At 44.2% G+C, this 72,089-nt stretch overlaps 1 protein-coding gene and 1 long non-coding RNA gene across 5 annotated transcripts; one reads left to right on the top strand and one right to left on the bottom strand.

Annotated features, from left to right (window-relative positions):
• The first annotated feature begins 42,616 nt into the window (after positions 1 to 42,616).
• On the top strand, positions 42,617 to 45,614 carry LOC140125745 (uncharacterized). Its single transcript, XR_011854719.1, has 3 exons — positions 42,617 to 42,773; positions 43,823 to 43,910; positions 45,514 to 45,614. It is a non-coding gene; the product is annotated as an uncharacterized lncRNA (long non-coding RNA).
• An 11,071-nt stretch (positions 45,615 to 56,685) lies between these two features.
• Positions 56,686 to 61,411, bottom strand: RETN (resistin). Of its 4 annotated transcripts, none has more exons than XM_072144606.1 (5): positions 61,308 to 61,411; positions 60,992 to 61,044; positions 60,474 to 60,653; positions 60,276 to 60,425; positions 56,686 to 56,900 (listed from the first exon to the last, which is right to left on the bottom strand). In XM_072144606.1, exons 1-5 carry the CDS (start codon positions 61,379 to 61,381, stop codon positions 56,776 to 56,778), a joined length of 582 nt encoding a protein of 193 aa, XP_072000707.1. In that variant the 5' UTR covers positions 61,382 to 61,411; the 3' UTR covers positions 56,686 to 56,775. The 4 variants fall into 4 exon arrangements, with proteins under 4 accessions (XP_072000707.1, XP_072000706.1, XP_072000708.1 ...); XM_072144605.1 differs by having other exon boundaries at positions 60,276 to 60,545; positions 60,594 to 60,653; XM_072144607.1 differs by having other exon boundaries at positions 60,276 to 60,473; positions 60,594 to 60,653.
• Between the last annotated feature and the right edge of the window lie 10,678 nt (positions 61,412 to 72,089).

The following is a 72,089-nucleotide window of genomic DNA, read 5'->3' as shown; positions in this document are numbered from 1 at the left end:
TATGTAAGGGAAACAATCCTATATTCTAATATAACCATCAATTGTATTTTGCTGTAAGAAGCATCCCTTTTTGTATCTCTTTGCTGTCCCTACAACTTTCCAATCTATGTTTTTATGAACCATTTATAGATTTGTATAACTTAGTTATATGTTAAAGGGTTTGACCAATGACAAGTTAAAGGGAACCTGTCATAGCGAAAGTTCAAAAAGGGCATGTAATGCTCAATATAAATCATGTTTTGGTTAGTCCTTAAAGGGGTTGTCTGAGATATATAAAAAAAAACATCTATGTGGTTGGTGGAGGGGGGGGGCTGCTTAAGAAAATTAACCAAATTAACTTGGTCCCTCCCACGGTCTCTCCGTGCTAATAATAAGGTGATCAATAATTTTTTAAAAAGTGATATAAAACCCCTTTAACGTATGTCTTTCTGGTGGTCAAGGGTAATGAAGTGATTGGGGGCAATGTCAAGTTGTTTAACTTATGGAAATAGGTCCAACATTTTTAGTATATTTCACTGTTTAATCTTTTAATATTTTATATGATTTCCTAGACCTCCAGCAGCCTTTTCTCCAGCAAAGTAAGTGGTAACTTTAACAAAGTATGAAGTTTATAAGTTTTGTACTATTTTCTACAATTTTATTCATTGTAACATATTTTTATTCTCTATTCTAGACCAGTTTGGTTATATCCAACCATGTAAGTGACAATGACAAGTATAAATATATCTTAGATCATAATTTGATTGAGAGATGAGCGTTGTGGAATAACCTGCGGTGCTCTGGGGCCAGCGCCATAACCTGAAGCTGATGGGCCCCAGTGCAATGTCTCTGCCAGGCCCCTGACTATAATGTACTAGTCTTCTCCTATGGGAAAGTGACAGTTATTGGGCCCCCTAAGCCTCCTGGGCCCGGTAAGTGACAATGACAAGTATATATGAGAGATGAGCGTACTAGTCTTCAGTACCTGCAGTGCTCTGGGGCCAGTGTTGTAACTTGAAGCTGATGGGCCCCAGTGCAATGTCTCTGCCAGGCCCCTGACTACAATGTACTAGTCTTCTCCTATGGGAAAGTGACAGTTATTGGGCCCCCTAAGCCTCTTGGGCCCGGTAAGAGACAATGACAAGTATATATGAGAGATGAGCGTACTAGTACTAGTCTTCAGTACCTGCTGCGCTCTGGGGCCAGTGTCGTAACTTGAAGCTGATGGGCCCCACTGCACAGTGTGTGCGAGGCCCCCAACTATAATTTATGCATTTCAGTACTAGTCTTCTCATATGCGAAAGTGACAGCTTATAGGCCCCATAAGCTTCTTGGGCATCTTGCGACTGCACCCTCTGCACCCCCCTCAAGTTACGCCCCATTCTGGGGCAATGAAGTAGATAAGTGTTGTCCCATTGTTTGGTATTGAACCTTCTTGAAGATCATCAGGGGTACCAGTTGTTGGTCCACCACTATAGGATAGGTGTCTAGTATAAAAATTGTTGGAATACCCCTTTAATGCATGTCTACATGGTGGTCAATGGTAGTGATTTTGTTTCATTTGTACAAAAAGGCTAAAAAATGATAAGTATTTGTTACAAATTTTGTATGGCAACCCCAATTTCTACTAAATTTCCAAATTCAGATAGTTTTTCTTCTTAGTAAGAGATAACTTTAACACTGAATGAAATTAAGTATTTTCAGAATTTCCTTTCAATATTTTTGGGATTGTCACATCTTTTCAATCCATCCAATCAATTTCAAGCCAGCGCCATCTCCATCCCTTTTTCCGTCTACACTTCAACTCTGTGCCTGACTGATGTCCAAAAGAATGTCCTCTCCTAGACAGATTAGATAACTCTATACCACAAGAGTCCCTAGACTGCACCTATACAGAAACATCACAAGGTGGCTCTAGAGTATTGTTAACAGGTATATATCTTTATTTGAATCAAAAAGGAATTATACCACATTTTAATACAATATAATAGACTGAAATTAATTCTAAAAGAGCCAAATAATTAACAAATGAAGGCAATTAATAAGGAGGATACAAAAGACAAATAGTAAAGTTTAAAATTTGCAATGGACGCCGGGTATCTATATAATTTAGATTATAAGATTAGTGTGAGGATCTGCTGTAGTAGATGCAGATAGTACTGACTCTGGCTACTAATTAAATGCAGTATAAACAATATGACTTAAAGTGCTATCCCTAATATGAGGAAAATACAGAAGTGTATAATAGTATGTTCTAATAATCACTACAATTTTACCTGTTTAATAGTAACGCGGAGCTAGCGTGCAGACCTCAAAACAAAGGAACCAGGCGTCCAGGGAAACACCCTCGACGTGCGTTTCGCCAATTAGCTTTCTGCACAAAGCTGATGGGCCCCAGGGCAAAGTCTGTGCCAGGCCCCCGACTATAATGTATGGTATATAGTAATAGTCTTCTCATATGGGAAAGTGACACCATAACGGCCCCCTAAACCTCTTGGGCCCGGGTGCGATCGCAACCTCTGCACCCCCTAAATTTATGCCTCTGGTAGAAAGCAATGATGATGCAGAGAGCTATGAGCTCTCCACATCATCACTGTGCCTCTCTGCGGCTGTGTACTGCAGGTCGGCAGGCACGATATGATGACATCATCACCTGCCGGCCTAGTGTACACAGCAGCAGAGAAGATGAGGAGCTGCTGGGGTACGTGGAAGTGAGAGTGCGCTATTTTTTTTTTTTTTAACTATGCTACAAAGAGAAAGAGGGGGCCACACTAAAAGGGGGGAGATGAGGAGGTGCACAAAAATGCCACTAAAGGCACAGAAAATGGGGGCCAACAATTAGAGGTGGAGTTAAAGGGGTATTCCGGGAATATGAACATCTGACGCAAAAACCCATGATGATATAAATAAATGATTATAACAAAACTCAATGTCATTAGTCACAAAATGGAGCTTAAATAATTTGATTTTATGATTTACAAAATGTATGGCCTCTCTAAAGTAGGTGGAGTTATCACAAAGATGGCCGCCACTGGAAATTACAAGTCCCATGACCCTTTAGTTCTCAGTAACTCCTCCTCCCTCTTATGCTCTGCTCCCAGTGATTATATAACAGACTTTCTTGCTCTGTTACCATAGTAATGATGTGTAACTGCCATTACCACACACCGGCCATACTGGATGCACTGCAACCAACCAACTACAGCCAAACGTAGTGGTGATCACATGACCCTGCCCAGGCAGGTGCAGGACATGTGATGTGGACATGTGACCAGCAGCCATCTTCTGTCCTGCAACGGACCGCGCGGAGGAAATTAACGGACTGATTAAAAGGCCAGTAACATTTTAATTCTCCATCACAGTCTATGTCACCAGCATTTTCTGCAGAGGGGAGCAAAATTTTGAATAACAACTAATTACATATTAGCTCATATTTTGAGTGCCCATTTGTATATGAATTATGCTGATTCCTGGAATACCCCTTTAAGAGTGCTCAGAAAAAGAGGGGGAGATACCAGGGAGCTCACAATAAGATGGGGAAATTCTAGGGGATAACGAGTAGGGAGGTGAGAGGGGCCAATAAAGAGGGGGTGAAAGGGCGTACAAAACATTAAGGGGCCCACAATAAGAGGGGGATACCAGTGCGCAACATTAAGAGGAGGGAGGGGCTGTCAAGGAAATATTAATCTTGAATGTGTAATATTTGTTTAACTATTGGGCAATTACAAACGTTGTTGAAATATATGACAACTGGCATCTTTTGAAGTGTCCAGGCAGCTTTTTATGACATCCTGGAGTTTTTACAGCCTGATAAACTTTGACCTGAAGAAGGGTCTGTTCAGGCCGCAAAGGACACGTGGTAAACCCCCCCCCCCCTCCTCCTGCATCAGGACTTGGAAACAAAGAACTGTTTCAATATTCCTGGACTCTCCCCCTCTTTAACACTTTGTCCAATCCTGAATGACTAAACAGAGATCTTATAAAAGAATATGAGATACAGGAAATAGTGTTCACTCTGTGGGGGCTGCCTGACAAACTGGAGTGTTGCTTGTTTCTCCCACCTCCAGGGAATCAGGAATTTATTTAAGTTGTAAGTTTCTGTTTTTCTCCCTTTTTATTTTATAACTTATTTTCTTTTGTAATTCTTTAGTTTTTAACATTTTTTTTTACATACTGATCACATTTTTGTAATTAAAGTGTTTACTTTAATTTTAGTCCCTGTATGTTCTGCGAAATCATAGCCTTGTAAAGTGTGGTTAGCTGTGTTACTGCTAGAGAGCTGAGTGTGCATGTCTCGTGGTGTAACAAGGTGACTGCTTGAGAGGCAAGAGTGGATGTAGAGTGGGATACTTATTGATCACATTGTAAATGCAATAAGTGGTGGCAGCGGGTCTGGTGCTGGAGCTGTATGAGGTGTGATTTATGCTCAATTTGTGTCCTGAGTGAAAGGTGAGCGCAAGTTTGAGTAGGCTAAATTAACCTGTACAGTTGCACCCCAAGTCACGTGACGAGGCAGTGGCATCCTCACAGTGACAGGGGCAATAAATGAGAGTGGTGGAAGGGGGTACAGCAGATCAGGGGGGCCCGAAATGAGAGGGGGAGATGAGGGGCTACAAAATGAGAGTGAGATGAAAGGGGGCCCATAATAAGAGTAGGAGATACAAGGGGGTACATTAAAAGGAGGAAGATAAGAAAACCAAAAATGAGAGGGGGAGCAGAAGATGAGAAGGGGCAACAAGATAGGGGAAGATGACAGTGGGTTAGAAAAGGAGAGGGACGTGGGGTGGGGGGAGGGGGGGTACCAGGGGACCCACAATAAGAGGCAGGTGAGGAGCTACAAAATGAGGTTGGAGATACAAGGGGCAACATTAAGGGGAGGGCGATGAGAGGGGGCAAAGAAGATGATGGGTCCCCACAATGAGAGAAGGTCAGAAAAAGAGGGGGAAATACCACAATAAGTGAAGTATATACAAGGGGGCCTATAATTAGAGGGTGGGGAAGAGAAGGGCCACAATAAGGGAGGGACCCACATTTTTTCAGTGTCGCCTAAAAATGTACTTGAGTATAAACCGGCCCCGGTATAAGCGGAGGTACCTAATTTTAACACAAAAACTGGGAAAGCCTATTGACTCGAGTATAAGCCTAGTACATTGCCTGCCAGCTTATGCCCCCAGTATATAGTCAGAAGCCCCTTGTCCCCAGTATATAGACAGGCAACTCAGGCCCCCAGTATACAGACAGCCCTTTGCCCCCAGTATATATATGGGGGCAGACACTGCCCCCCAGTATATAGCCTTCAGCCCCTATAAACAAAATGTGTGCCCCTTCCAAAATGTACTCACCTTCCAATGACCCCAACAGGTCCTCTTGTTTCCATCGATGCTCCGGTTCTGGGTCCCCCACGCGGTGCCGTAGCTCACACCATGACGTCAGCTTCTGGCTGACTTCAAGGTGCATGCAAAGGCAACGCATCCATCAATGGAAACGGACCTAAAGACTCGAGTATAAGACAAGAAGAACGTTTTTTTTTTGTGCTGAAAAACTCTGCTTATACGGTACATTTAATATTCCTACGTAGCAGTAGGTGGACCCCCAAAATAAATTTCACTGAAGGGCCCTTGGTCCCCCCAGTCCGACCCTGTCTATGAACATTACTTACTGTACATATAATATACATCAATACACACATATAGACATTAACACAGTTTAGTAGGAGCCTCAGTACAGATATTGCATTAGGGCAAAGGAATTTCAAGCACCTCTGCACACTGTACAAAGATTATATAATATGTATATATGTATGTATATGTATGTATATGTATGTGTGTATATATGTATGTATATGTATGTGGAATACTATTTTAAAAAAACATACTTTGGGTTTGATTTATTTATTCTATGTCTGATTTTTTTTCTTTTCTTGGTTCTGTATAGACATGCATCGGCCTGCGTTTGCTAGGCAAAGTAAGTGATGATTTGAACAATAATAAATCTATATATAGTATTTTGGTTCTTCTTGAATCTTTTCCATTTAGACATAGCCTGATCACCCCCAGTAAGTGATACAACTGTACACATTACATACATAAAAACACTTCACTCATATTTCTCATAGACCATTGTATTGTCACTATCCGGATGCTATTGGATAGACCTCCCTCCTTCCTGTGGTACTAGTAGTATTATTTATTACCTGCTCCTCACTCCCAATTTGACAGAGACTGTATTCAATCAATTGAGGGGGTCGAAGGTGTATATTTGTTTTTTTTGGGTCTGGTTTCTTAGTGTTTTTTAAGTTCTTCTCTAGGCTTGTTCAACGAGTCTGATATAAGGTCAGAATTAAAGGTCGGGTTTAAACGTTTGCAATAGGGTCCAGCAGTTGCCCATAGTCCACAAAAATGTGAAATACAATCTAGTGAAAATATGTAGAGTCTATCATACACCTCCCCAAGTACAATCTTCTCTAAATCTCTCCAAAATCGAAACTTGGTAGTTATGCAATCCTTAATCCATAAGTTTTGTTCTTCAATTTTTTTTTCGATGTCAACACAGCCATAAGAATTTTTTTTGTTGTGTTTACCAAGAGTGGGTTTTGTAATGGCGCCATTTAACAATTTATAAAATACAGACGGTCCCCGACTTAAGGACACAGGACTTACAGACGACCCCTAGTTACAGACGGACCCCTCTGCCTACTGTGACCTCTGGTGAAGCTCTCTGGATGCTCCCAGGTCGCAATGATCTGCTGTAAGGTCTCTGTAATAAAGCTTTATTGATGATCCTTGTTTCCATGACGGCACAAAATTCTGAAAAGCCAATTATCACTAGGACAAAAAAATTTTTTATCCAGATTTACAATTATAGATTATACCAGTTCCAACTTACATACAAAATAACTGAACAAACATAAAGTACCTATTTTATACATAACCCAGGGACTGCCTGTATAGCGAAAAGTATAGTAAAATTCTTTGTATACTGACGGTTTTTTACTACTTTTATGAGCTGTAGCTTTTGCTGACATGATTATGAGGTTATATACAATCTTTTTGGGTTGAAAGGATCACACTATTCAATTATATCCCAGTAAAAAAAAAAAAAAAATTATATATATATATAGAGAGAGAGAGAGAGAGAGTTTAATCCTATGTTTAGTTGAATAAAATATTATGGAATAATTGTAAGATATTTTTACTTTTGAAAGTGGTTAATGTTTCTAAAATGTTTTAAAATGTTTCCATTTAGACATGAACCAGTATCATTTTTACAATCAAGGTAAGTAAGAACTCAGTATCACTAGAATTACTATAGCTTAGAACTATTGTGTACATGCTTTGTTCTGTATGATAACCATCTTGGGTCATTATAATTAATATATGTCCTTAGTACCTGCAGGAGTCTGCCATGGAGCCATTATGGCCCATCCACAGGTGCACCAGCCACAACCAGTGCAACAACGTAAGTATTTCATTTTCTAAATTTACATAAATGGGCAGCACGGTGGCTTAGTGGTTAGCATTACAGCCTTGCAGCGCTGGGCTCCTGGGTTCAAGTCCCAGGGTCAACATTTGCAAAGAGTTTGTATGTTCTCTTTGTGTTTGTGTGGGTTTCCTCCGGGTTCTCCGGTTTCCTCCCACACTCCAAAACATACTAGTAGGTTGATTAGATAATTCAGTAATTTGCACAGTGGCCTCCATGGGTACACAGTGTAGTGAAGCTGCAGAACAGTAGACATGACTCCTACACCCCCTCTGTATGGCTACCCAGATTCCTGATCTAATATTGTGAGAAAGAAATACAGTAACTCACTGAGATGTTGGACTATATAGAAGTCGACAGAGAAGGGAGGGGGAGAAGTGCCGCCATCTCCGGTCGGATTGTCGCTCCCCATGACGCCATCGGGGAGCGACAATCTGTTTTCATGGCAGCCTTGAGCCTGTATAAGACTGCAGGATCTATTGCACTGTGCCGGAGCACAATGTTATAGATCCCTCGCAAACTCTCCATATACAGGCGGTCCCCTACTTAAGAACACTCGACTTACATACGACCCCTAGTTACAAAAGGACCTCTGGATATTGGTAATTTACTGTACTTTAGTCCTAGGCTACAATGATCAACTGTAGCAGTTATCAAATGTGTCTGTAATGAAGCTTAATATCGTGTTAATATTGATTCTTATGACAATCCAACATTTATAAAAATCCAATTGTCACAGAGACCAAAAAAGTTCTGGCTGGGATTACAATGATAAAATATACAGTTCCGACTTACATACAAATTCAACTTAAGAACAAACCTACAGACCCTATCTTGTATGTAACCCGGGGACTGCCTGTACTTCAATACCATTGTATTGCAGTATGTGGTATGAATGACTAGACCTTCAAGGGTTAAAGTAAATTTGGGGTCTAAAAAGTAGTTAAAAAAACCCCAAATAATTCAAATCATCCCCTTTCCCTAGAACTGATATAAAAATAAACAAATAAAATCATACATACGTTAGTTATTGTCGCATCCCAAAAGTGCTGATCTATCAACATATAAAAACAGTTATTCCTGGCAATGAATCACGTAACCGAAAATGGCGCCCAAATGTCCGAAATGCCACTTTTTCGCCATTTTGCAACAGCAAAGAATTTCATACAATGTTAATAAAAGGTCATACAGTCTTCAAAATGGTAGTAATGAAAAGGTCATCACGTCCTGTAAAAAATATAAAGGTCAGTATGGGGAGGTGTTATTTGGTTCGCACAGTGAGATTCCTAAAACTGTGTCCACAAGAAAATGGCGCAATTTCATTACATATGGATTTTTTTTCCAGCTTCCTAATGCACGGCATGAAATATTAAATGCTCAAACTAGGAAGAAAACAAGCCCATTTTTGTAAATTTTTTGCCCTCCACCTTCAAAAATCCATAACTTTTTACATTTTTTCATGTACAGAGCTATGTGAGGGCTTATTTTTTGTGTAACAATTTTTACTTCTTGGTTGACATTATTATTCCATGCTGTGTACTGGGAAGCTGGAAAAAAAATTCAAATGTGGTGAAATTGTCAAAAAAACCCTCATTTGTTTCACTTTATTGTGTGCGCTCCAAATTACACCTCTGCTTTATTCTTTGGTTCGTTGCGATTACGGTGATACCGAATTTATACAGGTTTCACTGTGTTTCAATACATTAAAATTAAATGAATGTATGAATAAACATTTTTTTCGCCATCTTCTGACGCTAATAACTTTTTCATACTATAGTGTATGGAGCTGTGTGAGGTGTCATTTTTTACAAAATGAGCCGATGTTTTAATCGCTACAATTTTGAGGACTGTGCAACTTTTTGATCACTTTTTCTTACATTTTTTTAATGTGATGTAAAATGGTGCAATAGTAGCGTTTCGGACATTTGGGCGCTATTTTCCGTTATGGGGCTCACCACTGGCAATAACCATTTTTGAGACGTGTTTCCTGCAATGTGTGGGTCCACACTTGCGCTGCCCTGGGGCCACTGGCAGATGGTAAGCGCCACGCAGGTTGGGGGAGTCCAATCCACATGAGAACCCCTTTACACGCCGGGGTCATGTTTGACCGAGGAGTGTAAGGGGTTAACACTGCTGATTGGAGGAATCTCCAGTCGCGCTGTTACACAAGGGTGTCTGCTGCGATATTCAGCTGAGATCTATTCTGTATGGTGCCGGCTTCGACCGCGAGCAGGCATCTACTGCCCGCCTTAATAGTATGGCGCACGTTAAGTACCTTACCGCCGCGCCATACTATTACGGTGCATGCCGGGAAGGGCTTAACTACTTTAGCTCTGGTAGCTCAGTGTCTCTGTTTGCAGGTTATTACTGGCCCCAGCTGATATTTCTCCATCTCAGACAACCTATTTAAACTAAGGTCTGTATAATGTGGCTTTCCAGGAGGTAATGTTCTTGTAGTACTTGTAGTCTTGTATTATCATGTTCTACAGCTGGTGAGGTGTGTGTGATGAGGTTCTGCAGAAGCTGAGGGAGGCCTATCAACAAAAGGTTTGCCCTTGGCTTAACGTGTAAATTTTTGATGGGCCCCCACCAGGTTTTTCACTGAGGGGCCTCCAACAACCTTAATCCGGCCCTTGTTTTGGGCACCAATGTATAAAAAGGACATGGTAGAACTGGAACGGGTGCAGAGGAGAGCAACCAAGATTATTAGTGGAATGAGGGGACTAGAATACACTGACAGATTACAAAATTGAGGGTTATTCAGTTTAGAAAAAAAATAAGGGGAGACTTCATTATAAAGCACAAATACGTCTCTAAATGCTAAAGATAAAGATATTTTTATACCTAGGACTGTGACCAGGACAAGGGGGCATCCTTTACACCTGGAGGAGAGGCAGTTCTATCATCATCATGAACAGGGGGCATACCCTACACCTAGAGAAGAGGCGGTTCTACCATCACCATAGACAGGGGACATCCTCTACACCTAGAGGAGAGGAGGTTCTACCATCACCATAGATAGGGGCATCCTCTACACCTAGAGGAGAGGAGGTTCTACCATCACCATAGACAGGGGGCATCCTCTACGCCTAGAGGAGAGGCGGTTCTACCATCATCATAGACAGGGGCATCCTCTACACCTAGAGGAGAGGTGGTTCTACCATCACCATAGACAGGGGGCATCCTCTACACCTAGAGGAGAAACGGTTCTACCATCACCATAGACAGGGGGTATCCTCTACACATAGAGGAGAGGCGGTTCTACCATCACCATAGACAGGGGGCATCCTCTACACCTAGAGGAGAGGTGGTTCTACCATCACCATAGACAGGGGGCATCCTCTACACCTAGAGGAGAAACGGTTCTACCATCACCATAGACAGGGGGGTATCCTCTACACCTAGAGAAGAGGAGATTCAACCATCACCATAGACAGAGAGCATCCTCTACACCTAGAGGAGAGGAGGTTCTACCATCACCATAGACAGGGGGCATCCTCTACACCTAGAGGAGAGGAGGTTCTACCATCACCATAGACAGGGGGCATCCTCTACACCTAGAGGAGAGGCAGCTCTACCATCAGCATAGACAGGAGGCATCCTCTACACCTAGAGGAGAGGCGGTTCTACCATCAGCATGGACACGGGCATCCTCTACAGCTAGAGGAGAGGTGGTTCTACCATCACCATAGACCGGGGGCATCCTCTACACCTAGAGGAGAGGTGGTTCTGCCATCACCATAGACAGGGGACATCCTCTACACCTAGAGGAGAGGAGGTTCTACCATCACCATAAACAGGAGGCATCCTCTACACCTAGAGGAGAGGTGGTTCTACCATCACCATAAACAGGAGGCATCCTCTACACCTAGAGGAGAGGTGGTTCTACCATCACCATAGACAGGGGACATCCTCTACAGCTAGAGGAGAGGTGCTTCTACCATCACCATAGACAGAAGGCATCCTCTACACCTAGAGGTGAGGTGGTTCTACCATCACCATAGAAGGAGGCATCCTCTACAGCTAGGGGAGAGGTGCTTCCACCATCCCCATAGACAGGGGGCATCCTCTACACCTAGAGGAGAGGCGGTTCTGCCATCACCATAGACAGGGGGGTATCCTCTACACCTAGAGGAGAGGCGGTTCTGCCATCACCATAGACAGGAGGCATCCTCCACACCTAGAGGAGAGGCGGTTCTGCCATCACCATAGACAGGGGGCATCCTCTACACCTAGAGGAGAGGAGGTTCTACCATCACCATAGACAGGGGGCATCCTCTACACCTAGAGGAGAGGTGGTTCTACCATCACCATAGAAAGGGGCATCCTCTACACCTAGAGGAGAGGTGGTTCTACCATCCTCATAGACAGGAGACATCCTCTACACCTAGTGGAGAGGGGGTTCTACCATAACCATAGACAGGGGGCATCCTCTACACCTAGAGGAGAGGCGGTTCTACCATCAGCATGGACACGGGCATCCTCTACAGCTAGAGGAGAGGTGGTTCTACCATCACCATAGACCGGGGGCATCCTCTACACCTGGAGGAGAGGCGGTTCTGCCATCACCATAGACAGGGGGCATCCTCTACACCTAGAGGAGAGGCGCTTCTACCATCACCATAGACAGGGGCATCCTCTACACCTAGAGGTGAGGTGGTTCTACCATCTTAATAAACACGGGGGCATCCTCTACACCTAGAGGAGAGGGGGTTCTACCATCACCATAGACAGGAGGCATCCTCTACACCTAGAAGAGAGGGGGTTCTACCATCACCATAGACAGGGGCATCCTGTACACCTAGAGGAGAGGTGGTTCTACCATCACCATAGACAGGGGGCATCCTCTACACTTAGAGGAGAGGGGGTTCTACCATCACCATAGACAGGGGGCAACCTCTACACCTAGAGGAGAGGTGGTTCTACCATCACCATAGACGGGGGGGGGGGGAATCCTCTACACCTAGAGGAGAGGAGGTTCTGTCATCACCATAGACAGGGGGTATCCTCTACACCTAGAGGAGAGGCGGTTCTACCATCACCATAGACAGGGGGCATCCTCTACACCTAGAGGAGAGGTGGTTCTACCATCACCATAGACAGGGGCATCCTCTACACCTAGAGGAGAGGAGGTTCTACCATCACCATAGACAGGGGGCATCCTCTACACCTAGAGGTGAGGCGATTCTACCATCACCATAGACAGGGGGCATCCTCTACACCTAGAGGAGAGGTGGTTCTACCATCCTCATAAACAGGGGGGCATCCTCTACACCTAGAGGAGAGGAGTTTCTACCATCACCATAGACAGGGGGCATCCTGTACACCTAGAGGAGAGGTGGTTCTGCCATCACCATAGACAGGGGGTATCCTCTACACCTAGAGGAGAGGCGGTTCTGCCATCACCATACACGGGGGGGGGGGGGGCATCCTCTACACCTAGAGGAGAGGCGGTTCTACCATCACCATAGACAGGGGGCATCCTCTACACCTAGAGGAGAGGTGGTTCTACCATCACCATAGACAGGGGCATCCTCTACACCTAGAGGAGAGGTGGTTCTACCATCCTCATAAACAGGGGGGCATCCTCTACACCTAGAGGAGAGGTGGTTCTACCATCCTCATAGACAGGGGACATCCTCTACACCTAGTGGAGAGGGGGTTCTACCATCACCATAGACAGGGGGCATCCTCTACACCTAGAGGAGAGGAGGGTCTACCATCACCATGGACTCGGGCATCCTCTACAGCTAGAGGAGAGACGGTTCAACCATCACCATAGACAGGGGGTATCTTCTACACCTAGAGAAGAGGAGATTCAACCATCACCATAGACAGAGGGCATCCTCTACACCTAGAGGAGAGGCGGTTCTACCATCAGCATGGACACGGGCATCCTCTACAGCTAGAGGAGAGGCGCTTCTACCATCACCATAGACCAGGGGCATCCTCTACACCTGGAGGAGAGGCGGTTCTGCCATCACCATAGACAGGGGGCATCCTCTACACCTAGAGGAGAGGCACTTCTACCATCACCATAGGCAGGGGCATCCTCTACACCTAGAGGAGAGGTGGTTCTACCCTCCTCATAAACAGGGGGGCATCCTCTACACCTAGAGGAGAGGGGGTTCTACCATCACCATAGACAGGAGGCATCCTCTACACCTAGAGAAGAGGTGGTTCTACCATCACCATAGACAGGGGGCATCCTCTACACCTAGAGGAGAGGGGGTTCTACCATCACCATAGACAGGGGCATCCTGTACACCTAGAGGAGAGGTGGTTCTACCATCACCATAGACAGGGGGCATCCTATACAACTAGAGGAGAGGTGGTTCTACCATCACCATAGATAGGGGCATCCTCTACACCTAGAGGAGAGGAGGTTCTACCATCACCATAGACAGGGGGCATCCTCTACACCTAGAGGTGAAGCGATTCTACCATCACCATAGATAGGGGGCATCCTCTACACCTAGAGGAGAGGTGGTTCTACCATCCTCATAAACAGGGGGGCATCCTCTACACCTAGAGGAGAGGAGGTTCTACCATCACCATAGACAGGGGGCATCCTCTACACCTAGAGGAGAGGTGGTTCTGCCATCACCATAGACAGGGGGTATCCTCTACACCTAGAGGAGAGGCGGTTCTGCCATCACCATACACGGGGGGGGGCATCCTCTACACCTAGAGGAGAGGCGGTTCTACCATCACCATAGACAGGGGGCATCCTCTACACCTAGAGGAGAGGTGGTTCTACCATGACCATAGACAGGGGCATCCTCTACACCTAGAGGAGAGGTGGTTCTACCATCCTCATAAACAGGGGGGCATCCTCTACACCTAGAGGAGAGGTGGTTCTACCATCCTCATAGACAGGGGACATCCTCTACACCTAGTGGAGAGGGGGTTCTACCATCACCATAGACAGGGGGCATCCTCTACACCTAGTGGAGAGGGGGTTCTACCATCACCATAGACAGGGGGTATCCTCTACACCTAGAGAAGGGGAGATTCAACCATCACCATAGAGGAGAGGCGCTTCTACCATCAGCATGGACATGGGCATCCTCTACAGCTAGAGGAGAGGCGCTTCTACCATCACCATAGACCGGGGGCATCCTCTACACCTGGAGGAGAGGCGGTTCTGCCATCACCATAGACAGGGGGCATCCTCTACACCTAGAGCAGAGGCGCTTCTACCATCACCATAGACAGGGGCATCCTCTACACCTAGAGGAGAGGTGGTTCTACCATCCTCATAAACAGGGGGGCATCCTCTACACCTAGAGGAGAGGGGGTTCTACCATCACCATAGACAGGAGGCATCCTCTACACCTAGAGGAGAGGTGGTTCTACCATCCTCATAAACAGGGGGGCATCCTCTACACCTAGAGGAGAGGGGGTTCTACCATCACCATAGACAGGGGCATCCTGTACACCTAGAGGAGAGGTGGTTCTACCATCACCATAGACAGGGGGCATTCTCTACACTTAGAGGAGAGGTGGTTCTACCATCACCATAGACGGGGGGGGGGGGCATCCTCTACACCTAGAGGAGAGGAGGTTCTGTCATCACCATAGACAGGGGGTATCCTCTACACCTAGAGGAGAGGCGGTTCTACCATCACCATAGACAGGGGGCATCCTCTACACCTAGAGGAGAGGTGGTTCTACTATCACCATAGACAGGGGGCATCCTCTACACCTAGAGGAGAGGTGGTTCTATCATCACCATAGACGGGGGGGGGCATCCTCTACACCTAGAGGAGAGGCGGTTCTACCATCACCATAGACAGGGGGCATCCTCTACACCTAGAGGAGAGGGGGTTCTACCATCACCATAGACAGGGGCATCCTGTACACCTAGAGGAGAGGTGGTTCTACCATCACCATAGACAGGGGGCATCCTCTACACTTAGAGGAGAGGTGGTTCTACCATCACCATAGACGGGGGGGGGGGGCATCCTCTACACCTAGAGGAGAGGAGGTTCTGTCATCACCATAGACAGGGGGTATCCTCTACACCTAGAGGAGAGGAGGTTCTACCATCACCATAGACAGGGGGCATCCTCTACACCTAGAGGAGAGGTGGTTCTACCATCACCATAGACAGGGGCATCCTCTACACCTAGAGGAGAGGAGGTTCTACCATCACCATAGACAGGGGGCATCCTCTACACCTAGAGGTGAGGCGATTCTACCATCACCATAGACAGGGGGCATCCTCTACACCTAGAGTAGAGGTGGTTCTACCATCCTCATAAACAGGGGGCATCCTCTACACCTAGAGGAGAGGAGGTTCTACCATCACCATAGACAGGGGCATCCTCTACACCTAGAGGAGAGGTGGTTCTACCATCACCAGAGACAGGAGGCATCCTCTACACCTAGAGGAGAGGTGGTTCTGACATCACCATAGACAGGGGGCATCCTCTACACCTAGAGGAGAGGTGGTTCTACCATCCTCATAAACAGGGGGGCATCCTCTACACCTAGAGGAGAGGTGGTTCTACCATCACCATAGACAGGAGGCATCCTCTACACCTAGAGGAGAGGCGGTTCTACCATCACCATAGACAGGGGGCATCCTCTACACCTAGAGGAGAGGTGGTTCTACCATCACCATAGACAGGGGGCATCCTCTACACCTAGAGGAGAGGAGGTTCTACCATCACCATAGACAGGGGGCATCCTCTACACCTAGAGGAGAGGAGGTTCTACCATCACCATAGACAAGGGCCATCCTCTACACCTAGAGGAGAGGCGGTTCTACCATCACCATACACAGGGGCATCCTCTACACCTAGAGGAGAGGTGGTTCTACCATCACCATAGACAGGGGCCATCCTCTACACCTAGAGGAGAGGCGGTTCTACCATCACCATACACAGGGGCATCCTCTACACCTAAAGGAGAGGTGGTTCTACCATCACCATAGACAGGGGGCATCCTCTACACCTAGAGGAGAGGAGGTTCTACCATCACCATAGACAGGGGGCATCCTCTACACCTAGAGGAGAGGTGGTTCTACCATCACCATAGACAGGGGCATTCTCTACACCTAGAGGAGAGGAGGTTCTACCATCACCATAGACAGGGGGCATCCTCTACACCTAGAGGTGAGGCGATTCTACCATCACCATAGACAGGGGGCATCCTCTACACCTAGAGTAGCGGTGGTTCTACCATCCTAATAAACAGGGGGGCATCCTCTACACCTAGAGGAGAGGAGGTTCTACCATCACCATAGACAGGGGCATCCTCTACACCTAGAGGAGAGGTGGTTCTACCATCACCAGAGACAGGAGGCATCCTCTACACCTAGAGGAGAGGTGGTTCTGACATCACCATAGACAGGGGGCATCCTCTACACCTAGAGGAGAGGTGGTTCTACCATCCTCATAAACAGGGGGGCATCCTCTACACCTAGAGGAGAGGTGGTTCTACCATCACCATAGACAGGAGGCATCCTCTACACCTAGAGGAGAGGCGGTTCTACCATCACCATAGACAGGGGGCATCCTCTACACCTAGAGGAGAGGTGGTTCTACCATCACCATAGACAGGGGGCATCCTCTACACCTAGAGGAGAGGAGGTTCTACCATCACCATAGACAGGGGGCATCCTCTACACCTAGAGGAGAGGAGGTTCTACCATCACCATACACAGGGGCATCCTCTACACCTAGAGGAGAGGTGGTTCTACCATCACCATAGACAGGGGCCATCCTCTACACCTAGAGGAGAGGCGGTTCTACCATCACCATACACAGGGGCATCCTCTACACCTAGAGGAGAGGTGGTTCTACCATCACCATAGACAGGGGCCATCCTCTACACCTAGAGGAGAGGCGGTTCTACCATCACCATACACAGGGGCATCCTCTACACCTAGAGGAGAGGTGGTTCTACCATCACCATAGACAGGGGGCATCCTCTACACCTAGAGGAGAGGCGGTTCTACCATCACCATAGACAGGGGGCATCCTCTACACCTAGAGGAGAGGAGGTTCTACCATCACCATAGACAGGGGGCATCCTCTACACCTAGAGGAGAGGAGGTTCTACCATCACCATAGACAGGGGGCATCCTCTGCACCTAGAGGAGACGTGGTTCTACTATCACCATAGACAGGGGGCATCCTCTACACCTAGAGGAGAGGAGGTTCTACCATCACCATAGACAGGGGCATCCTCTACACCTAGAGGAGAGGCGGTTCTACCATCACCATAGACAGGGGGCATCCTCTACACCTAGAGGAGAGGTGGTTCTACCATCACCATAGACAGGGCGCATCCTCTACACCTAGAGGAGAGGCGGTTCTACCATCACCATAGACAGGGGCATCCTCTACACCTAGAGGAGAGGAGGTTCTACCATCACCATAGACAGGAGGCATCCTCTACACCTAGAGGAGAGGTGGTTCTACCATCACCATAGACAGGGGGCATCCTCTACACCTAGAGGAGAGGAGGTTCTACCATCACCATAGACAGGGGTTATCCTCTACACCTAGAGGAGAGTCAGTTCTACCATCACCATAGACAGGGGTTATCCTCTACACCTAGAGGAGAGGAGGCTCTACCATCACCATAGACAGGGGGCATCCTCTACACCTAGAGGAGAGGAGGTTCTACCATCACCATAGACAGGGGGCATCCTCTACACCTAGAGGAGAGGAGGCTCTACCATCACCATAGACAGGGGGCATCCTCTACACCTAGAGGAGAGGTGGTTCTACCATCACCATAGACAGGAGGCATCCTCTACACCTAGAGGAGAGGTGGTTCTACCATCACCATAGACAGGGGGCATCCTCTACACCTAGAGGAGAGGTGGTTCTACCATCACCATAGACAGGAGGCATCCTCTACACCTAGAGGAGAGGTGGTTCTACCATCCTCATAGAAAGATTCTTTTCACTTGTTCAAGAGTGGCCTGGATGTATTTCTTAACAGCAGAAATATCACTGGTTATGAAGAAAAACATTTGTTTAATCTTATAGGTCGGACTTGATGGACCTGCAACTTTTTCCAAAACATATATACTATACCTGTATCTTTCATTAAATCCCCCCATGGGTAAAGTGATTCTGAGATAGTTTGTTGAATGATTAGTTACAGCTTAAGAGGTAAATGCTGTGCCATAAGCCTTGCATACCTTCGAAGACATGAGCAGTCTCATCATGATGGATCTTTTTGCCATTATTATAGCAAAGACAAACAGTCAAGCTTCATCTGACGAGAGAACCGCAGATTTGACATGTAAGTATCCAAATCCAGATTGAAAAAACACTAATTTTCATTGTTTAAGTACTGTATTTAAAGGAACTTTTTCTTGGGGAAAATGAAAAAAAAAACGATTATAATGTATTTATTTTATTTTCAATTGTATTTTGTTAAATTTCAATCTTAAACTGCAGGATGAAGTTTTGTCTTGTTAACTGTACAGGCTGGAATTATTCTGGTGGTCAGTTTGATATCGGTGTTACATTGTTCATACAGTTGTTCTATGTTTTGGTGATATCATGGACCATTATATATTAACAAAGATATAACATTTATAAATTTGCATCGGCAGAGCTAGTGGAGGGCTTGTTTTTTGCAGGATGAGTTGTACATTTTATTGGTAGCATTCCGAAGTATGTATAACTTTTTAATTAGTTACATTTATTTTGAAGGGGAGTCCATCATTTAAAAAACTGCAGTACTATAAACTTTTTACAGAGCATACCAAGTGGAAATGTTGTTTTTATTTTTTTAATTTGTTTTTCATCAATTATTTTAATATGGTAAAAGGGCAGTGGATTATTTTGAAAGCTTATTAAAAGTTTAAAATGGATTCCCTGGGGATCCTGCAATAGGCTGCAGTAACCATGTATCAGCATTCCTTGATCATTGTATAATGGAGAGAAACACCTTTGATTCTGTGGTCCACATTTGGTTAAAGGACATCTACCACCAGGATGTAGGATTGTAAACCAAGCACAATGACATACTGTTGTGTGCCCCCTCTAGCAGGATCTGTTCTTCTGTAAGTTTCTTATGCCCTTGTTTTTAAGAAAAAAAGGGCTTCAATAATTATGCAAATGAGTTTGAGGGGCTCCAGGCTCCTTTAACACCTATAGAGCCCAGAGCCCCTTAGGCTAATTTGCATAATGTTAAAAGCCTTTTTTGTAAAAACCAGGGCATAAGAAGATAAAAGTAAAGCAGATCCTGCCAGAGGGGGCACACACCAGTATGTCAGTGTACTTGGTTTACAATCCTTCATCCTGGTGGTAGATGTCCTTAAACCAATTTCCAGCCTCCCTATCTTGCTTCTGGTCAGTATCTTCTGGCTTCATCAAACTGGTAAATGAATTGACATAAACTTGTGTGCGCAGAATTTCTCTTGTATAATATATATGTATCCACATTATCTAGATGAATGCTGTGAGGTCTGCATCGCTTGCTGTTCATGGTTCTTAAACATCTTCACGTAAGTCATTAAATTAATTTATTTACTGTAAGGGTAACTGGTTGAAGACATTGGGGGTCATTTACTAAGGGCCCGATTCGCATTTTCCCGACGTGTTACACGAATATTTCCGATTTGCGCCGATTGTACCTGAATTGCCCCGGGATTGTGGCGCACGCGATCGGATTGTGGCGCATCGGCGCCGGCATGCGCGCGACAGAAATCGGGGGCGTGGCCGAGCGAAAACCCAACGTATTCGGAAAAACCGTCGCATTTAAAAACCGAAAAAGTGTCGCTTGGGAAGCGCTTACCTTCACTTGGTCCGAGCTGGTGTATTCCGGCGCATTCAGATGCTTTTCAGCGCAACAGCGCCACCTGGTGGACGTCGGAGGAACTACCTTATTAAATCCCGGCCGGACCCGAATCCAGCACAGAGAACGCGCCGCTGGATCGCGAATGGACCGGGTAAGTAAATCTGCCCCATTGACCATCAAAATCCATAAAGATTAACCAGGCACATTACCCATAGATCCAGGCACTGAGACTGTGGTAATCTTCTTATATTTGTTATTCATGGCTTACAGAATCAACTTTTAAAATTATGCAAATGACCCAAAAGTGCTCTGTGCTCTTGCTTGAACTGTTGCTACACTGTGAAGGAGCACGTCTCACCTTTCCTCCCACCCGCCGCAGGGCAGCTGGAAGTTTTTGGGGTGAAAAGACTTCGAAGATATAAGAATATATGATATATGCCTTGATCTATGAGTAACTCCCCCCCCCACCCGATTTTATCATGCTTGAGTTTGACAGTAGTTTTTCTTTAAAGGCATTTCTCCACCATTCCCCTATTTATTACCTATTTTACTGTTATCCTATGGATGCTATGTATATGCCTGAAAATTGCCTTTAAAGGGAACCTACCACCACAAATCTACCTATAAAGGTAGAAGGGGTGGTAGGTGGATGAATGGGACGTGAGGATAACCCTTTTTTGGGCTAATCCTCACGTCCCAGGTGTCTTTTAGAAAATTTTATTGCATGCATATGTAAATTTTTTTATGCGGCTACTGGGGCGTGGATTAGCCGGACATGAGGCTACTAGTCGCGGCTACTCCACGCCCCAGTAGCCACATTACTCCGCCTACCATTTAATCTTCGGCGCGCAGCTCGTCCTGGTCCCCTGCGTTCTGCGCATGCACAGAACGCAGGCCTTCGGCTGCGCGGCCGCGGCCGGAGCTACTGCGCATGCGCAGAAGGCCGCAGAGCGCAGGGGACCAGGACGAGGGCGGAGATTAAATGGTAGGCGGAGTAATGTGGCTACTGGGGCGTGGAGTAGACGCGACTAGTAGCCTCATGTCCGGCTACTCCACGCCCCAGTAGCCGCATAAAACAATTTACATATGCATGCAATAAAATTTTCTAAAAGACACCCGGGACGTGAGGATTAGCCCAAAAAAGGGCTATCCTCACGTCCCATTCATCCACCTACCACCCCTTCTACCTTTATTGGTAGAATCGGGGTGGTAGGTTCCCTTTAAGAATACTTTTTGGCCCATTTTTCTGATTATGCAAAACATCTTTCAGTCTGACGTGTCCCTTAATGCAATGATAACTTTGCAATGCTTAAATTTACTTCCGTGATTCTGTGATTGTTTCTTTTCCTTACATGGGATGAAATGTATTAACTATACCAGAAAAACAATTAGCCCAAAATGTACAATTTAATTTTTTGTTAGTTTTTTGCTTTTTAGACAAATATTTTTATTGCTCTAATTAAGGCGTAATAATGATCATGTGTCTGCTTTATGTTGAAATAATTTTCTAAACTTTTTTAACGTTAGAATTTTTGTTAAGGACCAATTGCATACTAAAAATCTTGTAAAAGAACTATAAATATATATTATACAGGGGGGGTATTTATCAGAAGTGTCTGAGGTAAAACGGTTCTAGTTGCCCATGGCAACCAATCAGAGCTAAGCTTTTATTTTATAAACAACTGTGGGTAAATGAAAGCTGAGCTCTGATTGGTTTCCATGGGCAACTAGAACAGTTTTACCTCAGACCCTTCCGATAAATCTCCCCCTATTTACAAACCCAATAAATCATCCAATTTTCAAACTTGAATCCCACAAACTATTCAAAACAGCATTTAGAACATTTTTTAATATGGAGATTTCATTTAGATTTTTTTTTTTAAATAATACTTTATTTAGCAGATTCACATCTGCAGATTCACAAAGGGTCCAAGGATAGAATATGCTTTGTTATTAAGTTATTTTGCCATTTTTTAGAGGTTCTCAGATGTTATAAAAATATGACATTGACATGTCCAATCTTTGTCTATCTCTGTTTATAGGGATTCAAGTGAACAACAACAAACTGAAAACGAATGAGATCTCTACTCTTACTCTTACTAAATTTTTTTGAAGGGACCCTACGTTAATGTATACAATACTGATATTATCCTATAGAACAGAGGGCCTTCTAACATTGCTTTCCTCTTTGCTTTTACATTGAGTTATTCTGACTGCCAATTTGCACAGGTTTTTTTTTTTTGTCTTTTTTGCCTGGGATAATGGGTCACTCTTCCAGGCTCCTCCACAGTTCTGTGGCTTTTGTGGGTTTCTTGGCCATAACTTTGTCACCAGAGGTTTTCTATTGGGTTTAGATCAAGACTCTGGGCTGTTCCACGTTTTCTTTTTAAAGGAACTACTTTACTTGTTTTGCTGTGTGACAGAGGGGTTTGTCCTGCATGAAAATTGCTGGATAATTGAGTGATAAACACAAGAAAGAAACCAGATGTTGTTGAAGAAGGTCCTGATACACGCGTGCATCTACTCTGCCATGTAGCTGGATGAGATGACCAACTCCTCCAGATAACATTCTCCAAGCCATGACACTTCCTCCACCACCTTTCACTGACTTCTAAAATCAACTTTTAAAATTATGCTGAGGAGCCTCAGGGGCTATAATAGCTGCTTGTAACTGGTTAAAGGATATTGGCACTTTTTATAGGCCAATTACAAGAATGTGTAAAACCATTTGTAAAATAAAACATTTTATAATACATATTTTTTTTTAATTATGAATATGCAAAATGCATTATATCAAATAAATTATATAAAATAATTCTCTCATAGGTTACTTGTTGGCATCTACAGTAGGCATGGCCGGTGCCATCATTGGGCATACCTGGGCAAGTGCCCAGGCCCTGGGCTTTATATATGGGCTTTATATAAAATAACCATGAGGGGGCTTTATTTAAAATAACCATGAGGGGCTGTTTGGGATGATAAACTAAGGAATATTTTAGGGAACAGGAGACTGTTTTTGTTTCAGAATTTTTAATTTCGCCACATTCACTGCAAAGGGGCCCACTGAGGCTCTGTCACCCAGGGGCCTACTGAAACCTGAAGCCGACCCTGACAGAAGACTAGTTTGAATCTATGAATCTGAAACAAATCTTGTATATATTTTGTGGCTAAAACCTGCAGTGCAAAGTGAGCGACTTTGCGGGATACGATCCAACATCAGTGGTCCCTACTCCACCTGTAATGAGGACACGGACACTTATTTAAGGTTCCATTAACATGCAAAACAGTTATGGGATAAAAAATGTTGTAATTATTTTGATGGTCTTGGATATTGTAAAATTTGTGGCATCCCCATAAAATGTAATTGTCACAATCCCATCAATCTCATCACATAACATAGTAATCCATAAATCGATGATGAACCATAACCCTACATCCACCCTTTCCCGTATAAATAGAGTTGGGCTGTTTCCTCTACTATGGTCTGTCATCCCACTGACTTGAATGGAAAGCGCGGATCAATCCGACCACCGTTCCATTCAAGAAAGTGAGTAACTCTCACCCTGCAACTATCCTGTTATACATTCCTGAGATGGGCGTACAAGATATTCATATATACCTGTATACTCATATCTACTTGTGAATCTTTGGCTGGAGAAGTTCTGTACAATAGGATGACTTCTCCAATCTTCACACATATGTTATAGTGTCAGAATTAGTTACTAATTAAAAACATATGACCTGCCCTGTTTTAGTTCATCGACCTTGGTGCTGATGGGATTGGTAAGTAGATATGTGTATATATGTAGATCTTGTACTCCCATCTCAGGAATTTATGACATATCTATAGGATAGTAATATGTAACTTTCTTGAACAGAACGGTGTTAGGGCTGATGCTTTATATCCATTCACATCAATGGGAGCACAGACCGTAGCAGAGGAAACAGCCTAACTCTATATATACAGGGTATGGGAGGTGGTTGTAGGGTTAGGGATAAGTGGTGATTTATGGATTACTTTGTTATGTAATGAGATAGATGGGATTGTGTCAATTAAATTTTCCATGCCATAACACCTCTGCAGCACCATCAGCTGATCCCTACATGCCATAACACCTCTGCAGCGCCATCAGCTGATCCCTCCATGCCATAGCACCTCTGCAGCGCCATCAGCTGATCCCTCCATGCCATAACCCCTCTGTAACGCCATCAGCTGATCCCTCCATGCCATAACACCTCTGCAGCACCATCAGCTGATCCCTACATGCCATATCACCTCTGCAGCGCCATAAGCTGATCCCTCCATGCCATAACACCTCTGCAACCCCATCAGCTGATACCTTCATGCCATAGCACCTCTGCAGCACCATCAGCTGATCCCTACATGCCATAACACCTCTGCAGCGCCATCAGCTGATCCCTCCATGCCATAACACCTCTAAAGCACCATCAGCTGATCTCTCCATGACATAACACGTCTAAAGCACCATCAGCTCATCCCTTCATGACATAACATCTTTGCAGCGTCATCAGCTGATCCCTCCATGCCATAACACCTCTGCAGCCCCATCAGCTGTTCCCTCCATGCCATAACACCTCTGCAGCGCCACCAGCTGATCCCTCCATGCCATAACGCCTCTGCAGTGCCATCAGCTGATCCCTCCATGCCATAACACCTCTGCAGCACCATCAGCTGATCCCTCCATGCCATAACACCTCTGCAGCACCATCAGCTGATCCCTCCATGCCATAACACCTCCGCAGCACCATCAGCTGATCCCTCCATGCCATAACACCTCTGCAGCGCCATCAGTTGATCCCTCCATGCCATAGCACCTCTGTAGCACCATCAGCTGATCCTTCCATGTCAAAACACCTCTGCAGCGCCATCAGCTGATCCCTCCATGCCATAACATCTCTGCAGAGCCATCAGCTGATCCCTCCATGCCATAACACCTCTGCAGCGCCATTAGCTGATCCCTCCATGCCATAACATCTCTGCATAGCCATTAGCTGATCCCTCCATGCCATAACACCTCTGTAGCGCCATCAGCTGATCCCTCCATGCCATAACACCTCTAAAGCACCATCAGCTGATCTCTCCATGACATAACATCTTTGCAGCGTCATCAGCTGATCCCTCCATGCCATAACACCTCTGCAGCCCCATCAGCTGTTCCCTCCATGCCATAACGCCTCTGCAGTGCCATCAGCTCATCCCTCCATGCCATAACACCTCTGCAGCACCATCAGCTGATCCCTCCATGCCATAACACCTCTGCAGCACCATCAGCTGATCCCTCCATGCCATAACACCTCTGCAGCACCATCAGCTGATCCCTCCATGCCATAGCACCTCTGCAGCACCATCAGCTGATCCTTCCATGTCAAAACACCTCTGCAGCACCATCAGCTGATCCCTCCATGCCATAACATCTCTGCAGAGCCATCAGCTGATCCCTCCATGCCATAACACCTCTGCAGCGCCATTAGCTGATCCCTCCATGCCATAACATCTCTGCATAGCCATTAGCTGATCCCTCCATGCCATAACACCTCTGTAGCGCCATCAGCTGATCCCTTCATGCCATAACACCTCTGCAGTCCCATCAGCTGTTCCCTCCATGCCATAACACCTCTGAAGCGCCATCAGCTGATCCATCCATGCCATAACACCTCTGCAGCACCATCAGCTGATCCCTTCATGCCATAACACCTCTAAAGCCCCATCAGCTGTTCCCTCCATGCCATAACACTTCTGTAACGCCATCAGCTGATCCCTCCATGCCATAACACCTCTGCAGCATCATAAGCTGATCCCTCCATGCCATAACACCTCTGCAGCGCCATTAGCTGATCCCTCCATGCCATAACACCTCTGTAACGCCATCAGCTGATCCCTCCATGACATAACACCTCTGCAGCACCATCAGCTGATCCCTCCATGCCATAACACCTCTGTAACGCCATCAGCTGATCCCTCTATGCCATAACACCTCTGCCGTGCCATCAGCTGATCCCTCCATGTGCTGAACTCCCTGTGTTCAAAAAAATTTATACACTTGGTCTTCTATTATAATCTAATTTTCTAAGTTAATGAATTTTGGGTTTTCCTTAGCTGTAGCCATAATCATCAATAGTAACAGAAAGCACATGTAAAAGCTCACTTTTTTTGTAATGTTTCCATATAAGTGATATGAGAAGAGAGGAGACAAAGCGCCCATAGAGTAGTATTTTCTGTAATAGTAGATTGTGCTCAAAGGGAGTGGTGCAAACGTGTAGTAGGAAGGAGTCGCACAGGTAGCGTACTAGAGTTAGGGGTTTTTATTATGGAAACGTCTCAAAAGGCACCACACATTTTGGGCTGCTAAGGTCCCTATTTTTTAAATGAGAAGAGACTGAAGCTAGGGGCAGTGAATTTCTTGCCTAGAGGTGTTTGTAACAGGCAAGCAACTCACTGCCCCGAGCTTTATGGCTGAATTAAATAACTTTACTGAAAAAAATAACTTTTTGCTAACCATTAACCTAAGTAGTAGTAGTAATCATTATCCTAAGTAGTAGTAGGTTAGTATATAAGCATGTAACTTAGGCTATAAATATTGAAGGGTTACTGTCATCTCATTTTTACTCCATTGTAATTTCATTCAGAGAAGATGCTACTAGATATAAAGTATCTCATAAAAGTCAATAAAACAAATAAAATAAGACATTTAGAGTAAAAACACAAGTTTCTAAGGTAAATTCTGTGGGCTCTCACAGCACTTCCCTTCTCCCTCTGCCTGATGTAATATCATACAGTGGGAGGGGGGAAGCACTCCTGCACCCAGGGCCGATTCTAGCCTTTTTGTTGCCCAAGGAAAAACTTGAAAATGCTGCCCTCCGCCACGAGTCTGATGATGCAACCTCACACACTAGTAGTCAGGGACACAGACATTAGTGACATCTAGTACCTTAGAGTTGATGATCTGCTCCATCAGGAAGAGAACTCCTTTACGATTTCTCCCAGCCATGTTTTTTCTCAGAATTCACAGTCAAACGCCTTTATCTCTATGCAGCACATCTCCACACAGCACCCCTAAATATACCACAGTCACTTACAGTATAATGGATTTTGTAACTAAATATATATTATCCTCACAACATGAATGAACACACTATTCCCCTCATAAAAAATCCTTTATATAGCCGCCTGAATTAATTATAATATATACAGCGCCCACAATTTATTATGTGCTTAATTTAGCCTGGCCCCCACATACACAGCCCCAGCCCCCTAGTAGTATACACAGCCTCAGCCCCCCCCCCAGTAGTATACACAGCCTCAGCCCCCCCCCCAGTAGTATACACAGCCTCAGCCCCCACAGTAGTATACACAGCCTCAGCCCCCCCCCCCAGTAGTATTTACAACCCCCCCCCCCCGTAGTATACACAGGCTCAGCCCCCCCTGTAGTATACACAGCCTCAGCCCCCCCAGTAGTATACACATCTTGAGCCCCCCCCCATAGTATACACAGCCTCAGCCCCCCCAGTAGTATACACAGCCTCAGCCCCCCCCCCAGTAGTATAAACAGCCTCAGCCCCTCAGTAGTATACACTGAATCAGCCTCTCAGTAGTATACACAGCATCAGCCCCAGTAATATATACAGCCTCTGCCCCAGTAATATATACAGCCTTTGCCCCAGTAATATATACAGCCTCTGTCCCAGTAATATATACAGCCTCAGCCCCCTAGTTATATACACAGCCTTAGCCCCAAGTTATACATACAGCCTCAGCACCCCGTATACACAGCCTCCCCAGCAGTATATAGCCATGACACCCCAAGAATATAAAAAACGTGTACTCACCATCGGACTCCATCGCGGCGTTGCCCCGCAGATTCCTCTTCTTCTCCTGCCAGCAGCCACGTCTCCTGTATGGTGACACAGGCATCTGGGGGCTTCTGGTGTGACTATTAGCTACTATGGGGCTGGTGCTGTGACTATTTACTGTGTGGGGGCACTGTGACTAGATAAGCCACTGTGGGTGGGGGCTTTGACTATATTGGCTACTGGGTGAGGGCACTGTGACTATATTGGCTAATGTGTGGCAGCACCATTACTATATTAGCTACTGTGTGGGGGCACTGTTACTATATTGGCTACTGTATGGGAGTACCGTTACTATATTTGCTACTATTAGGGGTAATGTTACCATATTACAAAGATATGATGATGAAGTGAGAAGCCTTACATTTTTGTGTTGCTAAATTTGCAGAGAGAAAATGTGGCTGGAAGAAGCTGAAATGGCAGCCAGATAGAAGAAGAAGTGGAATATGAAGACGTCTCCTTCAATCAGACATCATTGGATTTACAGTAAAAGCTAATATTACACATGAGCTCACAATTCTAATCTCAATGCTCAGTATCTTTTACACTGAGCTTGGTTCTATTTTTATGTACTAAGATTATGATTTGTAAACCACTACAGAATTTAATGGCACTATATAAATAAAGATTATTATTATTATTATTATTATCAGCACTGGTAGTGTTTTTATGTACTGAACAGGTGTATCTACTGCTGTTTTTAATGTACTGATCTCGGTTCTGGTGCTGTATTTTTTCTTCTAATCTCAGCTCTGGTGCTGTTTTTAATGTACTGATCATAGTTCTGGTGCTGTAAATATATACATACTTGGTTCTAGTGCTGTATTTGCTGTAAGTATTGGGCTTGGTTTGGGTACAATATATGCATAGAACTTTGCTATGATGTGGTATTTATAGTATGAGCTTGGCTCTGGTGCTGTATTTATGGTATGATATTTGCTCTGGTGCTGTATTTATGGTATGATATTTGCTCTGGTGCTGTATTTATGGTATGATATTTGCTCTGGTGCTGTTTTATGGTATGATCTTTGCTCTGGTGCCGTATTTAACATGGTTTTGGTCTTGTATGTGTTCTACCTTATAGATCTATACAATCAATGCAACATTTCTTTATTTATGGGTTGTAAAGGGGCTGAATATGTCTACACGGGGAGTCCCCAGGTTATGTACATGATGGGGTCCATAGGTTTGTTCTTAAGTAGAATTTTGTATGTAAGTTGAAACCGTATATTTTATAATTGTAGCTACAGACAAAATTTTTTTTGCCCCAGTGACAATTGGAGTTTCAAATTTTTTTGCTGTAATGGGACCAACGATTATCAATAAAGCTTCATTACAGACACCTTACAGCTGATCATTGCAGTCTGGTACTAAAGTAACATCCAGAGAGCTTCACCAGAGGTCACAGTAGGGAGAGGGGTCCATCTTTAACTAGGGGTCGTCTGTAAGTTCATTAAACCATTTTAGATACCAAAAAATTTTTCTTGTGCGACAGGACAGACTTCTCACACCCAGCCTGTTGTTAAAAATTTTAATACCACCCCCACCGTTCCATGAACGCTGTGAGAGAAAATAGCACCCAAATGTCCTAAACAAAGCTTTTTCTCCATTTTGACACCCAAAAAAATAAAAGTGATTTAAAAGGTCGCACAGTTCCCAAAGTGATACCAATGAAAATGTTGGCTTGTCCCTAAAAAATGACACCTTATACAGGTCCATACAGCGAAGTATGAAAAAGTTTGCATCAGAATAAGGCGAAATGAGTAATTTTTTATTTTTGTACCAAAGATTTTAATTTTTTAAAAGTTAAGGATACTCAACCTCTGAAAAAATATACTTCACACTGAAGAAGGTGCCAAAAGAAATAATGCTCGGGGTATCATAGAGATAAAGAATGAGAATAAATTATGAAAGGAAATCTCTGAGCACTATTTTATGAGTGCCGTATTATTTAAATTAACATAAAAAAAGATAAAACTTGTTAAAACAGGGTAAAAGTAAAATAACAGATGTACCATGAGCCCTTCATCACCACTTGTCTGAGTTGGGAACCTGCACTTCACCTGTTTAATTCCTCTTAATTTTTACATATTCATTTTTTGGAACATATGAACTTTTAATGTAGCGGGATGTTTTCTTGAGCTGTTCCTGCATAATCAGAAGCCGAAAGATTTTGGCTCATGGTATATCTTGCATATCTGTTATTTTATTTTTACTCTGTTTTCACTGGTTTTATTATTTGTTTTATGTTAATTAAAATAATACTGCAATCATGAGGTGGTGCTAGGTGATTACCTTTCAAAATAACATATTGTTGTATTTGTACTGAGCTAAACAATAAGCGGGAGGTGTCATTTGGCACAGGGTCGCGGATCGCACTTACGCCAGATTGTGCATCTTTTCTGTGTCTGGGCTGAGATTTTGGCGCACACAACCCTTTTTGTGGCGCAGCTGTGCAGGCTTCCATGCAATACGAATTAAGGAGCATGTTGTCGGATGGTCCAACTGATTCGGACTAAGCGCGGTATGTAACTTTGAAATTGTTTCACAAGCTCAACCACTTAACTGTACCAGTAAAAAGATGGTAAACTCTGTCGGACCTGAGCGGGGAAGCGACACACTCATGATATTGGGCGCACAATCTTAGTGAATTATCGTCGGTCAATGGACTTTCTGTCAACTCCAGGGGACAGGTAAGTAAATGAGCCCCATAGTGTAAAAAAAATAAAAACAGCCCATGCCCCCAGTATATAACCAGATATCATATGCCCCCAGTATATAGCCAGACAGCCCATGTCACCAGAATATAGCTAGCCCATGCCCCCTAGTATATAGCTAGCCAGCCCATGCCCCAGTATACAGCCAGGCAGTTCATGCCCCCAGTATATAGCCAGCCAGCCGCCTGCCCCCATTATATAGCCAGATAGCCTACTGCCCTCCAGAATATAGCCAGCCCATCCCCCCCTAATATATATAGTTAGCTAGTCCATGCCCCCTAGTATATAGCCAGACCATGCCCACCAGTATATAGCCAGTCAATGCCCCCAGTATATAGCCAGCCAGCTCATGTCCCCTAGTATATAGCATGCCAGCCCCTTTCCCCTAGTATATAGCCAGCCAACCTATGCCCCCAGTATATAGCCAGCCAACCTATGCCCCCCAGTATATAGCCTGCCAGACCATGCCCAAGTATAGCCAGCCCCTAATATGTAGCCTGTCAGTGTCTGCCGGCAGTATATAGCCAGCAGCCCCTGCTCCCAGTATGCAGCCAGCCACCCCAGGACACCATTATGTAGCCTGCCTGCCCATGCTCCTTAGTATGTAGACAGTCAACCCATGCCCCCAGTATATGGACAGCCAGCCTAACCTTCCAGTATATAGCCAGTCAGCCAATGCCCCCAGTATAAGAGTATAGCCACAGCCACTGCCCCAGTATATAGCCACTCAATGCCTCCCAGTATATAGCCAGCCAGCTCATGTCCCCTAGTATATAGCCTACCAGTCCCTACCCCCCAAGTATATAGCCAGCCCATGCCCCCTAGTATATAGTTAGCCAGACCATGCCCCAGTATACAGCCAGGCAGTCCATGCCCCCAGTATATAGTCAGCCAGCCGCTTGCCCTCAGTATATAGCAAGATAGCCCACTGCCCTCCAGAATATAGCCAGCCATCCCATGCCCGCCTAATATATATAGCTAGCTAGTCCATGCCCCCTAGTATATAGCCAGACCATGCCCACCAGTATATTGCCAGTTAATGCCCCCCTGTATATAGCATGCAAGCCCCTTGTCCCCTGGTATATAGCATGCCAAACTATGCCCCCAAGTATATAGCCAGCCGACCTATGCCCCCCAGTATATAGCCAGACAACCTATGCCCCCCAGTATACAGCCTGCCAGACCATGTCCAAGTATAGCCAGCCCCCTAATATGTAGCCTGTCAGTGCCTGCCCGCAGTATATAGCCAGCAGCCCCTGCCCCCAGTATGCAGCCAGCCACCCCAGGACACCATTATGTAGCCTACCTGCTCATGCTCCTTAGTATGTAGACAGTCAACCCATGCCCCCAGTATATGGACAGCCAGCCTAACCTTCCAGTATATAGCCATTCAGCCAATGCCCCCAGTATACGAGTATAGCCAGCAGCCACTGCCCCTAGTATATAGCCACTCAATGCCCCCCAGTATATAGGCAGCTAGCTCATGTCCCCTAGTATATAGCTTACCAGCCCCTACCCCCCAAGTATATAGCCAGCCCATTCCCCCTAGTATATAGCTAGCCAGACCATGCCCCAGTATACAGCCAGGCAGTCAATGCTCCCAGTATATATCCAGCCAGCCGCCTGCCCCCAGTATATAGCCAGATAGCCCACTGCCCTGCAGAATATAGCCAGCTCATGCCCCCCTGATATATACAGCTAGTCCATGCCCCCTAGTATATAGCCAGACCATGCCCACCAGTATATGGCCAGACAATGCCCCCCAGTATATAGCCAGCCAGCTCATGTCCCCTAGTATATAGCATGTCAGCTCCTTGTCCCCTAGTATATAGCCAGCCAACCTATGCCCCCAGTATATAGACAGACAACCTATGCCCCCAGTATATAGCCTGCCAGACCATGCCCAAGTATAGCCAGACCCCTAATATGTAGCCTGTCAGTGCCTGCCCACAGTATATAGCCAGCAGCCCCTGCCCCCAGTAAGCAGCCAGCCACCCCAGGACACCATTATGTAGCCTGCCTGCTCATGCTCTTTAGTATGTAGACAGTCAGCCCTTGTCCCCAGGATATGGACAGCCTGCCTAACCTTCCAGTATATAGCCAGTCAGCCAATGCCCCCAGTATAAGAGTATAGCCAGCAGCCTCTGCCCCCAGTATATAGCCTACCAGCCCCTACCCCCCAAGTATATAGCCAGCCCCTACCCCCAGTATAAAGACTGCAAGTCCATTCCCCCTAGTATATAGCCAGCTACTGCCCGCAGTATATAGCCAGCAGCCCCTGCCCCCACAGTATATAGCCAGCAGCCCCTGCCCCCACAGTATATAGCCAGCAGCCCCCGCCCCACAGTATATAGCCAGCAGCCCCTGCCCCCACAGTATATAGCCAGCAGACCCCAGCTCCCTGCTATATAGCCTGCCAGACCAGGCCCCCAGTATATAGCCTGCCTGCCCATGCCCCCCAGTATATAGCCAGCCAGGTCCCTGCCCCTCTGTATATAGCTAACTAGCTCAAGTCCATTTGTATATAGACAGCGTGTCCATGCCACTAGTATATAGCCAGATAGTTCTCTACCCCACAGTATATTGCCAGCAAGCTCCCTGCCCCCCCAATATAAATAGCCATCCTCTACCCCCAGTATGCCCAGCACATAAAAAATAGCATCTTGTTGACATCACACTGTGTGTGCTGCCATCATGCACGAACCTGCTGCTGCCTGCCCATGGGAATCAAGAAGAGAACCTGTGGGGGGGGCATTGGAAAGGTGAGTACTTAGAGAATATATTCTCGAGTATAGGCCGAGTTGTTTTTTTTTATACTCTAGTATATATGGTAAATGGTGCCACTAAAAGGTTTTTCCCACAGATAAAAAGTCCTAGTACATCTCTGTATACGGAAAAATGAAAAAAAAAGTTGTGGCTTTAGGAAGGAGGGGAGTAAAAAACAAAAGGCAGAAATGAGAGTTCTGTAAGGGGTGAAGGAGTTGTACGTGGAAATCCCTAACGTATACTAAATTGATTCCTTTAGAGGGACACACGTAAAAAAAAAAATTCAAAAGAAACTCCATAATCAGCCAAAATGTTGTGCTGTGACGTGTAGTTCTGCTCTCATCTGTTGATTTCTATGGTAACGTCTTGCAAACAAAACAATCATTGACACATCCATGTAATATGAGTATAGGACACACGTGAATACTGATAACGTGGTGTCTTCTCCTTATCATACACTGATAAGTAATTTTTACTATGGGTCCTGTTCTGTGCCTGTGCTGAGCCCACTCCGTACACCCATCTTCCTATCCTTTATCCTTCTTCATAGGGATTTGCCCAGGGACTGTTAGTCCTGGAGTAAGTCCTGCTATGTGACACTGATGGGAGGCTGTAGGAGTCGGATGAGTCCAGATTCTGGATAATGGGGCTAAAAGACTTGAAAGTATATTCCAGGCCGACTCTACTGGGGGGTCCATATTTAATGGCTCCCTGATTCCGCCTCGTCCATGATCCCCTCCTCTTACAATGATGAGATAATTTACTGATTTACTGCCACCCATTAATTCCTACAGTTCTATGCTGGGACCAAGGTTGACAAACTACGACAGGACTTTGTCATATGTTTTTAATTAGTAACTAATTCCAACAATACAACATTTGTGAGATGATGATGATGATAAGTCATTCTACTGATGGTGATTGTGCAGAACGTCTCCTCCAGCCAAAGATTGGTGAGTAGATAGGTGTCTATAGGTATATATGTATATATAGCCCTACCTTGTATTCCCATCTTAGGACAAATCCATGGGATAACTATTTACCTATGGTAAGAATGGAGCTCTATTAATCCATCTCACTCACCTTCTTACTGGTCGGATTAACGCTGCGTTCTTCATTCAATCATTCAAAAGCAAAACTTAAAGGAAACCTACCACTTGTAGTGGCAGGTTTCTGATGGAAATACCGGGCACCAGCTCAGGGTGAGCTGGTGCCGGAGCTTATTTTCGTTAGTGTTTTAAAACGCGGTATCGCGGTTTAAAACACTTTTTAAACTTTATAGCCGGTGCAGGCAGATACGCGCTCGGCGCTTACCATGCGCGCGGCTCTCATTCACTTCCTATGTAGCCGCGTGCACGGTAAGCGCCGAGCGCGTACCTGCCTGCGCCGGCTATAAAGTTTAAAAAGTGTTTTAAACCGCGATACCGCGTTTTAAAACACTAACGAAAATAAGCTCTGGCACCAGCTCACCCTGAGCTGGTGCCCGGTATTTCCATCAGAAACCTGCCACTACAAGTAGTAGGTTTCCTTTAATTTACCCTAGTAAGCACCAAAACACAAAATCTACATGTAGGGTAAGGGTTAAGTAATGATTTATGGATTATGGAATACTATGTTATCTTATGAGATTGATGACATTGAGACAATAGCATTCTAGGAATTCTTTGGTAAGGGCACCGGCTTTATCCCCCCCCCCCTATTCTAAGGATGGGGTCCATACCCTCCATATTGTGAGGTGGTCCCATTGCTCTGCAGGTTTTATTCTCAGTATGTACAGTATCTTCCAACATCATTCACTACAATACTACTGTGGAAGGCTGCCAGTGAGTGCGCGGCGACTTACCTGCTGCGATTACTGCCCATTGGTCGCTCATTTTGACCATATAAACTGTAAAATTATTGCCCCTCTCCATTACACTATGATTGTAAATGCATAAAACCAGAAGATATTTTTTACCACCAATTTAATGTATCATCTAATGTATAAATAATATATAATTTTTATTTCCTAATTGAAGAAAAAATGGTGTTTTTTTTTTTTTTAGTATACAGGAGTTTTATTTTACAATTCTTTAAAAAAAATTAGTTTCAAAAATTTAATTTTTTGTATGAAAACTTTTCACTTAGTACAAGCAGCTTGTAATGTTTTAGAAATCCGTGTACAGGCAGTCCCCGGGTTACGTACAAGATAGGTTCCCTAGGTTTGTTCTTAAGTTGAATGTGTATGTAAGTCGGAACTGTATATTTTATCATTGTAACACCAGCCAGAATTTTTTTTGGTCCCAGTGACAATTGGATTTTAAAAATGTTGGATTGTCATAAGAATCAGGATTAATAATAAATCTTACCTACAGACACCTGTGATAACTGTTATAGCTCTTTATTGTAGCCTAAGGATAAAGTACAGTAATTTAACAATATCCAGAGGTCCGTTTGTAACTAGGGGTCATCTGTAAGTCGGGTGTTCTTAAGTAGGGGACCGCATGTATTGTATCTCCGTCACTCCCATATAGAATCAATGGAGGGGCAGCTCAATGGTCTCACCTTGACTCATCAGCTGTTGTATAGGGGATGACATTTGAACCAATCTTTCGAGCCAGTACATTGGACTTTTCACAAAAAGTAGTGGACACAAATCTTTCAAAGGAAAATTTTTAAACGTTTACACTATTAACCCTTTCATGACCAAGGGTCATTGGTACCTGAATGTCTAGGTGATTTTTTGCAGTTCAGTTCTTATCTTCTTTACATGAAACAGCTTTACAGATCAGAACAATTTCTGATTCGTTTTTTCATGACATGTAAGACTTTCACTTGATTGAATAGTTTTATTAATTATACATCTTTATAGAATTAGCATATAAATTACTAAAATGTGAAAAATATGCTTTTTTTGTCACATTTCCCATTCAAGTTTTGAGATAAGTCTTAAATATTAAATATTTGTCAGGTTCAGCTACAGATGCAGAGGGTGCATGTACTTCCCGAGACTGTCAGCTCTGTCTCCCTCCTGCTCCTTCTCCATTCTTCTTCAGCCTTCAAACAGGTTAATTCTTCTGAACAGTGGCACCTAGAAACACAGTTCTGGTGTCATATTAAAGAGGAGAAGTTCCCCATAGATCTGCAGTAGTAAAGTTATGGTAGAGAATGTGGACATGTATGTAAGAATTACATTTTTGACTGCAACTTTAATAGTGTTTACCTCTTCCAGTCCCCCCTGCAATACCAAATTACCAGGATTCGGAAGATAAAATCGTTTGAAGTGGGCCACTGACGTGCCATCTACGCAGGTGCTATCTGCACACGTTGTGTACAAACAGGACATATATAGCTAAATGGAACTCGTAAAAGGGGTTAAACTATGAACAATTGATTGCGGAAACTTGTGCAGTGTCTTCACAAATCCCATTCCTTATCTATTGTACATTCCCCAGGATTACTGATAAATGATGCAGAACCAAACAATAGAGTCACAACCAGATAAATACAGTAATGAAGGTAAGTCATCAAGAAGTGGAAGAGTCCATCATGTCACACAGAGTATGATGCTTGGGGGCCATACATGTTACCATGCATGTTATTAAAGGACATCGACCACCAGGATGAAGGATTGTAAACCAAGCACACTGACATACTGGTGTGTGCCCCCTCTGGCAGGATCTGCTCTTCTTTTAGCTTCTTATGCTCAGGTTTTTACAATGAAAAGGCTTTTTAAAATATGCAAATAAGCCTAAGGGTTTAATTTGCCTAATTTTTAAAGCCATTTTTCGTAAAAACCAGGGCATAAGAATCTAAAAGAAGAGCAGATCCTGCCAAAGGGGGCACACACCAGTATGTCAGTGTGCTTGGTTTACAATCATTGATCCTGGTGGTAGATGTCTTTTAATACTTACCGTATATACTCGTGTATAAGCCGAGTTTTTCAGCACAAAAAATGTGCTGAAAAATGTCCCCTCGGCTTATACACAAGTCAATGCACAAGTAAAAAATACTTAAAAAATGATAAACTTATATACTCATCCTCTGGTGGACCCCATGTGCAGCGCTGCTCCCCCGATGTCCGCGCGGCTCATCTTCTTGCTTCCGCGCCCGTCTTCTTTCTTCTGCATGTTTTTCCCCCGGGCGGCCCTAGTATGACGTCAGCAGCGGCGCTTCATACTATGCGCCTGCCGGCCGGGGGGAGAGCATTGGCGGCGCCCAGCAGAAGAAAGAAGACGGGCGCGGAAGCCAGAAGATGAGCCGCGCGGACATCGGGGGAGCAGAGCTGCACATGGGGCCACCGGAGGGTGAGTATATAAGTTTATTTATTTTTTTAATGCCGGGCAGGCTGTATACTACTGGGGGCAAGCTGTGTACCACTGGGGGCAGGCTGGGCTGTGCTGTATACTACTGGGGGCAGGCTGGACAGTGCTGTATACTACTGGGGGCAGGCTATATACTACTGGGGGCAGGCTGTATACTACTGGGGGCAAGCTGTATACTACTGGGGGCAAGCTGTATACTACTGGGGGCAGGCTGTATACTACTGGGGGCAGGCTGTATACTACTGGGGGCTGGCTGTATACTACTGGGGGCAAGCTGTATACTATAAGGGGCAGGCTGTATACTACAGGGGGCCGGCTGTATACTATAAGGGGCAGGCTGTATACTACAGGGGGCTGGTTGGCTATATACTGGGGGGGTCTGTGACCAATGCATTTCCCACCCTCAGCTTATACTCGTTTACTGACACATATTCAAGTCATGGTTGTTGTATGAAGGGTTAAGAAGTTTCAGTCAAGGAGCTCTGTAAACCTGGTTGAAGAGCTAAAGGAGTCCCAAGGGGACCAAGTTTGGTGGAATTGGTCAACAGCAGATGGTATCAGACTCCCCATGTGGTATATGTCATTGATTTGCAAAGCCAGTGCCTATTGGCGTAGGATTCTTGGATCTCCATCAGATCCTCCATCAAAATCAGTAAGCAATTTTTTATACTAAGATATCTGAGTAGTGTAGGAGGTCCAGTGCAGGATTGGTCGTCAAACTTTGGCTGGTCATGTCTTGAACCCAGTGCCCAACTCAGTCCTGGCATTGTCTCAATCTTAGGCAGTCCCAAAATACATGTGCCTTCTTCAGAAGGGAGACTTTGGGGAACATTTTTTGAAACTCTGTTCTATCCAATTAATATCTTATTGTTGGTTTCCTGATATGAATTATATATAGAAATAGATAAGTTATGTGAAAGTGTCATGTCTTGTTCTGTCTGGTCTGCTGTGAGGGTCCAAGAGTCCGAGATCTTTTTCCCACTTCAGAAGAAAGATGGGGTATAATTCTCAGGGGGAGCAAAGATCAATTGATATAGCAAGGACATTGTGCATCTTGTGTAGCCTGGAGAGGGGCAGAGGGATTCAAAGAGTATTCGCGATCTGTTAAAGGGAAGGGAAGATAAGTAATGAGTCTTTTGTAGACACTGGCAATGGTGGTAGTACGTCCAGAGAGGAAAGGGCAGCTTCACATTGCCAATAGTCTCGAGCTGTGAGGAAATGTGTCTCCCTGAAACTACTGGAGAAAATCCAGGAGTTCTGAGACACCTAGTATTGGAAACACATCGGGATGGAGCAGGGGTTGATGAGGAAGATGAAGAACAGCCAAAGGGTAGGGAAAATTTGTCGGGTGAGCCTGCCTAATGCGTCCTGCTGACCCACAGGAGGCAAGACAGAGGAATCTGAGTCTGACGCTGCTCTAGCGTCATCCAAGTCTTATATGATCCATGTACGTACCAGTCGACCACTCTAGTAAGGTGGGTTGCTCTGTAGTACCGTACGATATCAAGGAGAGCAATACCTCCACAACGTTTTCTATATAAGTGAGTAGACTACTTTGCAGATGTGGTCGTTTGTTCGGACAGGCAAACAACGCAAAAAGTTTATGGCCTTCCCCCCTAAAAAATAAAGCTTCCATGTGTGTAACAGGCAACAGCTCATAGGGTATCTGGTAGGAAAATTTACATAACTATGGAGGAAAATTGGGACTACCCACTAATACTTTTTCTTGGAGCCACAGGAATATTTTTCCAAAAGCTATAACCCGAATATAAATTTTGGAAGACTGTCAGCCGTTACCATTATCTAGAGTAAATGTGTGAAGTATTACGTAATATAAAGCATATTGAATCTTATTCCATCACCTATAGACAATTCAAAAGTTAGTAATATAAAATATAAAACATTATAACACATTTTTTTTCCAGAAAAGAAATCAAATAAATGCTGCTCTAAGGAAAAATTCTGCAGTGTATGTAAGTGTCAGGGTTATGTAAGTATAAGAGTTTTTTGTTTAAGTTATGCAAATGTAGTATATTTCTACTATCAGGATTCATGGTAAGATAGATGCTTGGGATAGATTATATTTGAATATTTTAGAGCAATTGTGTTGGGGCTACACAAGACTTGCTGAAAAACATCTGAAATATAAAAAGTAAGATAACTCCGATTAAGTGAACATAGAATATTTGATGGGTCTGATCCAAAGGGGTTGGTCTCCACAAGACATCAGATGGTGTCCTATTATTTCTAGAACCAATTTATTGTCGGGTTTTCTCCTTTCTACCTTTCTAGTGCAGGGATTCTACTGTGATGTTGTCCTGTGAAGCTATCCTGTTTCTTGACTTGTTCCTTCTGGTTGTCATCTGTGTTCCCATGTGTTCTCAATCTCCTGCCTAGTTCTGACTACATCTCTGTACTGCCCTTCTTAACTTTTGGTCTATTATATTGTTCTTCAATTGTCCTGACCTTGACTTGCTTATGACTACTCTCTGGTGCTTGATCTGTGTCTTGACCCACCATTGGGAGTAGCCTAAAGCCCAACCATGTAGGTAACACATGGATGCCATGACCTGCTGCTATTGAAGTCTCAGTGGCTACAGTTTCGACTGTATGAGTCAGAGAATCACAAGCTCTTGTCCAACACATTGATCCCCTTTGATTTCCCACAACCGAAGCAGCATAAAACCTTCAAATTTACTCTGTACACTAAGACCACAAGGTGCCAGATGTGTCCACTTTCTCTTTAGGAGATCATTAAACTTTTAATGTCAGATGTAACAATGGGTCAGCATATACTCTAGTAATTAAGGCTATAGAGAAATATGAATCTACAAGGGTTACAGTATTCTCTTTCTACTCTATTTTCTCTGCACGTCATTGGATATAACTGGAGCCTAATCACTTCTCACTTTGTACAGCTGGTATCACAAGCTCCGACTAAACACTCTCACACCCCTTTAAGCAGACAAATTTTTGGCCCCACAGTGCAGCCGGGACACAAAACTGGTGCATACACGTCTTAAATACATGTATTTTTCCAAATCTTCAAATTAAAAGTGTAGTGTGTATATGTATTCGGCCTTCTGTGCTGTGATACCACTTAATAAAATCCAGGGTGTCCAATTGCCTATAAGTCACCTAACTTTAAAATTTGCATTGTATGCAGTAGTGGATTATAATGTAGGCAGTTTAGGCTGTAGCTCAGGGTCCATGGCCACCCAAATCACAAACCAAATGTTACAGTATTTTTCGGACTATAAGGCGCACCGGAGTATAAGGCACACCATCAATAAATGCCCGCTAAAATGTCTAGGTTCATATATAAGGCGCACTGGAGTATAAGGCGCACCTGATTATAAAGATGAATGGCCAGCAGGTGGCAGACCTGTGCACAGTACAAGGCAGCTGTTGTCTGTAAGTATGGTTCATATATAAGGCGCACTGGAATATAAGGCGCACCTTTGATTTCTGAGAAAATCAAAGGATTTTTAGTGCGCCTTATAGTCCGAAAAATACGGTATACTGAGAAGGACCTTCACCCATGAAATTCTTGTACATTCTGTTCCTGCTCTCATTACACATGTACACAAGAGCCATTTCAGGACCTTTGAAGGTCCTGGAACCACAGATTGAAATCAGGCAGAGGAACACACCCTCCATTTCCCAAGAAGTTTGATTCTAGTACCATATGTAAGAAGTGATTCCGGACTTGTAGGGGCTATAATATTCATACAGCCCAGGGCCCATGGAGGTCCTAATCCACCCCTGACTGTATGTCATTCATCTTATCAGAATAAATACAGATGTTGAAAATGGCTGCTCACAACCAATGTGACTGAGCTTGAGCCATTCTGCAAAGAAGAAGGGACATAAAGTCAAGCATCTAGATGTTCAAAACTGGTAGAGACACCCCCCAACAGACATGACATTGGGGTATCACAGTCATTGCAGTGCAAAGTATTGACATATGTATGCCTCACTTTTCAGATTTACTTTTACTTCACAAATACTTTATTCTTTGTGTTGCTCTATCCCATAACATTTCAATAAAGTAAATTTAAGGAAAAGTTCAAGGGGCAGGAATATTTTTTTGCTAATTCATGACTCGCTTCACCAGATTTTCCGTAGGATTGTGAATCTATTTGGTTCAAATCAATGTTGCTTTAATTGAAAATTAAGAAAATTGAAGATTGAAATTCTTGTAAATCTTGTAAAAAAAATTTTGTTTTGTAAATTTTTTTTTCACAAATATATATTTGGTATTTTTTTGGTTCTCACTAAAATGATAACAACAGAAGTCTGGGAGGAAGGGGGAAGAGAAAAGAATGATATTTTTGAAAATGTGCTGATCTTTAATGCAGAAAGTTGCCTTAGGGCCCTTCTACACTCGCGAGTGTGATGCGATGAACTCGCGTCACACTCGCAACGCGTGCTGCTCGGATCGCGAGGCCCAAACGCTGTAAACCAGAACTTAACTCAGCATGTCAGTTCTGTTCCGGTTTGCAGCGTTCGGGCCGTGTGATCCGAGCAGAACACGTTGCGAGTGTGATGCGAGTGCGATGCAAGTGTAGAAGGGGCCTTAGACTTAGTTACCCGCCTGATCTTACTGCCATTTTTAGTTCCCCTTCTATCCATATCACAGTATCCTGTAGTACCTGTCATGTAGCCCTTGCAACATAGATGAAGGAGTAATAAATTTAATACGGTGCATATGTAATATTCTAGGGAAACGTCTGAATTGTACCAAGATCATCACTGATATTACAAAAAATGTTGCTGAAGATCTTACAGAAAATCTAGATATAGAAAATGATCTTGCGGGAGCAGTTACGGAGGCAGTAGTGTCGACTGTAGCTGAAGAAGCGTCAAAAGCAGCTGAAGATGCGTAAGTCTGGAGATAAATAATAATTCTTAAAGGCTACTCCTATATTTTTATTCTCTATGTCCTTTACAAATTTAACATTTGGTTTTTCTATTTGACTTTATTTTCCTGCGTCCTATCAGTGACTTCTCTTCAAGACATAATGGGGGAGATTTATCATCAAGTTTCTGAGGTAAAACTGTTCTAGTTACCCATGCAAACCAATCAGAGCTCAGCTTTCATTTTATAAACAGCTGTGGGGAGATGAAAGCTGAGCTCTGATTGGTTTCCATGGGCAACTAGAAGAGTTCTGTTCTAAGAGACTTATGATAAATCTCCCCGGATAAGTTATTGGAAAACACAACTGTAGAACCCAGTCAAAAGAACATTTTTACGTAGTCTTTAAAGTGGATTTATAATCAGCTTCAAAATTTAAAATTTTAGTCACCTTTATGGACTTTTGCCGTCCTACCAATCACAAGCCATACAGATAATACACTGAGCCAATCCAAGAGGGCATTTCCTGCTCAAGACAGGAACAGGAAGTATGGACCTGGGCAGATGATGGCCGGGCATTGACAAAGTCAGGATAGGTTCTATTAATCCATTTTGAGTCCTGATGCCACCGATGTCTGTCTGGGAAACTCTTTTTGTTCAATTAAAGTAGTTTCCCAAAATTTTGAAAAACCCCACAATGTCTGGGGCAGGGGTAAGAAAAAAAAGGATTCTTATCAAACTCCGCCTTTTAGTTTCATCATTTCACCGAAACTCTTAACTGAGCTGGTGCTGTTGGCGGTCACAGGACCAGCTGGGAGAAAACATTGGCCTCAGCAGGTCACAATGATGTCACTTTTGAAACAATTGCTGTCTGTATGAGATGCATATTTGTAGCTTTATTGGACACATGCCTTGCATTATGGGTACATTATATCGGCTTTATGTTTGCCGTCCCCTTTAATTTGAGTAATATAAGATTATTATACTTATTCATTCTCTGAAGGTAATTAATGCTTTTTCATCATGTAATCAAGCGTGCACATATGTCCATTGTCATATTTCAAATTTTTCTTTAGAGTGGATCATGTCATAGAGACAATAGAAGAAAACATAGAAGATAAAATGAAGAAGACAAAGGATAAAAAAGCTAAATAGGAATAGGAGGTGAGTATACTTAGGTGTTTATACCATGGATAAAGTGGTTAAGCACAATAACTTTGTGTAATAAGGATTCCCTGATGATAATCTGATCAGCTCCTGGGATCAGTTAGAAAACTTGGGCACAAATGTTTCATTCCCCTATAGCACCTCCGCAGGGGAAATTAATCATTACACCTTTCCTTAAAGGGGGTTTCCCACGAAAGAAAATTCTCACATCTCAATCCCCTAGTGATGTCAACACAATAAAGATCATTTAAACCCTCTACTTTACAATTTTACTCAGTGTTATTGCTGTTTTAGCTCCTATCACTCTTTAGGCTGCTCAGTGCAAAATCCCAGGGTGTGGGCAGGGCCTCTCTAAGCAGACACATTGGGGGTCATTTACTAAGGGCCTGATTCGCGGTTTCCCGACATGTTACCCGAATATTTCCGTTTTGCGCCGATTTCCCCTGAATTGCCCCGGGATTTTGTCACACGCGATCGGATTGTGGCGCATCGGTGCTGGCATGTACGCGACGGAAATCGGGGGCGTGGCCGAACAAAATCCCTACGGATTCGGAAAAACCGCCGGATTCGGAAAATCCCTACGGATTCGGAAAAAGCCCCCGAGCCGGGCTGAGTAAAGGTAAGTGCAGAGCTTGCACTTACCTTCACTCAGCCCGGCTCGGGGGAACTCCAGCGCGTTCCGATGCTTTTCAGCGCAGCAGCGCAACCTGGTGGACGGCGGAGGAACTACCTTAATAAATCCCGGCCGGACCCAAATCCAGCGCAGAGAACGCGCCGCTGGATCGCGAATGGACCGGGTAAGTAAATCTGCCCCATTATGATCCAACTAGTGCCTTATGGTTACAACGTGGTTAGATTATCAGGGTACAGGTGTAAATACACTTTCATCGGGCTTCTCACATTGTACTAGTATCTGACACATAAAAAGAGATGAGACAGATGCGAGATGCATAAGATTACACATAGGCTAACAGACAGAGGCTGACAGACTTTTACACTGTGAGCTCTGTACATCTCACAGACAGGTGCCCGCCTCCCCCTTCCTCCGAATCACTTATCTCCTTGTAGTTTGTAGTTTGCAGACCTCTCTCCTCACGATCTCCTGGCAGGAAGTGATCAGTGAGTATCTCTGTGCTCTGTGCAGGGGGCGTGGCTACAGACACAGAGCAGAGACAGACAGAAATCTCATATGCACAATCTCACACAGAAATCCAAGATGACAGACCCCGATCCTAAGTCAGACGTTACAGGGTCATGTCTAGGGGCAACTTAAATTGTGTACAGCAGGACTGATAGAGACAGATTGGACTTATATCTGTGAAATACTGTATTTTTGTTAATAACAGTGAATAAGAGAATGTGTTATTTTGTTATCCTGAGTACATATAAGAAACTTGTCTTCATGGGAATACCCCTTTAATAGTCTATTTTTACTAGAGGAAGTAACACTTTATTAAAAAGTGTTTTTTTTTTGGGGGGGGGGTTCTTGAGAAGGGGTTTTTTGAACCTCTTTTCTTTGGATGGAGGATGATTGTCTTTGCTGGAACGACTCTTTTATACTTTTATATATATGATCATATATTTTTTTCTATTTATTCAGGTACCTTCAATATACAAGCAGAGAGTCTTCCAAAATTTATCAGAGACTGCAAAACTCCCAATCACATTTATGAACATGGATCTTCTAACAAATAAAGAGAATTGACCCAAAGGGCAATGTATTGTCCATTGTGTGCTCTTAGTTAGGTGGCAATGATAATAAGTGGTGCTGCACAGATTTGCATTGGGGCTACTTTTTAACATGTTATTAAAGTAGCTCCTTGGTCTTTACTCTTTAACCCCTATACTGTTTCATCCTGGAAACCCACCAGGTCGCTCTTGGAGTGGTCTCTGGTCGAGGAAAATTAGGTAGGTTGATATTAAAGGAAATCTAGCTACTACTTTAAATAGTTCCCAATGCATATTGCCTAATGTTGTAGCAGATGTAACCGGTTACTGCGCTTGCGCAGTAGCTCATAGACTTCGGCTGGTTGCGCCCCGGCATTGAAGTTATGCCCATAAACTCCTCTTCGCCTGTCTGTGATGCGGCGCCATCTGAAGTCTATGAGCTACTGCACTTGCACAGAGCTCTGTTACTTCCAGATACCAGCAGTAAGTTTTAATTCATAAGCAGGAGGTGGGGGAAAAGCGGCTACTGGGCACATAGAGTAGCCTTTGCCCCCGAAGCTTTCTTAGGCTACTTCATGCTCCCAGTAGCCTCTGATACCAATTTGCATATTCACTGATTAATGTTTATTTTGCCAACAGCTGCATCCAGGATTAAGCCAAAAACTGGATTCAGTTGCTGCAGCATTAGGCAATATGCATTGGGAGCAACTTAAAGGACATCTACCACCAGGATGAAGGATTGCAAACCAAGCACACTGACATCCTGGTGGCAGGATCTGCTCTTCTTTTACCTTCTTATGTCCTAGTTTAACTTCTATGGAGCTCGGAGCCCCTCATTTGCATAATTTTATAAGCATTTTCTTGTAAAAAACAGGGTATACGAAGCTAAAAGAAGAGCAGATCCTGCCAGAGGGGGCGCACACCAGTATGTCAGTGTGCTGGGTTTACAATCCTTCATCAAGGTGGTAGATGTCCTTGAAATAAGTAGTTTTCCAACGGCAGATTTCCTTTAACACAGTACCAAATGGACAGGCTGAAACATGGTCAAGGGACAAACCAAGGTCAACTTGATGTTCAGCAAGGATTGTAACACTGCACCCAAGGTTTGGAAGAGAAGTACAGTGAGAGGGAAGAGGACCAGGAAGAACCACACTAATATCTATGAGATGTTCCCAGTTTTTCAGTGAGTGCAGAAAATCAATCAATAAGTACTTGTTAACATAATTTACTTATGACACTTAGTAAAGAAAACTTTGCAGTAGCCTCCATGTTTTATTATCTAGCGTAGACTCAAACTAAGCTTCTTTTATTCTAGTGATAAACCGGGGCACTTACTCATAGATCCAGGCACCCCTGACTGTGGTAATCCTCTTATATTTGTTATCCATGATCTCTTTCCTTCTAAAATCAACTTAAATGATTATGCTAATAAGGGTACTGTGCAGCACGTCTCAGTCTTACCTTCCCCCCTGAACTTCCTGTAATCTCAGCAGCAGTGATGACACAGTGGGAGGGGGGGAAGTGCTCCTTCAGAATGTAACAGCCTGTGAAGCTACAGGAGGGGCTCTGATAGGACACCCATAGTCTTTCTGGCTTATTAACATTATCATTAAAATTGATATTTGAAGGAAGGCAGTCACGGTGCCTGGATCTATATGCAAGTGTCCCTGGTTTATTGTGATGGATTTTAATGTTAGGTTTTCTTTAAGGGGGTTGTACATGGGAATAGCTAAGATACATTTATAAGTAATAAATCATAAGTTTTGGTAAAACCAGATTGCTTTAGAGGGAAACACCCTTCCTTATTATACACTGATATCTGTTTATTTTCAGTCTTGTTATCTTTTTTATGTTTTGTTGTTATGGAGCTGGTTGTGATTGATGTCCCCCAGTTTATGGGATACATGATTATTATTAGAGATGAGCGAGCACTAAAATGCTCGGGTACTCATTATTCGAGACAAACTTTTCCCGATGCTCGAGTGCTCGTTTCGAGTAACGAGCCCCATTGAAGTCAATGGGAGACTCGAGCATTTTTCAAGGGGACCAAGGCTCTGCACAGGGAAGCTTGGCCAAACACCTGGGAACCTCAGAAAAGGATGGAAACACCACGGAAATGGACAGGAAACAGCAGGGGCAGCATGCATGGATGCCTCTGAGGCTGCTTAATCGCACCATTATGCCAAAATTATGGGCAACAGCATGGCCATGACAGAGTGACCGAATGAGGCTAGATAGCATCTAAAACATCCAATAATTGACCCTGACACTATAGGGGACGGCATGCAGAGGCAGCGGCAGCAGCGGAAGGCTAGAGAGTGGCATGGCAACATACCCTAAATGGACTCAGGCTTCAAACCAATGGGTGGCAGAGAGGAACCAAAGGAGGTGAGCAAGAAGCGCTCAAATAATATCGGTACATGATAAAAGTTTGCCAGTATATTTTGTGGATTACACAGCAGGGTGGCGACAAAGTTAACATGGAAGCCATGAAAACAACCCAAAATTCTGCCTGACACAGCTCGTTTGATAAGGGAACCATGTATGGAGGCAGTGAACTAGTAGTAGATTAAAGGTGCTGCAGTTAAAACTATGTTAGTTGGATCTTGGCATGGAGCTGGCGCTCCGCTGCCAGGCGAGCTTTCGCCAATCCAAGCCCCTGTCTCTAGGCTACTCCCCAAACAGCACTTCTAAGAACCTTTTGTATAAGATCAAGTGTAGTAGCGTTCTTATAAGTTTGGGATATGGCGGGTGAGGGGAATGTAAACATCTGCGCAAGAAGCGCTGAAATAATATCCGTAAATGAAAAAAGTTTTCCAGTATATTTCGTGGCTTACACAGCACGGTGGCGACAAAGTTAACAAGTTTGATGTGGAATGCCCTGTAATAGCTCTTGGGCGGTGTGCCTTTTATCACCTAGGCTCAGCAGTTTGAGCACCACCTGCTGTCGCTTAGCGACGGCACTGCTGCTGTGCCTAGAGCTACCGACTGATGGCGCCATGCCCACGGATGGTAATTCGGAGGAGGAGGAGGTGGAGGAGGGGTGGGAGGAGGAGGAGGCATAGTAGGCCTGAAACACCTGGACCGAGGTAGGCCCCGTAATCCTCTGCGTCGGCAGTATATGACCAGCCCCAGGGTCAGACTCGGTCCCAGCCTGCACCAAGTTAAGTGTAGTAGCGTTCTTATAAGTTTGGAATATGGCGGGTGAGGGGAATGTAAACAGATGCGCAAGAAGCGCTGAAATAATATCCATAAATGGTAAAAGTTTGCCAGTATATTTTGAGGATTACACAGCAGGGTGGCGACAAAGTTAACAAGTTTGTTGTGGAAGCCATGAAAACAACCCAAAATTCTGCCTGACACAGCACGTTTGATAAGGCGGCCATGTATGGAGGCAGTGAACTAGTAGTAGATTAAAGGTGCTGCAGTTAAAACTATGTTAGTTGGTTCTTGGCATGGAGCTGGCGCTCCGCTGCCAGGCGAGCTTTCGCCAATCCAAGCCCCTGTCTCTAGGCTACTCCCCAAACAGCACTTCTAAGAACCTTTTGTATAAGATCAAGTGTAGTAGCGTTCTTATAAGTTTAGGATATGGCGGGTGAGGGGAATGTAAACAGATGCGCAAGAAGCGCTGAAATAATATCCGTAAATGGTAAAAGTTTGCCAGTGTATTTTGTGGATAACACAGCAGGGTGGCGACAAAGTTAACAACTTTGATGTGGAATCCATGAAAACAACCCAAATTTCGGCCTGACACACCTCGTTTGATAAAGGGACGATGTATGGAGGCAGCTATATGGACGACTTTTGGAGGTAGCAATGGAGACAACGTGTGGAGGCTGCTATGGAGACAATTAAATTTGGATAGTGCCTGTATGTGGCAGTCCAAAAAAGTTTTCAAACCAGAGGAGCAGGTAGGTGGCCCTCCAGAAAAATGGAATAGATTAAGTGCCTGTATGTGGCAGTCCAAAAAAGTTTTCAAACCAGAGGAGCAGGTAGGTGGCCCTCCAGAAAAATGGAATAGATTGAGTGCCTGTATGTGGCAGTCCAAAAAAGTTTTCAAACCAGAGGAGCAGGTAGGTGGCCCTCCAGAAAAATGGAATAGATTGAGTGCCTGTATGTGGCAGTCCAAAAAAGTTTTCAAACCAGAGGAGCAGGTAGGTGGCCCTCCAGAAAAATGGAATAGATTGAGTGCCTGTATGTGGCAGTCCAAAAAAGTTTTCAAACCAGAGGAGCAGGTAGGTGGCCCTCCAGAAAAATGGAATAGATTGAGTGCCTGTATGTGGCAGTCCAAAAAAGTTTTCAAACCAGAGGAGCAGGTAGGTGGCCCTCCAGAAAAATGGAATAGATTGAGTGCCTGTATGTGGCACTCCCAAAAATTGTTTAAAACAGAGGACCGGGTCGGTGGCCCTCCATAAAAATTAAATGCATAAAGTACTATAGCTAGAGCCAGTGGGCCCTGTCAAAAAATAGCCAATTTCCTCTGCTTTACTGTACAAAGAGGAGGAGAAGGAGGAAAATGAGGAGGAGGAGGAGTGGATAAATTATTCAGGTTGAGCTTCCTTCACCTGGTGGAGATTGGAAATTAGGAGAAATCCAGGCTTTATTCATCTTGATAAGCGTCAGCCTGTCAGCGCTGTCAGTCGACAGGCGTGTACGCTTATCGGTGATGATGCCACCAGCTGCACTGAAAACCCGCTCGGACAAGACGCTAGCGGCAGGGCAGGCAAGAACCTCCAAGGCGTACAGCGCCAGTTCGTGCCACATGTCCAGCTTTGAAACCCAGTAGTTGTAGGGAGCTGTGTGATCATTTAGGACGATGGTATGGTCAGCTACGTACTCCCTCACCATCTTTCTGTAAAGATCAGCCCTACTCTGCCGAGACTGGGGACAGGTGACAGTGTCTTGCTGGGGTGACATAAAGCTGGCAAAAGCCTTGTAAAGCGTACCCTTGCCAGTGCTGGACAAGCTGCCTGCTCGCCTACTCTCCCTCGCTACTTGTCCCGCAGAACTACGCCGCTAGCGCTGTCAGAAGGGAAATAGTGTTTCAGCTTGTGCACCAGGGCCTGCTGGTATTCATGCATTTTCACACTCCTTTCCTCTCCAGGGATGAGAGGGGAAAGATTTTGCTTGTACCGTGGGTCCAGGAGAGTGAACACCCAGTAATCGGTGCTGGAATAAATTCTTTGAACGCGAGGGTCACGGGATAGGCAGCCTAGCATGAAATCTGCCATATGCACCAGATGTACCAACGCGTAAGAATTCACTCCCCTCACTGGCCTGACTGTCCATTTCCTCCTCCTCCAACTCCCCCAACTCCTCTTCTTCTGCCCATACACGCTCAACAGTGAAGGACTCAACAATGGTCCCCTCTTGTGTCTCGCCAACATTCTCCTCCTCTTCCTCCTCATCCTCCTCCACCTCCACCTCCTCCGATAAGGGAATCTTCTTCCCCGTCTCTTGTGAGGAGCGCAAAGCTTCCGACTTCATGCTGACCAGAGAGTTTTTCAACAGGCCAAGCAGCGGGATGGTGAGGCTGATGATGGCGGCATCGCCACTGACCATCTGTGTTGACTCCTCAAAGTTACTCAGCACCTGACAGATATCAGACATCCACGTACACTCCTCATTGTAGACTTGAGGAAGCTGACTGACCTGACTACCAGTTCTGGTGGAAGTTGACATCTGGCAGTCTACAATCGCTCGGCGCTGCTGGTAAACTCTGGATAACATGGTCAGTGTTGAATTCCACCTCGTGGGCACGTCGCACAACAGTCGGTGAGCGGGCAGTTGGAGGCGGCGCTGCGCTGCCCTGAGAGTGGCAGCATCTGTGCTGGACTTCCTGAAATGCGCACAGATGCGGCGCACCTTCGTGAGCAAATCAGACAGATTGGGGTATGTCTTGAGGAAACACTGAACTATCAGATTTAACACATGGGCCAGGCATGGCACATGTGTCAGTCTGCCGAGTTGCAGAGCCGCCACCAGGTTACGGCCGTTGTCACACACAACCATGCCTGGCTTCAGGTTCAGCGGTGCCAGCCACAGATCAGTCTGCGCCGTGATGCCCTGTAATAGTTCTTGGGCGGTGTGCCTTTTATCGCCTAGGCTCAGCAGTTTGAGCACCGACCTGCTGTCGCTTAGCGACGGCACTGCTGCTGTGCCTAGAGCTACCGACTGATGGCGCCATGCCCGCGGATGGTCGTTCGGAGGAGGAGGTGGAGGAGGGGTGGGAGGAGGAGGAGGCATAGTAGGCCTGAAACACCTGGACCGAGGTAGGCCCCGCAATCCTCGGCGTCGGCAGTATATGACCAGCCGCAGGGTCAGACTCGGTCCCAGCCTCCACCAAGTTAACCCAATGTGCCGTCAGCGATATATAGTGGCCCTGCTCGGCAGCACTCGTCCACGTGTCCGTGGTCAGGTGGACCTTGTCAGAAACGGCGTTGGTCAGGGCACGGATTATGTTGTCTGACATGTGCTGGTGCAGGGCTGGGACGGCACATCGGGAAAAGTAGTGGCGGCTGGGGACCGAATACCGAGGGGCGGCCGCCGCCATGAGGCTGCGAAAGGCCTCGGTCTCTACTAGCCTATAGGGCAGCATCTCCAGGCTTAGCAATCTGGAGATGTGCACATTAAGGGCTTGGGCGTGCGGGTGGGTTGCACTATATTTGCGTTTCCGCTCCAGCGTCTGGGGTATGGAGAGCTGAACGCTGGTGGATGCTGTGGAGGATCGTGGAGGCGACGATGGGGTTTTTGTGGCAGGGTCCTGGGCAGGGGGCTGACTATCAGCTGACACAGGGGAAGGAGCAGTGGTGTGCACGGCCGGAGGTGAACGCGCTTGTTGCCACTGAGTGGGGTGTTTAGCATTCATATGCCTGCGCATACTGGTGGTAGTTAAGCTATTAGTGGTGGAACCCCTGCTGATCCTGGTTTGGCAAATGTGGCACACCACAGTCCGTCGGTCATCCGGTGTTTCCTTAAAGAACCTCCAGACTTCTGAAAATCTAGCCCTCGCCGCAGGAGCCCTCGCCACGGGAGCTTCACTAGTTGACACATTTGGCGCTGATGCACCAGCTCTGGCCCTGCCTCTCCGTCTGGCCCCACCACTGCCTCTTCCAACCTGTTCTGGTCGAGGACTCTCCTCCGTCTCAGAAGCACTGTGTTCACCCGGCCTATCAACCCAGCTTGGGTCTGTCACCTCATCATCCTCCGATCCCTCAGTCTGCTCCCCCCTCGGACTTCCTGCCCTGACAACAACTTCACCACTGTCTGACAACCGTGTCTCCTCATCATCGGACACCTCTTTACACACTTCTTCCAGTACGTCAACAAGGTCATCATCACCCACAGACTGCGACTGGTGGAAAACCTGGGCATCGGAAAATTGCTCAGCAGCAACCGGACAAGTGGTTTGTGACTGTGGGAAGGGTCCAGAAAACAGTTCCTCAGAGTATGCCGGTTCAAATGGCAAATTTTGCTGGGAGGGGGCAGACTGGGGGGGAGGAGGCTGAGGTGCAGGAGCTGGAGGAGTGCCGATTTCGGTGACATGGATGGACTGCGTGGAAGACTGACTGGTGGACAAATTGCTCGAAGCATTGTCGGCAATCCACGACATCACCTGTTCGCACTGTTCTGGCCTCAACAGTGCTCTACCACGAGTCCCAGTAACTTCAGACATGAACCTAGGGAGTGTAGCTCTGCGGCGTTCCCCTGCTCCCTCATAAGCAGGTGGTGTCTCACCCCGCCCAGGACCACGGCCTCTGACCCCTGCAGTAGTTGGACGCCCACGTCCCCGCCCTCGTCCTCTACCCCTAGCCCTCGGGTTAAACATTTTGAAAATGAGAGTTATAACTTTAATTTTTTTTTTAACTTTTTTTTGTGTTTTTTTTTTTTTTGTGTGTTTTTTAGTTTTTAAAACCAAACGATGCTATCCTATTGCTATGGCTATTTTCTAGCCAAGTATTAAAGCACACTACTATGCCAGATGAGATGACGCTGAGTTATGAAAAAAATAAACGTAAAATAAAAAAGGAAATGGCAGACTGTGCCTAATTGAAATCCAACCCCGGGCCCTAATAAATTTTCCCACTTCGGTCTTTGCGATGGATATGTGCGTCACTAAGCGCTAAACACAGTGGTCGCTAGTCTCACTCCAAATTGCTCACAATTTGCTAGTAGATGCACTGCAGCAACTACAGCCACCAGCAGATCAACCAGAAATCAAATATATATAACGCTACTGTAGGCGTAAGTAAGCCGTTTGGATTCTCCTATGGCTATTTTCTAGCCAAGTATTAAAGCACACTACTATGCCAGATGAGATGACGCTGAGATATTAAAAAAATAAACGTAAAATAAAAAAGGAAATGGCAGACTGTGCCTAATTGAAATCCAACCCCGGGCCCTAATAAATTTTCCCACTTCGGTCTTTGCGATGGATATGTGCGTCACTAAGCGCAAAACACAGTGGTCGCAAATCTCACTCCAAATTGCTCACAATTTGCTAGTAGATGCACTGCAGCAACTACAGCCACCAGCAGATCAACCAGAAATCAAATATATATAACGCTACTTTAGGCGTAAGTAAGCCGTTTGGATTCTCCTATGGCTATTTTCTAGCCAAGTATTAAAGTACACTGCTATGCAAGATGAGATGACACTGAGTTATTAAAAAAATAAACGTAAAATAAAAAGAAACTGGCAGACTGTGCCTAATTGAAATCAAACCCCTAATAAATTTTCCCACTTTGGTGTTTGAGGTGGATATGTGTGTCACTAAGAGCTAAACACAACGGTAGCAAGTCCCCCTGCTAATTCCTCACAATATGGTACTAGCTGCACTACTAATGCCAGCAAGCCCAGCCACAAGCAAATAAAAAAAAAAAGTATAACGTTATTGTAGCCCTAAGAAGGGCTGTTGGGTTGTTGTAGAATCACTCCTGCCTAACAGTAAGCTAATAGAACACCCTAACGCTTTCCCTGACCAGCAGCAGCTCTCTCCCTAGCGGCATCCAGACACAGAATGATCTGAGCAGCGCGGGCAGCGGCTAGTCTATCCCAGGGTCACCTGATCTGGCCAGCCAACCACTGCTATCGACGTGTAAGGGTACCACGTCATGCTGGGTGGAGTGCAGAGTCTCCTGGCTTGTGATTGGCTCTGTTTCTGGCCGCCAAAAAGCAAAACGGCGGGAGCTGCCATTTTCTCGAGCGGGCGAAATACTCGTCCGAGCAACGAGCAGTTACGAGTACGCTAATGCTCGATCGAGCATCAAGCTCGGACGAGTATGTTCGCTCATCTCTAATTATTATTTAGCTCTTTAGACTTTGGATTTTATTTCAGAGTGCACCAGGGTTATATGGGTGTAAAAGTTTGTACCCTGTAAATGACTAGTGTCAAAAAGACTTAAGATTTAATTAATTTACAAATTACCTTTACTAGTCATTTCGGCAGGATGGCTGTTATATAATTACTCACATAATACTGTATTATATATATATATTATTATGTACAGGTGGTCCCCTACTTAAGGACACCCGACTTACAGATGGCCCCTAGTTACAGACGACCCCTCTGCCCACTGTGACCTCTGGTGAAGTCTCTGGATGTTACTATAGTCCCAGACTGCAATGATCAGCTGTAAGGTGTCTGTAATGAAGTTTTATTGAGAATCCTTGGTTCTATTACAGCAAAAAATGTTAAACTCCATTTGTCACTGGGGCAAAAAAAATTTTTGCCTGGATCTACAATTATAAAATATACAGTTTTGACTTACATACAAATTCAACTTAAAGGAAATCTACCACCAGGATAAAGAATTGTAAACCAAGCACACTGACATACTGGTGTGTGCCCACTCCGGCAGAAGCAGCTCTTCTTGTAGCTTCGTATGCCTTTGTTTTTAAGAAAAAGAGGTTTTAAAAATTATGCAGATGAGCCTTCGGGGCTCCAAGCTCCATTGACATCTATAGAGTCTGGAGCCCTGGATGCTCATTTGCATAATTTGTGAAACCTTTTTATTGTAAAAACAAGGTCCTAAGAAGCTAAAAGAAAAGCTGAACCTGCCGGAGTGGGCACACACCAGTATGTCAGCGTGCTTGGTTTACAATTTTTTATCCTGCTGGTAGATTTCCTTTAGGAACAAACTTTCTTGTACGAAACCCGGGGACTGCCTGTATATACGGTATATATTACTCACATATACAACTATGGCGACTTGATTATGGGTGTGATTGGCGGTCCAGAGAGTTCTGACATCACAGGCATGTCTTACTAAATTTTTGGCCCTATTTCCCGCTCCCACGCCGAAAAATGAGAGCGCTGAGCTTGGCAATATCTGACAATCCCATAGTATAGAATAGAGCGACAGGACGTATGCTTGACCTGCTGCTCCAGATGTATCTGGCGCTCAGGCTGTACCTTAGGCTTTGCCAGAATTGCGCTATTAACCAGCCACTTTTTGGCTTGAACGGTCATTGGCTGTAGTGGATGTGCAGACGCTAGGCAGGAACGGCGCAGGCCAGCGCACTCGATCGCCCAACTGCATCCCCTTCTCACCCACTTGCCTGGAGATGACATAAAGGGGCAAATAACCGTTACTAATTGTGATCATTTCAGGGCTTGTACGCCAGAATATTGGCATCCAAGCCCTGATAAATGTCTCCAAATGTATCTACCAACCAATCAGAAGTGCCCGGAGCAACTGTGATACTTGCAGTCTGACTCCTTATTCACAGGGTAGATTTTAGGGGAGTTTAGGCCTGCATATCTTCTGATCACTGGGTGTCCCAGAAGCCAAGGCCTAGCAGTGATAGTTCAGAACTATATTAAGCTTTAAAGGAATACTAACACCTGTATGGAATTGTTTCCTTTTAAACCTAACACTTGCAAAATATTATCTGGGTTTCCTACACGAAATTTTTACATTTTGGAACTTGACTCTTAATCCCGTGCACATGCATTAGGTTAAAAAATAAAATTTAGATTTTCGCCAGCAACCACAAGAGGGAGCTGAGAACTGAAAAAACAGTGCGCAGATTATTTTGCTCCTAAGGCGGCATAACAAAATGGAGCTAATTTTTTGCAGCCTCTGATGAAGAAATCAAGCCCTTTATGGTGTTTTCAAAGATATTTTATTGTTATGAAAATTGAGTTAATGTTTTAGCATATATAGAAAGATAACATCCGGGTGATGGGTTACTAGATCTTGCAACAGCGGGCACTTGTCCAGTCAATTTGAAAGCACTCACAGACGCATGTGTCGGAGCCTTTGAAGCTATATGATCCACAACTCATTCCACAGGAACAAGAGACGGCAGTGTAACCTGGAAGAAATAAGGGAAGGGTCCTGTTAGAAACATAAAGCGTAAAGCCAACCCTCAGGGTTAGTGCACCACCAACTGGGATGGGAAGAGACTTTAAAGCACATGACCGAAACCAGGGATCAGCAATCTTTGTCCCTCAGGGAAAAAGATCTAGAACTAGAGTCCCTCTAGTGGGCTTTAACCCCTTAGCGCTCTGCGCCGTAGCTGTACTGCGCTGAGTCCCGCGAATAGCGCTCAGCGCAGTACAGCTACTGCGCAGAGACGATGCCGGTTCAGCGCTGTATAGCAGCCGAACCGGCATCGTTAGCCGCGGGATTTCAACGGTAATCTACCGTTGACATCCCCGGCTAACACCCGCGGTCGGAGTGGGCTCCGATCGCGGGTGTTTAACCCGTTAAATGCCGCGGTCAACGCGACCGCGGCATTTAACCTGCCTTCTGGGGGTCTTTACATCACAATCGGCCCCCCCGCACCGTTTTCGGGGGGGCCGATTGCTGTTTTGGCACCTCTGGGGTCCGATCGGGACCCCAGAGAAGCCTGGAGGCTTTACCTTTAAGATGGCGTCTGTGACGTCATCTTAAAGGCAAAGTGTCAGCCTATGCATCTGCATAGGCTGGCACTGATAATACCCTGCAATACATTAGTATTGCAGAGTATTATCAAGAACAAGCAATCAGATGATTGCTTGTTCATATCCCATGGTGGATCATGTAAAAAAATGTAAAAAAAATGTTTTTCAATAAAAAATTACTTTATAAAACACTAAAAATGCCCATAAGCCCCAAAACATATAAAGAGACATATAACACTCAAAAAAGTCTAAATCATAACACAAACCCCACATATATAGTATCACCGCGTCCGTAACAATCCATAGAATAAAACTAAATAACTATTGAACCCATATGATGAACGCCGTAAAAAAAAAAAGTTAAAAACCCGCCAAAAATTATGATTTTTACCTATTATATCCCACTAAAAATGCAATAAAAAGTGATCAACAAAACATATGTACTCCAGAATGATATTGTTGCAAAGAAAAACATGTCCCGCAAAAAACAAGCCATCAACCAGCTCTGTAGCCAAAAACGTAACAATGTTATGCCACTTGGAAGACGGCGATGCAAAAATGATAGATTTTTCCCCACATTAGGGTTTTATTTGGCAAATTTAGTAAAACATAAGAAAAAATATTCATGTCTGGTATCCCCGTAATCGTATCGACCCATAGAATAAAGATAACAGGATTATTAGGCTATACGGTGAACACAAAAAAAAAAAAAAGTAAAAAATCCAGTACAGAATTGATGCTTTTCTACTCATGACCTCAAAAAAAGTTCCAAAATTTTCAACAATAGGTGATACCAACCCCAAAATGGTAACACTGGAAAAAGCATCTTGTCCCGCAAAAAAAATGCCGTCACATGGCCCAAATAACGGAAAAGCGAAAATGTTATAGCCTTCAAAAGGGGGCAACAAGGAAACTAAAATCCTGGCAGCTGCAGGGTGCTCCTTCCCTTCTGCGCCTTGCTGTGCCCCCATAACACAAGTAATGTCCACATGTGGGGGGTCGCTGCACTCAGGAGAAATTGTAGAACAAATTTTATGGTGAGTTTTCTCTTTTTATCTTTTGGAAATGTGTAAATTTTAGGGCTAGATGAACGTATAACCGACAAAATTTGACCATTCTAAATTTCACCGCCATTTTGATTCAATTACTATGAAGATCTCAAGGGGTTAACAATCTTTGTAAATGCTGTTTCTGATAGTTTGAGGGGTGCAGATTTGAAAATGGGTTGGTTATATAGGTGGTTTTGTTGCTAAATATGTAAAATTTGATTTCAAACAGTATTTATCCCCAAAATAGTCAATTCCGAAAATACGGAAAAGCGCTATTCGATTTGTAGGCCGCGTGACGTCAAAATAAATGATCCAAACATTTCAAAAATTATGAAAATGTAAAGTAGACAAATGGGAAATGTTATTCTGCAAGTTATTTAGGTGGTAAATCTATCTGCCTGAAAACGCGGTGATTTTGAATTTCGAAAATGGCAAATTTTTCTAAAAATTCATCACTTTTTTCTTTTTTTTGTAAATAAACGCAAAACGTATCAGCCAAAATTTACCACTAAAATGAAGTACAACATGTGGGGAAAAAACAATATCAGAATCGCTTTGATAAGTAACAGTGTTCAAAAGTTATAACCATATAAAGAGACGCAGGTCAAATTTCAAAAAAAAGTTGCGAGCCTTAACCTGCAAACAGGCTGCGTCCTTAAGGGGTTAAACTACAACTCCCATCATGCATTGATGTCTGTTATTGTAAAAGTCGTTGCAGCATGCTGGGAATTGTAATTATGCAGCTGGAGTGTTGGAGTGCTATATGCCAATTCGGCAAATTGATGCCTCATGTGACCTCCCCCCCCCCCCCCCTGACCAATCATAGCCATAGTTTTTAGCAAGGGGCGTTCATTTGCTGGATTGGCTGATAAGCTGCCCATCCCGGGAATATGTCCGGATCACGCGGCTGCACCATTACTGAAAATATGGGTCTCTACTAAGGATGTACATTTAAAATTCAGCCCCTATATTCAGTTTTATTATGGGGTTCATGTCATGGTCCCCTGTGTAAACCTGTGTTACACTTTTAGTATTTAGTATTATTGCTAAATCACACACCCTTGGGGGTGATATTCCTTTTTCTCTGTTACTGGAAAACAAATATCCGCTTCTACGGAGACACTGTATCTATATTAGGCACTATTCTGAATACGCAAAGATAATAATAATAATTCCTTTATTTATATAGTGCACACAGATGACGCAGCGCTGCACAGAGTTTGCCAAATCAGTCACTGTCCCCAATGGGGCTCACAATCTAATCAACCTACTAGTATGTATTGGAGTGTGGGAGGAAACCGGAGGACCCGGAGGAAACTCGGAGAGAACATACAAACTCTTTGCAGATGTTGACTTGGGACTTAAACCCAGGTCCCCAGCGCTGCAAGGCTGTAATGCTAACCAATAAGCCACAGTGCTCAATAAAAATGGGAAAAACCAAAAAATCTAATATCAGGGGCCCTTATAGTGTTGTGGTGCCACTTAACCCTGGTAACACAATTGACACATGGGATATGGGACACAAGAATATGTTGGCTAAGAATCTTTAGTGAATATATCAATTTGCTCCCGTATTAACCTCCAAAGATTTTATGATTTTACTCCATGGGTTCTCATACATGGGGTGGTGGAGACAGTACAATGACTTTCGTCCCCCTTGGACACTGGCCAATGTATATTGGATGGTGCAACCAAGTTCTGTAATGATATACCATGCAGAGGACAGATACAAGTCAATGAGGAAAGTTATCTCACCTGTTTTGCACTTGGCAGTGTTTCCATTTTCTTTTTCATCTCTACAGTTCAGGTTGCATGTGCATTTTTCAGTATTAGAACCTCCGGTGTTTCCTCCACTGCTTCCACCTCCGGAGCCTCCTCCACTGTTAGAGCTTCCCCCACCATAACCTCCGGAGCTTCCTCCACCGTTACTTCCAGAGCTTCCTCCACCATAACCTCCGGAGCTTCCTCCACCATGACCCCCAGAGCTTCCTCCACCGTTACTTCCAGAGCTTCCTCCACCATAACCTCCGGAGCTTCCTCCATTATAACCTCCGGAACTTCCTCCACCATGACCTCCAGAGCTTCCTCCTCCATAGCTTCCCCCAACTGGACGAATCCACCAAGGCTGAGAATCTGCAATTTCAGGAGATATGGACTAGTAGGTACAAGAATTTTAGCTTAGCTCTGTTTCAGTGTGACATTTGAATCTTTAACAAATAATGGAGAAATTTAACAAGCTATACTACACGGTATGATAGGCTGCACAAGTGCTTGGGTATCTCCACCCCAAATCTTTTTATGCCCAAAGTGTGAAAATGATGACTTTTAACCCTACTGTTTTCCGTAATAACCTAACATTAGGCCCCCCCTATGATCCATTTCCCTGCAGCGCCACCACAGGAGAAATGAAGTGTTACACATTGTCGTCCTTAAATCGATGGTCCCTCCATGTGATACATGTCAATACTTACATGCTGAAGAAGCCATCAGGCAGCACACCACAAGCGTTAGTAGTGTCATTTTTCTGCAAAACAAAAAGTTACAGTATAAATTTAGACATTACTTCCCAAAACCTTCATGCCCACTGCTGGGCCATTCCTATCTCTAAGTTGTAACAACCTGGACATCCCCTCAATAAACCCAAAGTTCTTCTAGTGGTCCTCCTACTAGATGTCATACTCCACTGCCATAATGAATGGCATAGTTCTTCACTCATCTGTATTGCTCCATATATTCCACCACAACTCCATCATCTCGCACCTTGCAGCCACCATCCCAGCTACTTACCTTCTCTTTGCAGATCTCAAATTTGAGTGAACTGCACCCAGTCCCTTCTTATACCCTGCCACATCTTTATACATGCATGGTTACATTTGCTCACTGCAGATGCCACCCTATAATTTATTTAGGTGTGTAACCACCTGACCCCACCCCATAATAATTTCAATATATATCTCACCTGACATTATGATCATGAGAACAAAACTAAATTACTTCCTTCTATAGTTGACACATACATTGGGTTTTTAAGTTTATCTTACAGCCAATACATGGCTGGGATCAGGAGAAGTTGCTTGTTGATGTCCCTTGTTGATCCGTAATTAAAAGAAACAAACTTGGAGACTGAAAAACTTTTTCTTGCAGTAAAGTTAGTTTACTTGGTGTATGTGCTGCATGGGAAATATAGTCACACTACAAACATTCATTGCGGGGTCCATGTTGGATAAAATCTATCGAGTGACTGTCTGAGCATCAGGGGAGGCATCCAAGAGGAGATCCCCTCTTTGCTTTCTATATTCCATAAGTCTGCAAATTTGTTATACAATGGGCTAGTCCCATGAAGACAAAATTCTTAAATATACAGGCGGTTCCCTACTTAAGAACAACCGACTTACAGACGACCCCTAGTTACAAACGGACCTCTAGTAATTGGTAATTTACTGTACTTTAGCCTTAGGCTACAATAATCAGCTGTAACAGTTATCACAGGCGTCTGCAATGGAGCTTTATTGTTAATTCTGGTTCTTATGACAACCAAAAATTTTTTAAATCCAATTGTCACAGAGACCATAAAAAAATTTGTCTTACATACAAATTCAACTTAAGAAAAAACCTACAGAACCTATCTTGTACGTAACCCGGGACTGCCTGTACTCAGGACAGCAAAATAACACATTCTCTAATTCGCTGTTGTTAACAAAAAAAAAATACAGAATTTCACAGATATAAATCCAACCTGTCTCAGTCCTGGGCTTTACAATTTTTGTTGCCCCTGGATATGAGCATAAATCTTCTTACTACGGTCAGATTCTTCACATGAATAGCTTCTCTTATCTGCACAATGGTGTGTGTTATCTGCCCCTCCCCCTTGCATTACAAGACTAAGTCACACACAGGCACTTCCTGCTGGCAAGCAGCATTGTGCAGAGACTTACTCTGTCATTGGGGCACATTTACTTACCTGGTCCTGCCGCGATCCCCCCTGTGCATTGTCCAACGATCATGGACTCTGGCGGGATTCACTAAGATCGTGCGCCCGATTTCCTGCATCTGTCGCTTCCCCACTTAGGTCCACCGGAGTTCATCATCTTCTTTCTGGTGCTTGTAAGTGCATTGTCTTGCGACGTAATTTAAATGTTAAATCCCGTGCTCAGTCTGTCGCATGAAATCTGGTGCCGATGCAACAAACTCCAATCACGTGCGACACAATCCCCTTCTAAGTGCCTGTCCCTTAGTAGGACCCTTAGTAAATAAGCCCCATTGTGTGTAATATCCAACTGATGGATGTCATCATCTCTCGTCAATGATCTGTCTCATCTCTCTTTCTATGTGTCAGATACTAGTACAATGTTTATCTGAAAGTGTAGATAAACATGGACCCTGATCATCTAAGCACATTGTCAGCACACAGAACTAGATGGATCATGAAGTGTCTGCTTAGAGAGTCCCTGACCACACTCCGGAATCTTACCTTGACTATCACTGAATGATAGGAGCTAAAACAAAAATAAAACTGAGTAAAATTATTGGAAAATAAGGGGTTAAAAATTAAATCTTTATTGTGTAAACATCACTAGGCGATTAAAATTTGAGAACGTTATTGTCCTATGAGCGCTGTCTTTTTCTTTCTCTGCTATCCCTCCGACCCTTAAAAAAATACAGACCTAGGACCAAATGCAGAAACAAATTTAGAACTAAAATCAGACGCAAAAATAAACACAATCTCCAGAATTATTAAAGATCTACAACCAGACTCAGAATAAAATTTAAAGCCAGACGCCAAAATACATTGTACAAATATACACAATGCAGACCAAATAGAATAAATTTAGGCAATATTGAAGTCTGATAACATTTTAAAGTCTGAAGTATAACCTGGTGTCTAATATAAAGTAAGGGATCTTAGTACAGGCAGTCCCCAGGTTACATACAAGATGGGGTCTGTAGGTTTGTTCTTAAGTTGAATTTGTATGTAAGTTGGAACTGTATATTTTATCATTGTAATCCCAGCCAGAACTTTTTTGGTCTCTGTGACAATTGGATTTTAAAAATGTTGGATTCTCATAAGAACCAGGATTAATAATAAAGCTTCATTACAGACGCCTGTGATAACTGTTACAGCTGATTATTGTAGCCCAAGGCTCAAGTACAGTAAATTACCAACATCCAGAGGTCCGTTTGTAACTAGGGGTCGTATGTAAGTCGAGTGTTCTTAAGTAGGGGACCGCCTGTATATGTTTGTGTCTATTCAGGAGTCTGAGTAATGAAATTATATATTTTGTCAGTTGTTAAAAGTCCACATGGTGCGCCTAGGGAAATCTTGTCAGTAAGTGGTCCCTAAACTTTTTTTATCTGGGGACAGGATGCACCCAAATTTATTTATTTTTTTTCTCTCAGGGACCATGGGGTTACCCGACCCGGTCCCTGGGAGAAAAAGTGGTTGCCCCGCAAATGCCCCATACCTAACCCCAACCCATATAATGTGCCATTTCCAGCAGCCCCCGGTCTAAAATGCCCCCTTTCCTGCAGCTGCCCCCTTTTCTATAGTCCCCACCTGATAAAGAAATGTCCACAGCAGAGTCCCCCTTTAATGAAATGTCCACAGCAGAGGCCCCCTTCAATGAAATATCCACAGCAGACCCCCTTTAATGAAATATCCACAGCAGGGCCCACTTCAATGAAATGCCCAAAGCGAAGTCCAACTTTAATGAAATGTCCACCTCAGAGCCCCCTTTAAGGACATGTCCACAATAGAGCTTTGTCCCTCCCACCATTAATAAAAAGGCCACAGCAGAGCCCCCTTAAAAAAAAACTCTATAGTGTGTGCACGCGGGCAGAAGGAGAAAAAGATAGAGCTACGTGGAGGTAAGCATACAGGTTTTTTGTTTTTTTCAAGGGGCTCTGCTGTGGACATTTTATTAATGGGGAGAAGCTCTTCTGTGTACATTTCTAGGTGCTGTGATGTGGACATTTCATTAAAGGGGGGCTCTGCTGTGGACATTTCATTAAAGGGGGGTTCTGCTGTGGACATTTCATTAAAGGGGGGGTTCTGCTGTGGACATTTCATTAAAGGGGGGGGTTCTGCTGTGGACATTTCATTAAAGGGGGGGGGGTTCTGCTGTGGACATTTAATTAAAGGAGGGGTCTGTCATGGACATTTCACTAAAGGAGGGATCTGAGGTGGATATTTCATTAAAGGGGGGGCCCTGCTGTAGACATTTCACCAAAGGTCTTGGGCGGTGGCCCGGCAGTTGGGGACCGCTGTTGTATGTGTCCATTAGATTGTCTGTATTCAGGATAGTTTTTAGGATAAAGTGGGAGATGAAATCTACTTCATCTGATTGAGTTACTGAAATCCCTTGTCCTGGACCTGGCAGGGGTCCTGTTACACACTTTGCATTTGGGCCCAGAAGCTTTAAACTATTCCTCTGGTATCAATGAGTAATAAATGAAATACAGACCAGGCAACGATTTACTGCACTTGACCCATATATTACACCGCTACTGTTCATTTTGGGTGTAGGTGTTCAGCATGTAGAAGATGATAATCTCCGGTTTCTGAATGTACCAGAAGCAGAAGGATTACCCAGCCAGGGCAAGTATCTGCTGGCTAATGGTTTTATGTTATTATAACTATCTTTGTTGCCATTCTTTCCATTGGTTTGCAAAAAGATCTCATTATCTCCTCAATAAAGGTAGCAAGTATGGAAAAACTCAGAATCGGGTGCTGGGTGCTAGGGGAGTAGAATCAGGCTTAAAGTCGCTTGAGTAGATGGGTTTAGGTGCTAAATTGTGAGGTTCCCTAGTGCAGGTGCACCCCTTGATTGAACTCAAGAGTGGGGGTTCATCACACTACCAAAAAAAAATTAAAAATTGTATGGCCTGTACAATATGACAATGCATGCCAATGCAATCCCTTCTATGCCAGGCCATGTGCCCATACAGCAGTTTACCACCACTTGTGGGGTATCAAAAATTGGGTATCACATGTTGCAGAGCTTTTCATCATTTAATCAATTGTGAATTTGTAATTTTTGGGCCAAAAGGAATGTACTGTCCAAAAAAAATTATAATTTCTTAATCTAAACCTTCATGTTGTTTTAACTGCTGTGAAACACCTAAAGGGAAAAAAGAGAGGACACATAAAAAAAAACACTCCAACATAAAGCAGACTGTTGTGAAATGTTAGCACATTATTCAGCTGCTGTGACGGTGTCAAAATTATGTTAAAGAGGATCTTTCACCACCTCACACTCGTGGAGATGAGCATACCATTCTGAAGGGAATGTTTCACAGATCCAGAGGTACTGGATCCAGAGATATCAGTCCCGGTATCTGACCATTATAATCTGTGTTTGGTCAGAGAGGAGGAGCTGGGGCCGGAGCTGGAGGCTTGTGTTATACTAATCTTCTCTCATACTGTCTAATCAGTGGCAGGGTGTGTGATCTCTCTATGCTCATACATTGGGGCACATTTACTTACCCAGTCCCTCGGAGTTCCCAAAAGTGCATTGTTCGACAATAATGCACTGTGCTGCGATTCACTAAGAGTGTGCGCTCGATTTTCTGCATCTGTCTATTCCCTGCTCAGGTCCGCTGGAGTTCAGCATCTTCTTCCCAATGTATGTAAGTGCATTGGTTGCGACACAATTTTAATCTTAAATCCCGCGCTCAGTCCGAATCAGTCAGACGGTCCGGCCCCTATTTCTGTTGCATGAAACCCGGCGCAGCTGCGTCAATATCTGATCACGTGCGCCAAAATCCCCTGCTAACTACCTGTCACAGCGGTGCAAATCCCGAAAATGTTGGGAAGTCCGACGGAAATCCAATCCACGGACCCTTAGTAAATAAGCCCCATTATTTTTATACATTGGGGCTCATTTTCTTACCCGGTCACTGGAGTTCACAGAAAGTGCATTGTCAGACCACAATACACTGTGCCGCAATCCACTAAGATTGTGCACCTGAATATGTCGCTTTTCGTTCAGTTCACCATCTTTTTATCTGTGCATGTAACTGCTTGGGCTTGTGGCACATTCTGAAAGTTAAATCCCGCACTCAGTCCGAATCAGTAGGACCATCCGACGGCACGACCCCCAGTTCGTGCCGCATGGAGGACAGCGCAGTTGCGCCACAAAAAGGGTTGCATGCGACACAATCACAGCGTAACCACTGTGTAAGCCATTTTAACATTGAAGAACGGACACATAAAAAAGTGTGCTGCAAAGCGGCGCAAATCCCTTAGTAAATGTGCCGTCGTGTTGCGCTCAGGATGCAAACGAGATGGAATTGTGAACGCAGTGTACATGCAATGTGAACACAACGTAAACGCCACATAAATGCAAACGTCACACAGACATAAACGGAAATGTGATGCATGTGCCACATAAATGCAAATGCAACATGAATGTTATACAGGCAGTCCCCGGGTTACATACAAGATAGGGTCCAGAGGTTTGTTCTTAAGTTGAATTTGTATGTAAGTCAAAACTGTATATTTTATAATGGAAGTTCTAGACAATTTTTTTTTCTTTTTTCCCAGTGACAATTGGAGTTTCAAAATTTTTGCTGTAATTGGACCAAGGTTTATCAATAAAGCTTCATTACAGACACCTTACAGCTGACCATTGCAGCCTGGGACCATAGTAAAGCATCCAGAGAGCTTCACCAGAGGTCATAGTGGGCAGAGGGGTCCGTCTGTAACTATGGGTTGTCTGTAAGTCCTTAAGAAGGGGACTGCCTGTAGTAACATTATATTTGCTTTCACAACTCGATTGCGGAATGTACACACAATGTTAGCGCAATTTGTAACTTTATGATAATGTAAACACAGTGTAAATGTATTGTAAAAAAAGAATACTAGGGGAATGTGTGTGAACACAGCCTTCAGATGAACATCTCACTACTAGTCATAGTAGCTTCTCTGACGTTGCCTGCCGCTGATTGGACAGTATGAGAGAAGACAAGCATAAACACACGCCTCCAGCTCCGGCCCCAGCTCCTCCTCTCTGACCAAACATAGATTATAATGGTCAGATACAGGGACTGATATCTCCACAACTGTGTGAGCTAGAAAGAAAATTCAAAGTGCCCCTTAATCGGTGTAGCTGCCCCTATGTGTGAGGTGGTGAAAGGACCTCTTTAAAGATTTCCAGTTTCTCAGTTATAACCACTTATACTGTACTGACACTTCTCAGATACTAAAAATAGGGCTTGGCCATAAAGGTTAAAACTGGCAGCGGATTTAAAAGCGAATTTACATCTGGGTGTTAGATGGTCTAATATTTACAGCACTGATATGACACGCCCCTACCCTACACCCACTGGTTTAACTATTCACAAAATTCGAGGAACAGTAGCAACTAGATATGTAAAAAAAAATCAGTTTACTCCCTGGAATGATTATGACTTATTCCCCCAGACATCTGCTGGTTGGGGAGACTTTGGAACCCATATACACATGACTTGCGGACATAATATTTTCAGCTATGACCCACACCCACCCTTTGCCATCCCTCTAACCATTAGAGACACGACACAACCAATGTGGAAGAAAGGCCACATCGCCCTGTATTTATTATTACAGAACAATATAGACTAAAATGATAGCAAGTAATTTCAAATCAGATGACATAAAGATACACAACAATATCATTAATAATACAATGCTACTTATAGGCCCAAAGAGGTTCTCGTAAGCTTTCCAAACCAAACTTTTGAAACATCTACTCATCAATTTCTTGTCTTAATTGCCCTAAGCCGTCAATGCGCCTGACTTGAGGAAGCCATCCTTTGAGACTTAAATCTCCATCCAAGGATCCTCGTTCGCAGGACTTCTTCCTTAGTAACAACAATTGGGTGACCGGAAACCCTCTCCCTGCTAGTTCACTACAGCTGGATACCCCTTTACCCCCGAGAACCTCCCCTAACATTGTGGCTGTGACAATATAATAATAGCAAATTCATAGGGCGGGCAGGAAGAACCGTCAACCTGCCCCTAGTACTCCGACATACTTCCCTTGTGTTGTATTGTTTACTATTAACGTAAAACGCTCCCCCCAGGGACGTAACTTTAGGGGGGTGCAGAGGTTGCGATGGCACCAGGGCCCAAGAGGTTTAGTGGGTCCTTATGGTGTCACTTTCCAATATGAGAAGACTATTACTATAAACCATACATTATAGTCGGGGCCTGGCACAGACTTTGCACTGGGGCCCATCAGCTTCTAGTTACGCCACGTGACTGCTGTCCTTCACTCACTGCACCCTACTTCTCCCAACTCGGAAATCCATATGACCCCCATACCAGCTTCTAGTTATGCCTGGCAGTCATGCGCGTTATTGCACTACGTCGCATTTAGTTCCATTGCTGTCTTAAGATAGTTGGGCGATCCGCCATAATTAAGTGGGTTCAACATCTAATGAGCCTGACCCCTGGAGACTCATAGGGTCCTCATGTGTGCCGCTTCTTCACCCCGCTGACTGTGCAGATCCCACGTAGCAGAATGGTTGGGGATTTACTTTACAACCTATTAATTTATGTAAGCGCTAATTTATATTTCCACGAAAAACCTTGTTAACATACAATCAATGTTTTGTCAGGTCAGGTCAGAACTATAATAAATTTAGGGTGTGCCTGTTGTTTATGGGGTGTACACTGCTTCCATGCTATGGAAACTGCTATTATGTAACAGAATTTCTATGAAGCAACGGCTGCCATAGCTGGTGCCAAAAACATGAGTCAGGATGGATTTACATTTATTCCCACCCGTGATCATCATTGAACTTACCGCATCAACTTTATTAGATACCTGCCATGTCAGAATGAATGATTATGTGTCACTATAAAAATTGTATTCAATATATACAAATATAAACAATAAAACAAAACAACAAGTGAATAAAATCTACAAAATTGGTAATTAAATTATAAAATGTCCAGAGTACCAATAGCCTATAAACCCTATTACTGTCGCATAAATTGAATTCTACAATTGTGGTGAACAATCCTAAATTTATTACACACTATATACAATAACATGAAGTAGCCTAAAATTGACATAAAAATAGACATAAAACTATGTGTACAAAAAGTGTACAAAAATTTTTACAAAAATGCACTTGTGTCTTCTCTTTTACGTGTTCAAAAAGGTTTGTACGCCATGATGTGTTTGTCCATGAAGTTTTGATCCTTCCAATCAGTATATCGCAATAGGATTTGTTAAGAACAGAGTTTGTTGTAAAGTATCTATGTGTGATACATAGTCCAATATGTATGTATGTATGTATTAATGTGGTGACATGTGTTTGTAGAACATGGAAGGGTCTTAAATTGTGCACATAAAGAGAACTTTTTGATCTTAAAGTCTCCAAAAAATTCCTTGTACAAGAAATAATTTAAAAAAAATGAATAATATAAAAACTTGAAACATATAAAAACTTGTGTGGTCTTGTGTCCTCTCCTTTGATAACCCACGTGTGTCTTATGCTTCGACGTCTTGGTTTCTCTACTGCACATTTGTGGAACCATGTATTGCTGTGGAGCTTGGATTACTTGTAAGTTAGGTTCCCTTAGTGCATGTAGTGGATAGCCTATTAGGTTGGTAATCGAGTCGTCATCTTATATCTTGATGTTAGTCTCATTGGAGAAATGTAATTTTTTCTTGCCGAGGATAAGTTTGTAGTGGAGAGGTACAATTAGCACCACTATTCACATGTGCCAAATATAAGGACACAGTCGCTAAACGTGTTTCGAAGGTTATACCTTCTTTTTCAATAGCTGGCTGTTCTTGCCTTGTGAGTCTCTTTATTTTATCCCATGGTGAGAGGGAAAAACTGGAAAACCGGTGAGTGCAGAAGTCTGTGGTTCCCATCTGATGTCTTGGAGAAGTTAATGCATTGATAGCACATCGAAGCCAAAGGGAAACACAAATCCAGTGTGGCCAAAGCCTTAGGCTACATTTACACGAACGTATGGAGGACGTATATACGGCCGACGTATATACGGCCAATATACGTCCCCCATACACTCCTATGGGCGCACGGCACCCTACGGGAGCGGTACGGTGCAGCACACGTGCGGCACCGTACCGTTCCGTACCCGGGAAAAAGATAGGACATGTCCTATCTTTTCCCGTAATACGACGCCGTGTGCCATGTATCTCTATGGAGAGGGGCGGGGGTGAGCTGCGCTCACCTCCTTCTCCTCTCCCCGTACACTGCCGTTGCCCGCTACGGTACGGCATGGGCGGGCAACGGCAGTGTGAATGTAGCCTTAGTAATGTGAGCACCTCATGTATGACCAGGCACCTACCGAGTAAACATGCACTGAAGTGGCTGAGAGACCAACAAAGCCTGAAAACACCTAAGGCTCCCCCTGCTGCTTCAGTTGGCCCAGTCTGTACCACCACCTCCAAAGTCACAAGGCCACCTGTTTCCCCGCTAAGGGAGGTGGTGACACCAACACCATTGCCACCACCAGCAGCACTACCCACACCAAACCTGTCCATGTCATCTGTTCAGGTCTCCATCCCCCAAATAGTGAAAAGAAAGTGGAAGTATAACCCATCGCACACAGAAGCTCTGAAGCATTTCCAAATGGCTGACCTTGCTCATTCAGGCTGGTTGAGAAGGACAGCTTTAAAGTTCAGATGGCGGCAGCCGTCCCACAGTATAAAGTCCCTGCAATTTTTACTTGAAATTTGGACGTTCCGAATTCCAGAACTTAAATTTTTTAAATCCTGTATTCCAGGAATTTAAGATTTTTGAATTCTGAATTCCCAAACTTCACGAACTTTGACTTAAACTTTTTTAATTCCAGGAACTTCAACTTAATTTTTTTTCCCATTTCTTCTTTCACTGCAGAGAGAATAACTGGGTGTAAACATCCAGAACGCCTTTGACCACAGTTTTTTTAAATGATTTTGTCTTTGTTTATTTTTTTATCTTATGTTATAATTTTAAGTACTTTCCCTAGCCCATTGCAGTTAGGTCAACTCCCCTGTTATTCCCACCATTTTTCAGCCCTCTAGCCTTAATATATTACAGACAAAAAGCTGTCCATATACTAAAAAAAGTATGTAAGACATGCAGTACACTAAACAGGAACATCCAGTAGATGGTGAAGATGGTGGAGGAGCAGGAGCATAGGTTTTTTTTGCCTTTTAATAATCCAGTCCTTTGCAGAGACACTTATCATCTTGCAATAAAGACTGGGAACCCCATGGATTTTGCAGAGGGGATCACTACATTTGGAAGAATCCAAATTTTGCTTTTCATACTTAACCATAAAGCTATGTTGGTGGACATCTTCTCCCTTATGTTCATCTAAAACATATACGGCGCTACCTGCTGATGCTAAACATGTTCATACAGTAACTTCGGCCTAACAGAGCCAAAAATATGTCATAAGTCTATTAAACTTGTCTGGGAAAAAGAACATCATGAAGCAATGTAGACAGGGATGGAGCCAATAATCTGAGCCATTCTGTAGTCTACAATTAGCAGTGTACATGAAGGGTTAACTGATTATAGTGATCAGGGCTGTATGTATAATTGCTGCCGCTCCAGGCA

Source organism: Engystomops pustulosus, chromosome 4 (assembly GCF_040894005.1).
Source record: "Engystomops pustulosus chromosome 4, aEngPut4.maternal, whole genome shotgun sequence".
Classification (NCBI taxonomy): domain Eukaryota; kingdom Metazoa; phylum Chordata; class Amphibia; order Anura; family Leptodactylidae; genus Engystomops; species Engystomops pustulosus.
Note: the sequence above shows the minus strand (reverse complement) of the source record. Positions and strands in the feature narration are given on the sequence as shown.

Excerpts from the sequence above, each read along its gene's own strand:
- RETN (XM_072144603.1), bottom strand. The coding sequence starts at position 61,381 with ATGTATAAAGATGTGGCAGGGTATAAGAAGGGACTGGGTGCAGTTCAC. Across the intron at positions 61,045-61,307 it reads TTGAGATCTGCAAAGAGAAG|AAAAATGACACTACTAACGC; the intron begins GTAAGTAGCTGG and ends TTTGTTTTGCAG. Across the intron at positions 56,901-60,275 it reads CACTGCCAAGTGCAAAACAG|GTTACACTGCCGTCTCTTGT; the intron begins GTGAGATAACTT and ends TATTTCTTCCAG.